We start from the raw sequence: 67,608 nt of genomic DNA, 5'->3' as shown, positions 1-67,608 counted from the left end.
TCCCACCCGCGCCCCTCCCCGTTGCTGCTTCCGGGGCCCGTGCCTCAGCTGCCTCTCTCTGTCCCACAGACCAGCACCGTCCTGTGCTCGGGAGGCTGCGCGCTGCTGGCCCTCAGCGCCCTGCTGGCCGTCTCCTCCGTCTTCCTCCCCGGCGGGCCCCTAGAGAGGCGAGTCTGCTCCCTGGCCGGATACGTGCAGATGGCGGCAGGTAAGCCCCCGTGGAGGAAGCCCCGGCCTCCTCTCCCGACCCCGGCCACCTGGGCCCCTGCCTCGGCCTCTCCCGCCCCACCTGGACCCAGGGGGTTATGGGCTCGCCCTATCCCTGCTGTGTGCCCCCGGGGCGCCCCCCGGCCGCAGGAGGTCCCTGCCCCCCAGCCCCCCACGGAGGGAAGGGACGCGTCCAGGAGTCGGTTCCCTCCTTTCCCGGGAGGGAGGGGGCGGGACTGTCCTGAGGAGGAGGAAGCCAGCCTGATGGGGGGTGGGGGAGAGGGAGCCAGAGCGGGAACTACAGGTCGGAGAGTTTGACTGGTTCCCGGCAAAATCCTAGAGCCTTAGATTAAAGGCAGAGTAAAAAGCAAGAAAAAGAAGTGGGGATCCCAGCAGCGACCTCCTCAGAACGAGGGCAGTGAGCTTTAATTAAGCACCTGCTGTATGCCCCCGACCCCAAGGAGACTCCCCGCGCCGAGTCCCGCGGCTGCTGCTTCCGAGGGTGTGCTTGGGGCTCGGCACAAAGGTCGGGGTTCGCCGGGGACGGGTTCGCCGGAGCCTTTCTCTTTGCAGGGGGTGGGTTCGCTCAGGAGAAGGGGTTACAGCCGAGGAGGGGTCCGCAGACAGCAGGGAGGGCAGGGGGGCGCGTGGCCAGGAGGAAAAGGTTCTTTGGTGGAACACAATTAACCGTGAGAAAGGGAGCCCCCGAGAGGTTGCAGGGAGCCCTCGGCGGTGGCTGAGCCTCTGGAGGGCATTAGCTCCCCAAAAGAGCTAAAAGGAGAGAATGCGGTGGCGTGGGGGGCGAGGGGAGCGCTGGCCCTGGCGCGGGGGAAGGGGGGGGGTCCCGGGAGGAAGAGGTGGTGCAGACGGAACTGGGCCCGGGGCCTGAGCCCTGGCCAAGGGGGAGGGGAGCTAGCTCCCAGGGCCTGGCTTGGCTTGGATCCCGGGTGCCCTGCCGGCCTCAGGGGGCGACTCCTTCAGCCCTTCTCTGCCAACCGCACCCAGTCACCCTGCCTGCCTCAGATCCGGAGAGAGGAAAGGAAGGAGGGGCCGGAGGAAGGGCCGGGGACGCCAGGCGGGGGCGGGCACCAAAAGTCGGGGTTTGGTCACGTGAAGGGTTCGCCCCGGCCCTTTGGCAAAGGAAGATTGATTTAGGGGAGAGGGTACGGGTACAATGAGGGGGTACAGCAGACACCCCAGAAGGTGAATATAAAATAGTGTGGAAGACAGAAGTACTCGATGGAAAGGGAGCCCCCGGTGAGGCTGCGCCCTTAGCCGGCAGGCTCAGTCCTGAAGGGGGAGTGACTTAGCTGCAAGGAGAAGTGGGGCTGGGAAGCCTAGTGGAGTTAGCGCCAGAGCCTGGCCCCTAAGTAGATTTTATAGGGAAAATTTAACTTCAGGGACGGGACTGGGATTCCTGACAGGACATGGCAAGGAGAGGCTGCTGGGGACCTATTGGGGGGGGGGTCTCAGGAGTTTGGCGGCTATCTTGGATTTTAGACTGGACCACTCCCCAGAGACCACTCCCCCCAAGGGACCTTGGAGCTCAACGGAGCTCCGTGGGAGCCTTCTCCCTGCCTGCCTCGGGGAGCGATTCTTTAGCTTCTGTCCAAAACCCACCATTCGGGACCTCATTATTAGGAAGGAGGGAAGGAGGGGAGGGAGGAGGAGAGGAGGAAGGGGGGGAGGAGGGGAGGAAGGGAGGAAGGACCAGAAAGAAGGGGGGGAAAGGGAAAGAGGGAAAAAAGGAAGAGAGGAGGGGGAAGGAGGGAGGAAAAGAAGCAATGAGAGAAGGAGAGAGGGAAAGAAAAAGGAAGGAAGTTCTTGGTCTGATTTTTCTTGTGCAGCAAGGGAATTGTAACTGTATACATATATCGGATTTAACATGTATTGGACTATCTGTCAGCTGGGGGAAGCGGGGGTAGGAGGGGAAAATTTGGAACAAAAGGCTACGCAAGGGTCGATGTTGCAAAAATTACCCTGCACATGCTTTGTAAATAAAAAGAAAAAGGAAGCAAAGAGAAAGGGGAGGAATGAGGGAAGAGGGGAAGGAAGGAAGGGAAAGTCGAGCGGATCGGTTGGTCCAGTTTGGCTTCCTGTGACAGCGTCCCCGGGCCTCCTGCCCTTGTCGGGCTGCCCAGTCTGATTCACCCCCAGGCCCATCCCGTCTCTCCAGTTCCCAGCATTTTTAGATCCCAGACCGTGGCAAGGTAGAGGGAAGGAGAGAGAGCAGAAATCTGGCTCCCCCCCTCCTCCGCGCCCCCCTCCCTCCCCCCCCCCCCCCCCAGCTAATTGATACTGTCTCTAACTGGGGCTGCTAACAAAGGCCGCCAGTTATTTATATGCTAATGAATGCAAATCGTGCTGGGGCTCTATCCAGTAAGAGTGAAGGAGTTCTGAATGGAAAGGGGGAGGGGACAAAGGAGATGGGAAGGAGGAAGAGAAGAGCAGGGAGGGAAGGGAGGAGAGAAGCAACCAGGGAAGGAGGGAGGGAAAGAAAAAAGGAGCTTGGACCCCGTTGCCCCTGAAGGGCAGGGCCTGGAAAAAACTGAATCCCCAAAGCTTGTTGTGGAAGGACAGGAAGTGTTTGGGGTGGGGAGACAGAAATAGACCCTGGGAGTGGTTCGGGGTAGGAAGCAGCTTCTCTGGCCGCAGGGAAGAGTTGGCACCCCTGGCAGTCCAGAGCAGAGCTAAGCGGCAAGGCCAGGGAGCCGAGGGAGCTAGCCGGCCGGCATCCTTAGGCCTCCTGGACAAGAAGCTCCCTAAGTTTCTATCTGCTCCTTCCCATGAGCGCTGGGAATTGCTTTGAGGTGGGAGTGGAAGTGGGGAGCAGTTGTTCTGTAGCTACAGTTCTTTTTTTAATTTATTTTTAAGTCATTTAAAAATAGCTTTTTGTTTTCTAGATACGGGCAAAGATAGTTTGAATACTCACCCTTGCACAACCTTGTGTCCCAGTTTTTTTCTCCTTCCCCCAGACAGCAATGCATGTTAACCACGTGCAACCCCTCTCTACATATTCCCACAAATATCATGCTGCACAAGGAAAATCCGATCAAAAGGGGAAGTCAGAAAGAAAACAAAATGCGAGCACGTGGAACGACAAGAGGCGAACGTGCTGTGCTCTGGTCCGCCCTCGGTGCCCATGGTCCTCTCTGGGCGTGGATGGCTCTCTCACATCAGCCTGAATCGCCTCATTGTGGAAGAGCCACGGCCGGCAGAATCGATCATCGTATGGTCTTGTTGTTGCCGGGTGCAGTGATCCTGGTTCTGCCCCCTTCCCTCCGCCTCAGTTCCTGGGAGAGACTCCAGGCCTCTCCGGAATCCTCCTGATCGTTTCCCGAAGAACAGTAGTAATCCATCCATTCACTCAGCCATTCCCCACTGATGGGCGTCCCCTCAGTTTCCGGCTTCTTGCCCCCACAAACGTTTGTGCACATGTGGGTCCCTTTCCCTCCTTTAAGATCTTTGGGACACAAGCTCAGTAGAGACACTGATGGGTCAAAGGGTGTGCACAGTTTGACGGCCCTTTGGGCTTCGTTCCAAATTGTCTCCAGAAGTGGACCAGCCCGGGGCTCCGCTGACAGCGTCCCCTCCGATATTCACCATCACCTTCCTGTCATCCCAGCCAGTCCGAGCAGAGCGCGGTGGTACCTCCCCCTTGCCTTAGTCTGCGTCTCTCTGATCCGCAGTGATTGAGAGCATCGGTTCCTGTGACTAGAGACGGCTTTAGTTCCTTCTTGACGGCTTTTCTAACGTGGAGGGCGCCGTGACCGAACCACGCATTCCCGTTCCCATGCGCTGCTCGGGTGGCTTTTATCCCGGCTCTCCCCAGCCCTTTCCCTGTGCCCCCTTCTCCCCTTTAAGTCGTTGCACTTTCTGGCCATCTTTGGCGACTCTGGTTTGTGCGAGTCAGTCCCCACGGGGAGGGTCGGGGATGGGAGTCCCCTCCTCCGCCCGCCGGGCAGGGCTCTAGCATTTCCCGAAGGACTCTTCACTCGGCGTCCCCTGCCCACCCTGTGTGCCGTGGGCCTCCTGCCCAGTGACAGGCTCCTCTCTCTTTCCTTGCAGTGTTCATCATGGCCGCGGGGCTCCTGGTCTACCCGCTGGGCCTCGGCTCGGCGTCCGCGAAGGACTCGTGTGAGAACGCCGGCGTCTACCACGCCGGGAGCTGCCAGATCGGCTGGGGCTACACGCTGGCCATCGTGGGGGTCATGCTGGCGGGATTCTTGCCCTTCTTTGCAAAATACGCACCCAAAGAGCACATCTTGTCCACCCCGATGCCCGCCATTTTGTAGCCTTCGTTCCAGCAGAAGACATCTCATCGAACGCAGACGGGCAGGAAGTAGAGGACTATCTTTTTTTGTCTTTTTGTCATAACGCTAAAGCAACAAACGGCCGTGGCGGAAGCCAGGCGCATTTCCCGGCGGCCCAGACCGCCCCGATCGTCTTCCATCAGCACGAGTGCCTCCGTCTGGGGTCGCCACGGAATCCACAAGAATCCGAGGAGCTTCTGCCCTCGCCGGGCAGCTGCCAGCCTCCAGGTTGGGCAGGCCCACGCCCGAGAGCGCCGTCTACCTCCCAGTTTCCTTCATGTCACAAACACAGTCGATCTTTTAAAAAATGATTCCTTTTCGTGGGTGATTAGGTATTAAATTCTTCCACAGACCCAGTGACAACCACCATCAGGGGGCCCGTCCTGTCCGAGAATAAATTCTGCCGGTAGCTGAAAGGGCACCAGCGTCGCCCAGAAAAAGGCACCCTCGGTATCGCACGGCCCGTGGAGTCTGAAGAATACGGACTACGGCTCTTTCTTTCCCGGGCCTTAGAGCCTGGAGGCCAGCCGGTCATCTCCCGGAGGAGGAACCAGCGTCCTCGGTGAGGGCAAGGGCCCGGCCCAAGAAGGCAAAGCCCAGGGCTGCTGACTTCATAATCAAGCTTCTTCCCATTGTGTTGTGATGTTTTCCAATCGGTTCATTTGAAATTTTCCTTACAAAGACTTTGCGAGGAACACCCCTAGGTTCAACACGGGCATTAAGAACAAGAGGGAACGGCCAGACTTGGCTGGCGACATTTAGATTTGCTTGGAATCAGCCTGGCAGGTAGCGGGACCAGCAGGGCTGCCGTTCGCAAGCGCCGGGGGAGCTTTTCTACAAATCCAACGTCTTCCTGCTAGTGTTAAAGCACTGGCTTCTGCACACCTGTGCTGACCGCCGAGTGTGAGTGCGTGTGAGCGTGTGTGAGCGCGAGTGCGTGAGCGCGAGTGCGTGGGATAGCTACATTATCCAATCTCAAGAAATCTTAAGCACTGGGGGGGGGGGGGAGGGGGTCTGGTCTTTGTACGGAATCACGTTGGTTTTTCTGCTGCAGGAGAGTCCAATGCACACACACACACACACACACACACACACACACACACACCATTTGCCTTAACCACCAGAGGAATTGGGTTCCAAGCTTACTCCATTGCCACATCTCATTGGGAAAAACCAGGTTTTTGGTCCCCCGGACAAGCCCTCCTCGTTGACAAGCGGAAGGACGGAGGGTTCGTGCTCACGGTGACCAGAAATCTCGTCCAATGTGCTTTCTCGATGGTGCACGTTGCCCGTGATTGGATCTGTCAGATCCGTCACCGTGGCGAACAGTTTCTCTAAGCCCTGAACGGGTTATTTGTTCCTTATTTCTCATGAAAAACACACTTGAAGGAAACTAGGAAATGGTGGGGAGGATGGGGGGGGGGCGCTAATGGAGAAGATCCCCTCTGGGGAACAAGGGGCCGGGGCCGGAGCGCTTTTGCCCTTAGAGCTTCCTGAGCCCTTCGGACGGAAAGCTGGCGTTCTCTCAGAACCGTTTCCACGTGTTCTCATGAACACCAGGGGCATATTGTTCATATGTTCACTCAAGAGGAGTGAAGGGAAGTTGGGGGTGAAAGGGGGAGCCCAGGATGCACACACTGGACGCACCCCCCACAATCCCGCACACTCTTGTAGCACACCCCCACAATCCCGCACACACAGGTGCTCGGGTCCCACCTTCCTTCAGGGCCAGGCACATGGGGGGGGGGCTCGTTTCCAGAGTTGCCAAATGGCATGGGAAAGAGCCTAAGGAAAGAGGCAAGAGGAAGGGGGGTGTGATGGCGGCAGCGTGTTTCCCCCGGGGCTTGTCTCGGAGAGAACTCGGGTTTCCCAAGCCACGTGGGAGCCCAGAAAAGCAGAGCTGGAGCGCTGTGAGGACCCGTCTCTGCTCTGGACGGCGAGGTAGGAACGGACTTGGGTCCCCTAACCGGCTCGTGCCTTTCTAGCAGAACCATTCATTCCTGTTTTCAAAACTCACAAAACCGACCTGGCCACCGAGAAGGGCGGAGAGAGACCCACGTCCCAGCATCCCGCCTGCTTCCTCCCCGTGGCGGGCAGTCCGGCCTTTACGCTGCTTTCCCTCACGTCCGGCCGAGAAAGGCGAATCATTAGCCCCAAGTGGGCAGCGGGCTGACCCAAATCCCCACGCAGGCGCCCTTCCGGCGCGCAAACTTCGCGGATTCCGCGGGAGCCACAGGGGCACTTCTCCGGAGGGTCCCTTCTCCCGCCCTCCCCCGAGACCCCCCTTTCCCAAATGTCGGCTTGGATGTTGCCGCTTTGCAGTGTTTTTGCATTAGCAAGGCTGGTGCTGCCCTTCAGCTCGCCAGATCTTTCCAGGAAACTCTTCCGTAACTGCTCGCCACGCGCACTCACGCCCATAAACCGCTTTCCCATAAATCGTCCCCGGCCCTTGGATGTGTCGACTGTTTTTTTTTCATTTCTTTTGAACATGGAATTTACTGGTCCGGGTTCAGGTTCAAGGGTTGTTTGTTCCAGATTAAAAGTTGTTCCAAGAGTGACTCCGTGGCGGTGCGGGCCAGGACCGTTCTCTGCGCCTGTGGGGCCGGGTGGGCGGGCGGCGTCGCTCCCTCTCCTTTCTCCCTGCAGGACTTTGTGCCGGAGTCTCCCTTCGGAGGCGGAAGCGATAACTCTCGGGGCTCGCCGAGCACTTTGCAGTGTTGTGCAGGGGGAGCCTCACCCTGGCCCTGGGGGGAGGTACTATTACGAGCCCATTTTACAGTCCAGGAAACTAAGGCCAACAGAGGTCACGGGAATGGCCAGTGTCCCAGCCCACAAGTCTCAGGCCTCCCTGTGGCGCTGTAGCAGCCGCCTGATGCTCGGGCAGGACAGCGGGCATTCCCCAGGCCATGATGGACGGGAGGAGGGCCCAGCTCCAGCAGCTCCTCGCCCCACTCTCTGGCCCAGGGGAGGCTCCGGGTCCCGGACCGAGGCTCTTGGGCCGCCCTTGGGCCTCCAGGCCCAGGCCTTCTCCTGGGCCGTTACCGGCTCCAACAGGACTCAGGGACATTGGGTTAACTCTTAGTAGAGGCAGGATGGGAGGGGGGAGGGGTGACGGCCCCAAGGACACCACACAGATGCTGCCGTTAAACTCACTTTATTGGCCGGAGAAGACCACGGGCAGAACCCCCCCCCCCCAACACCTCGTACCCGCCTCCTCCGGGCCGGCGGCTCACATTTCGCGGGCGTCGCGGGCCAGCTTGGCGTCTGCGCTCCTGACCAGCTCGGGGAAGGTCTCCTGCTCGGAAGCGGAGGCCGGCCGCACGGACACACAGCGGAGGAGGCCCCGCTTTTGGTCGAAGCTCCCCACACAGCGATGGACGCGCCCCCTGATCAGTCTGGGAAGCTCCCGGTCCTGAAGTGACATGGAAACCAGTCAGACCACGGCGAGGGGGGGGGGGGGGCGGTGTTCTCCTCACGCGGCTGGCCTAGAGGCCATTTCATGGATGGGTAAGCTGAGGCCCAGGGGTCACTCCTTATTCATCTCATCCAACTAGGCCCGGCTCCCTCTGCTCTAGGTCAGCGCCGGCCCAGATGATCAATCACTGCACTTGACCCACACATCTTGGCCAGGCTTGGGACTATGGGGACGCCCCCTGCTGCCCCAACCCCTCCGAACTTTGCACCAGTCAGTCTGTCGGGAGGGCTGGCCCCACTCCGGGTCCTGTTCTACAAGGAGATGGGGTCTGAGCAAGGAAGACAAACGGGGCCCCAGGGGCTGGGGGGGGGAGGAGGCTCCTGTCTCCTGGGGCCCCACTGTGGGCCCCCACCCTCATCCCGCCCTGGGTCACCTGGCGCTTGGTCTCCTCCGGAGTCCCCCCGAGGCCCTCCTGGCTCCCCCTGCCCCCCCCACCCCACCCATCTGCACAATAAAAAGATGCTCTGACCCCTATCCTGCCCCCCCAGATCACAGCCCTGGGGCCTCCCGGGCCACAGGGTCTCCCCCCCCCCCCACTCCATGCCTCAATAGTGTGGTCTAATGACGGTTCTTAGGTGCACAAAATAGGGATTTTTAAACAGGCTCTTCCCGACTCTAAGCTTATTGATTCCCTTAATAAGAATTGGCAAGGGGGACCTTTGGTTTGGGGGGCTCATTTGCAAAGAACTCCGGGTCACAGAGAAAGGGGAGCTCCTGGGCACCCCACACTCACGATTTCATAAAACACACAGGGCACGGTGCTCCTCCCGTCTCTCAGCAGGAAGGTCTTGGCGCCCTGCGCGCCCGGAGTCACAGCGGAGTCCAGAACGGCTGCCCCGGGGAGAACACCCACCGTGACCGGCGGGCTCCGGCCCCAAGGGGAGGGCCCACCTACGGGGGCCCCACGCTGGAGAAGGGCTCAGGGGCAGGGCTGGGGCATAGAAGGGAGCTCCCCCCTCACCCCCGCAGGGGCCTGAACCCACAAGACCGGGCCCCTCCCGGAGCCCCCCCCCCCAACGGAGTCTGGGCCCCTCAGGGAGCGCCCCCCACGGAGTCCGGGCCCCTCCCGGAGCCCCCCCCCCCAGAGTCCAGGCCCCTCAGGGATCGCCCCCCCCCAGAGTCCAGGCCCCTCAGGGAGCGCCCCCCCACAGAGTCCAGGCCCCTCAGGGAGCCCCCCCCACAGAATCTGGGCCCCTCAGGGAGCGCTCCCCCTTTCCCTCCCCCCCACGGAGCCCGGGCCTCCTGTTGCTCCGGCCACTTTGCCTCAGGGGCCAATTGAGAAGAGCACATGGTGGGGGCAGGCCCAGGAGCCGTCCTCCAGAATCTGCCAGAGACCGGCGAGAAGCCAAGAGGGGGAGCAGAGGCCGGACAGGCGAGGCTCCCTGGGTTTCCTGGGAGCCCCAGAGCCAGGGGGTGGGGGTGATTTCCTGGAGCTTTTCTTGCCCAGAGAAGCCTTGGGAAGGAAGCCCCCATCATCCTGATCGAACACTGCCCCCTGCTGCTCCCTTGGGGGGGTGCAGGTGGACGAGGGCCGCAGAACCGCCCCCCACCCCCCACCCCAGCAGGTCCTGGAGAGGAGCCTTCTAGAACCTGACTCCCAGGCACTTTGGGGTTTGGCAGCAGGAGCGAGACCGGGTCGAGGCTGCCCCTGAGAACGGCCGGTCAGGGGCCCTGCCCGCGCCTGGGACCCACAAACTCAGTCTCCCGGGGCTTCCCAAGGCCGTTGGGGCTTGGCCCAGGCCCCGTTGGCTGGGAGGCCCCCGGGAGCCGTGCGGCTGTTCCCGCCTTTTCCCGGCCCCCCTCCCCTCGCTCCCCCCGCGCCCACCTAAGACTTCGAAGAGCAGCGGGCAGTGGGGCAGGCGCTCCCTCCAGTGCTTCATGCTCTCGATGGCCGCCGGCAGAATTCTCAGGGAAGGGCCATCTTCCTTGGGCCTGAGCCGGCACGCCGGCACTTCCTAACAGTGGGGAGAAAAGGGCCTTCCCGGCTTGTAAAAGGGCGGGGCGCCCCCGTGCCCAGAGACCCCCCTCCCGAGGTCAGGCCCCCCGCCCTCCCCGCCAGACCTGGGGCCGAGAAAGAGCCGGCTCGGAGGGTCGCCGGGTCAGTAGGTCAGGGAGAAGCGGAGGTCCCAAGGCCGAGAATGAATGACCAGCAACGACCCGTGAGGGGCGATCGGCCCCCAGCCAGGGACAGTCTGGCTCTGAGGCTCCCCCATTTTAAGTTTTTTCACTTTTGATGGTATTTCACCTCCACAAAACCTCTCCCTCCCTTCCCCTGCCCCTCCTCAAAGCGGCCGGCACCCGCTTTCTCGCCTTCTTCGCAGGACGAGGATGCGGCTGCAGAGGGTCCCCCAGGAGCCGGTCTCTGTGCCCGTGGGCACCAAACCCCCGGAGCCGGTCCCGAGGGCACCGACCTCTTTATCTCTAGCTTGCTGAAACGCCCCCAGGCCGTCAGCTGTGGGGCCGGCTCAGTGGGGCTCGCTCTGGGCCGGCCCGGGCTTGGGAGCGCAGGGGAGGCAAGGCCTGGCTTACCTTGATGGCCTTTTCCTCCGGACCTCTGCCAAAGGCCTTTCTCTTAAGGTGACTCGGCTGGGGGTTGCTTTGGGGCGCCTGCAGGCCACCGCCCCCCTGGGCCCCCGCCATCCTCGGAGGGCACGGGGCTCTGCAGACCTCCGCTGGCGCCCAGCTTGACGCTCTCCAGTTCTGATTTGTTTCCGAAGGCCCGAGGCCAGGACCGGGCCCGGCCGCTGCGCCCGAGCTTTTTCTTGGTGCAAACTCACTTCTGTCCCAAGCCTTCGGACCATCCTCTCCGAAGCTGTAACGTCACGAGACAATTTGGGCCGTTTCTAAGATCTCCATTTCCCAGAGCCTCTCAGCCCTCCCCCCAAGCCTCTAGGTGGGCCTCGGGGCATACAGAGCATGGTGCCCATGGATAAAGAGCAACACCGGGCTGCCTCCCACAAAGCCCGCCTCCCACACCAGGCTGCCTCCCACACCAGCCCCGCCTCCCACACCAGCCCGCCTCCCACAAAGCCTGCCTCCCACAAAGCCCGCCTCCCACACCAGCCCCGCCTCCCACACCAGGCTGCCTCCCACACCAGCCCCGCCTCCCACGAAGCCTGCCTCCCACACCAGCCCCGCCTCCCACGAAGCCTGCCTCCCACACCAGCCCCGCCTCCCACACCAGTCCCGCCTCCCACACCAGCCCTGCCTCCCACGCCAGCCCGCCTCCCACAAAGCCTGCCTCCCACAAAGCCCGCCTCCCACACCAGCCCTGCCTCCCACACCAGCCCCGCCTCCCACACCAGCCTGCCTCCCACACCAGCCCCACCTCCCACAAAGCCCGCCTCCCACACCAGCCTGCCTCCCACACCAGCCCCGCCTCCCTCAGGACTGGCTCTGGCCAGCAGAGCATCCAGGAAAATCCATTGCGGCCCAGAGTCAACTTCCTGGGGTCATCCGGAGCCTAGACCAAGAAGGCCTGGGAGCAAGGGGGACACGCTTCTGTGGCCTTTGTGCAGGGGCCTGGGTCCCTATGTGGGGCCAAAGGCAAGCACACGTGGCAGCACGACGCTTGGGCGAGGCACAGGGTCCCCCCCACTGGTCACTGAGCAGGAAATGGGGCGCCCCGTGGGGCTCTGCTGAGCCGGGCAAGAGGACGCCCCTCCTGGCTTGTGACCCCGAGCGCCCAGGAGCCTGAGCGACCTTGGGGCTTCCAAAGGCAGGGAGTGGAGGCGGGGCCTGGTGCTCTCTGGAGGGAGGAGATGGCCCAGGGACCCGTCCAGGGCCAGAAAGGGGCAGTCGCAACAACAAAATGTGGCCGTTCTGCAGGCTGACCGACCCACTTACCCCGACCGAGCAGCTTGTCCGTCGCTTTTGGCACATTTTCGAGAAAATGGACCAAACCCTAAAGCAACATTTGGGAGACCGCACTCCAGCCCCCAGCAAAGGGGCTGCGAAGATTAAGAAATGCTTAGTTTGTCTGATCGAGTTGACCTGGCTGCCCGGCAGGGGCCTGTTTGGGGGCCGTGCCCATGGCCCGGGCACATCCCTCTCTTGGGCCTCGAGCCCCGGAGGCTGCTTCAGCTGTCCGAGAGGGAGGCAGGGGGGTCAGCAGCAAACACACTACCTGGGTCCTTGAGGGGAAAGGCCTTTGGCAAGACTCGGTGGCTGCTGGTGGCACAAGCACTCCTGGACGCCCGCCCCGGCCTGCCCCTTGGGAAGGGAGCCTCCACGGCCCCCGGAGGAAGGGGCCCTACCCCAGGCCCCTCTCGCCTTCCTGTCTCCCTCCTACCGGCTTCTTCTCTGCTGCCCTCACCCAACCCGTCCCAGCCGCCTCCCGCCCTCACCAAGACCCAGTACAGACGCCTCAGTTTTGTTTGGGGCGGGTTTTTGCTGTTTTTAGACTCCCCCCAGGCCCGAGGCCCTTTCCAGCCTCCCCGGACATCTGGCCGGCCTCTCTGTTCCTCGCACACCACACTTCGTCTCCCGCCGCCAGGCCTTGGCACTAGCAGCCCCCCATGCTGTGGGCGTGCTCTGAGGAGACCCCTGTCTCCTGGAGATAGAGCTCGGGCCCACCCCACCCCCATCCCCAGGGCCTTCCCTCACAAAATCTCCTTTGTACTCATTTGCATTAATTAACTTTATATCAGCGCTGTCCACATGCGGAAAGGAGACCGCCTCCTTTGTGTGGCATCCCTGGCACCAGTCTGGGGGCCGACGCCAAAGGGGCTTATGGCCCAAGCTTTCAAAGCCTCCACCCTTCATCTCCTCAAGCTGGCCTTTTACATCTTTTCTACCAGAAAACCTTTTCTACAGCAGGGATTCCCCAAACCCCAAGCAAACCAGAAAGGGGGAATACCCTAACGATTCCTGGGGGCCCCCAACTGACATCACCATCGCTGCCTGCTTCTGTACAATGCCCCGCCACGGGCCCCCAAACCCACTCTTCTCCCTGCGCTCCTTGGGGCCCTTCTGGCCACCCGCACGGTCCCACGGCTCCCCCGGCTTCTCGGACCCGCTCCCCCCAGGCTCGGGCCTTCTCCCCTTCTCCCTGGCTCTTTTCGTCGCTCCTCTGGGATCCATTATTATTGGTTCTGCCCAGGCAGAGAGACTTCCAGCCGTGACCTTTGCGAGTTCTAGTCTGACCTTGCCGGAAGCCTGCTGGACTAGGGGCCCTTTCTTACTGGCCTGACCCTGGCACTGACCCTCCCAGACTTCACGCTGATTGGGCACACAGGTGCCTAGCAGCAGAGACCTCCCTGCGGTCCCCCCTCTTCCCCCATCACCTCCTCTGCTCCCTCTCCCCCCCTTCACCCGGAGGCCCGCAGCAAGCTGTTCCCAGCTCGGACCAACTGTCCCCTGCAGCGGGTCCTGGCGGCCTCTCTCGGCTGCCCGCCAGCCACTTTGCCCTTCCTTATCGCCTCCCATCGCTGTCCCAGCTGTGCCCTGAACATCGCAGGGCACGCCCCGGCCGGCTCGCCTCCCTCGCCCATCGCCCGTTTTCCTGGCAGCCAGGGCTCCTTCTCCTGGGCAGGGGGATCTTCGCCTCTGTGTCTCCAGCACTTTGCACCCCGCACACAGCGGAGACATAATGAATGATGGTTAAACAATTCTCATGAATGTGCTTTATGTGATGAAGCATTTCCCTCAAAGCTGGCCTATGATTATGCCCGTTTTTCAGATGAGGAGACCGAGGCTCTGCAGGTTTGAGGGCTTTGGGCAGTTCCACAGCCGGCGACACAATCGTACTCACCCCCAATTGCTCCAGTTATGACTTCTTGTCTCATCCGCTGGGCGGGGATTAAACCCATTCCCTTGCTTTCCAGGCGGGAGGGCAGGTTGCCTTTCAAAGAAACATTTCTGAATGATAAAGATCTGGCTACAAGAGAAACTGCAGCTCTCAGTAAACACCCAAAGTCAGTTACCCAGCATTCCCCATCTTCGGTAATGGCGGCACCTCGGGTTTCATCATCTCCCAGACGAAATCTAAAGACCAGGGAGACAAAAGGGGACGCTCAGAAGGGGCAGACGCAGTGCACGGACTAATACTATGTCTTATTGTTCACTCCCATTAGGATCCAAACGGTTGACCTGGGACGTCTGGGAAGTTTGCTTCCCCTTTCCCTGCTTCTATCGAAAAGAACAGCGTGGGTTTTACTCTTCAGCAAAACAAAAGCTTTAGAATTGGGAAGTCAGGCCCTTCACTGTACAGAGGAGGAAACCGAGGGTGGGGATTGTAGGGACCTGCTCACAATCCCTCAGTCAATAAGCCCTGCAAAGGGGGTGGCTTAATAGGACCCCCGTGGTTGATAATTAATAATAATGGAGGAAACAATTCAAGCGACGTGATTTATTAGCGAAGCGGACCCAGGCCAATGGCCTCCTTGGGCAGTCCAAGGGCCCTGAATACACAATGAGACAGATTTTTATGTATTAAAATAACTAATCAAATAAAATCAATTAATTAAAAGAAAACAATTAACCAGGATTTGAAATTAGATAATCTGATTTCCAACCAGAGGAAAGATAAGGAGCTCTGTGAGGAGGAGGGTGGGGGGCAAACAGGTGCAATTCTTACAACCAGAAAAGGAGGTGTCCCACTCCCCACCTGGGGCCGCTTTTCAGACAAGACATGTAAACTGCCTCATATATATACTGGGCAGAAAATTCCTTGCATCGGTTTTCAGATCCGACTGCTTGAGTAGGTCCCTGGTTAAGATCTCTAACAGCAGGTAGAGGGGGCCCAGCTTCCCAGCCTTATGGGGGCAAGGTTCAAACAATGCAATAAAATCTTCCGATTCTCATAATCGAGCAGTTCTCTCACAAGACTGACAATGGACTAGACCCATAATTGAAAGGAAAGGGACCTGGGCTGGCTCCCGAGTTCCCAGATGGAGCCAGTGGGGCTCATCAAAACTCAATGCCTCCTTCCCTTCTGCTTCCTACTCCAAGGGCCGTGACCTTTGGACAAGGGAGGACAGAACAAACTGAAGGGTCGGCCCCCTTTCTGACACCCTCTGATGAGCGAAGCTTAAAATAGAAGTGCTAGCCTGAGGAGTTTGCCCCGTTGTGATGGATAGCCAGCATAGGGCCCAAATAGGAAAGAGACTGCCGCGAGAAAGTGAGCCATCAAACTGACAGAATCAAGCCAGGCACGCCGCGGAGCCTCAGCGGCGAGACTGCCGAGAGCCAATCTTCCCCAACGAAGGAAAATGTCTCCCGGGCAGACCCTGGCCTGAGACGGACAAGCAGCCCACTGAGCAGGCCTGTACGTGCCTTTCTCTCTGTCTTTAAAATAGTATTTTATTTTCCCCAAACACATGCAAAGATAGTTTTCGGCATTAACCTTTGCATAATCTTGTTGCACATTTTTTCTTCCTCCCTCCCCAAGAGGGCAAGCAGTCTGATACAGGTTAAATGTATTTGCATATTTGTCATGCTGTGAAAAAAACCAGATCAAAAGAGAAAAATCACGAGAAAGAAAAGAAACACGATGACGAAAGGTGACAGAGACTATGCTGTCCCCACAGTGCCCTCTCTGAATGCTGATGCACTTTCCATCCCAAGTTTCTTGGAATCGGCCTGAATCACCTCATTATTGAAAAGCCCCATCCATCAGAATGGATCAATGTATAATCTGGCTGTTACTGTGGACAATGATCTCCTGGTCCTGCTCATTTCACTGAGCAGCAGTTCCTGTCGGTCTCTCCGGCCTCTCTGAAATCCTCCTGCTGGTCATTTCTTACAGAACAATAATATTCCATAACATTCACATAGTACAGTTTATTCAGCTATTCCCCCTCCGTTTTCAGTTTCTTGCCACAAACATTTTGGCTCATGTGGGCCCCTTTTCCTCCTTTAGGATCTCTTTGGGATATAAGCCTGATAGAAGCACTGCAGGGACAAAGGGGATGCCCAGTTTGATAACTTTTTGAGCACAGTTCCAAATTGCCCTCCCGAAGGGCTGGATGTGTTCACCATTCCACCAACAATGAATCAGTGTCCCAGTTTTCCCAGCATCCTCTCCAACACATCATTATTAGCTGCCTATCTCTTTAGCAGGAAGGAAGCTAGAGCAGGACAGGCTGCCCCGACTTGGGGCCCAGGGCAGCTTTTCCAACAGCTCCAGGCTCCTCCAGGAGCCACTGCTGCAAGACTCTTCCTGTGCTCCTCTTTGGCTCTGCTTTAGACGACACCATTCCCAGAGAAGGAGAACGAAGGGCAGCGCTCGGCCGGGGCAGATTCCAACCACATGGCGTAAGCTCCCCAGCACAGAGCTGCACAGATGGAAACCGTGGTGGGCCAGGCCCCAGGAACAGATGGAGCGCCCTGCGCTCTCCTGGCACAACAAGGTTTCCAAAGGGAATCCCTCATTTGAGCACGGGGCGGGCCCCCCGCGGGGAGCTCCAGGAGGCCCCAGACAACAACTGCGGAGGATGAGAAGCAGGTAGATGGGTTGCCAACGTTACCGTGGTGCACAGGTCCGGTCCTCTCGGATTTCTGGACCCCTGACAAGTGCTCCCTCTCCATGAACCAGAGCTCCGAAACTCCTCGTTTCCCAGCTTTCCCGAGCTCTCACCCTCCCAAACCGATGTTTCCTGGTCAATGCAATCCCTAGGGATTTGACTCCTCTGCTTTCCTGGTCAATCCTCCCTTCTCTGGTCTGACCTAAATGCATTCGTGGCTGCCACAGGCTATGACTGACCAACTGGAGGCAGAGCCCTTCATCCCTGGGTCTCTTACTGCCATTTTTTTTAAGTCAGTCAACAAGAATTTTTTTTTAAATTTCTGCTTTTCCTCCAATTACATTTCTTGGCGTGTTTAAGTTTTGACTTCCAAATTCTATCCCTCCTTATCTCCTTCCTCTCTGAGGGGAAGCAATTTGACATAGGTTTATACATATACAATTATGTAAAATGTTTTCAAATTAGCCATTCTGTGCAAAAAGACTCAAATAACAACAAAAAAAGAAGGAAAGACAGAGAAAGTACTGGATCTGTATCCCAAAGGGATTATGAAAGAGGGGGAAGGACGCTCCTGAGCAAAAATGTTATAACAGCTCTTTTTGTAGTAGCAAAACATTGGAAAATGAGTGGACGCCCATCAATTGGGGAATGGTGGAATAAGTTACGATATATGAACATTATGGATTATTATTGTTCTATAAGAAATGATCAGCAGGATGTTTTCAGAGAGCCCTGGAGGGACTTACAGGAACTGATGCTGAGTGAAGTGAGTAGAACCCGGAGATCACTGTACTTGGCAACAAGATTATGTGATAATCAACTGTGATGTACGTGGCTCTTCTCTACAATGAGGTGATTCAGATTCTAATAGACTTGTGATGGAGAGAGCCGTCTGCATCCAGAAAGGGGACCATGGGAACTGAGTGTGAATTGAAGCACAGTATTTTCACCATTTGTTTGTTTTTTCTGTGTTTTTTCTCTTTTGGTCTGATTTTTCTTGCATAACATGACATGACATAACATGACAAATATGAAAATATGTTTAAAAGGATTGCACATACTTAACCTATATCAGACTGCATCTTGGGTAGGAGGGAGATAAGGGAGGGAGGAAGAGAAATTTGGATCACAACGTTTTACAAAAATGTTGAAAACTATCTTTACACTTGGAGAGACTTATGGATCGATGCCAAGTGAAGTGAGTAAAACCAAGAGAACACTGTACACACAATGACAAGATTTGTGTTGATCAATTCTGATGGACGTGGCTCTTTTCAACAATGAGGCGATTCCAATAGACTTGGGATGGACAGAGCCATCTGCACCCAGAAAGGTGATATGGGGGATAAATGTGGATCACAGCATAGTATTTTCACCTTTTTGTTGTTTGCTTGCTTTTCTTTTCTTTCTGATTTTTTCCCTTTTTGATCTGATTTTTCTTGTGCAGCATGATATTTGTGCAAATAGGTACAGAAGGATCGCACATGTTTAACATATAGTGGATCACTTGCTGTCTAGGGGAGGGGGTGGGGGGAAGGGAGGGAGAAAAATTTGGAACAAGGTTTTGCAAGGCTGAATGTTGAAAACTATCTTTGCATGGATTTTGAAAGTAAAAAGCTATTATTTTAAAACACCAAAAATAAAAGATTGCTATAAAGATAAAAAACCCTATCTTTACCTGGATTTGGAAAAATACAATAATATTGAGAAGGAAAAAAAGTTCCAATATCCGTGCTTTATAAAAAACAAGTGATCTTCACATAGGGAAGTTATGGTCTAATTAAAACAAACCAATCCAAGTCTCCAGAAGCCCCTGGAAACAAGGTGACTCAGACTGGTCGTCTGGAATGTTAAGAAAGAAGATGCAATCGCAGCGTGTGAGGAGTGAGAAGAACAAACGGGCAGGGGAAGGAAGAAAAGCAGGACACATGAAAACAAAGCTGGATGGAGAGTTCTTGACTCCACACCTTTCAGATTCACCCACTTTCCCTACCTGATGGCAGAGGAGGAAAATCCTGAGCCTCAGATGCCGAGCCTGGGCTGGATGTGAAAGGCTGCCGGACCCTCTTTCTCTGATTGAACAGAGGTACAGGCAAACAGCCTACGGGGAGAGAACACCAGTCAAATAGCTGATCAACAAGCCATGTCTCCTCGTGGCCGTACATGTCTGGGTGTCCGACTGTAGCTGTGAACATGGGTCACGCTCATGAGCTTAAGTTGTAAATAGCATCACTCTCTCTGAAAAACCAGTTTTATTCCTGTTTTAGAGGAATTATTGCCCATCTCCCGCCTCCCTCTCCACCTCGAGCACATGTCCCCTTCTCAGCGCTCTGAGAAGCACCTACCACGTGCCGGCCCTGGGCTAAGTGAAGGCTGAAGACAGAGAGGAAAGCAGAAACCAGCCTCGCTTTCAATTCCAGGCTCACGGGAGCAAGAAGCAAACAATTACATTGGAACAAACAGAAAGGACAAGTTGGAAATAACAGAGGGGAAGGCACTGGGGGCTTGGAAAGGCTTGAAGAACGTGGGATTTTAGCTGGAAGCACCAGTCATTAAAGATAGGAGGCAGAAGCGAGCAGAGGGAGCATTTCAGGGGACACGGACGAGAAAAAACCTGGGTCAGGGGATGGAGCAACCATGAGGCCGGTGTTACTGGACTGCAGATTACACGGGAGGAAGCTGTAAGACCAGAAAGATGGGGTGGGGGTGGGAGCTTGCCTAGCTTACCAAGGGCTGTGAACTCTAAACAGGGCCTTTTATGGTCCATCTTGGAGGTGATGGGTTCCCCAGGGAGTGGGGACCTGTGTGTTACCTGTGAACTGCCATTCAGGAAAACTAGGAGAGTGAAGAGAGACTGGGGGCAGGCAGGCAGGCGGACCCCATCCCAACCCCTCCCCCATCACCGTTGCCCTAGTTCAGGTGTGAGGCAGAGGGTCCCAGAAGGGCAGTATTGGGAGGGGTCACAAAGGGCAAAGATGATGGCTCCTATGTTTACAGCCTGGGGGACTGGGAAGATGGTTGAGCCCCAGCTGCCCCAAGGGGTCTCCTAACTTGAAAATTTGACTTTAAAAGGTACCAAATTTTCTCTACGATGTAATTTTTTCTATAAAAACAAGCAATCCATCTCATTAATATGCAAATTTGCTTTTCTGTATAAAGTGGTAAAATTATGTGTATACCAAAGACTTGTTTTAAAATACATTTCTTTGATTTAGAGCAGGAACTGTTTGATTTGGTTGCCTATTTTATGTGCCCCAAATGGAGGTCGTCTAAAATTTCTCGGAGGGAAAGGGGCCAGGAATGAGCCAGACAGTAACAGGAAAATTAGTGTGTGGGGGGGGAGGACTGGAAGGGATCAGTTTGGGTCCGTGGGGATTCCCATGTCCCCCGGCAGTGACAAAGGCCGGCTGTGAACCACAAGAAGGCCCCGATAGAGCCCCGGGGGTGACCCGGGGGAGCAGAAGCAGCAAAGGAGACGCGACATCCCCGCAGCCCCCGAGCCTCCTGGCTCCACGAGCCTCAAAGAAACAAAGGCGCCAACCGGTCACTGGCACCCAATGCCCCGCCAGGCCTTCTCCGGGACAAGATAAACCAGGCGCGTCACCGGGGGCGGGGCGCCGTCATCCCCGCGGAGCCGAAGTTGTGGCCCCCCCCGGGCGAATCTGGGTGGGTGGCGGGAGTCGGCTTTGGGGGCAGCGGGTGACGTCATCCTAGACAATCCTTGTTCCTGCTGCCATTAAGGGTGACATCATCCCGGACCACCCTGGGGGGTTCCCACCCCCACCCGGCGGCTCTGCTCTGGGGGGACGCGGCTTTCTGGCCTTGAGATAGCGCACGAGGCCAGGGCACGGAACTAGGGCACGTGACCGGACCCCCAAGCTCCGTGCTCAGGGCCGGGGCCGATGGAGGTCCGAGATAGCGAGTCTGAGGGAAGGGAGTGGAGCCGGGAGGGGGGGCACGAAGAGAAGCCACGGGCCAGAGGGAGGCCCACCCCGACCCTCCCTGGGCTCCTCCCTGGGCTCCTCGAACCCGAAGGAGCGCATGCGCAGAACACCTTCTCCGGCCGGAGCCAGCCCCGGGGCGGGACCTCCAGGCCTCCGGCCCCCTGAGGAGGAGTGGGGCGAGGCGGACAGGAGTCCGTGCGCCGTACCTGCGGTCAGGCGGGCATAGCCGCCCGGCACGCTCTTCTTCATGGCAGCGGGCGCGCTCTTCCGGCCCTCGGCTGCACTACCAGCCTCCTCGGGACACGCGCCCTTCCTGACTGACAGATTGAGGGACTGACAAGCGCGACTGAATGGGAGCAAGCAGTCGTCGCCACTGCGCCTGCGCAATGGCTGCATGCCCCGCCTCCTTCCCGCCTCTCCAAAGCCAAGCCCCACCTGTCACTCAAGAGGCCCTGCCTCGTCCCCGCCCTGCTCCCGCCCCCCGGTTACTAAAAAGCCCGCCCAGAAGAGAGAGCCCGCCTCCAACCGAAAAGGGGAGGTGCTAGGTTACGCCAAGGTAACTGGTCAGCAGAGGGCGCCACCACTCCGGACACCTGGGGCGGCCTTGGTGAGGACGGCCGGCTAGGCCCTGGGGACAGGCTGGGCACAGACCAGGAGGCTGGAGCCGGCGGGCCAGTTGGCTCTCCAGGGCCAGCGCAGGAAGGGAGAGTGCAGGGAAAGAGCCTGGAGGACGCCCGCGGGCCAGCGAAGAGATGACCGGGAGGGACCCCGGAGATAGATGGGGGGCCCTGAGACATTTATTAGGACCCCGGAGGTAGGATCATCAGGAGGGACCCCAGGATGGTCCGGAGGAACTCCAGGAAGAGATGACCGGGAGGGGCCCCTGAGAAATGGCCAGGAGGGACCCCCGGGCTTAGGTCTGGCTTTAAGTGACTCCACCAAGGCCCCCTCCAGGAGCGCCCCCGGCCTGCCAGCTGCCCCCTCCTCTCTGCCTGGATCCTCGGTGTCCTGCGCTCTCTCTGGCTGCTCCCCAGCTCGGGAGCTCCCTCCCCAGCCTGCCCCAAGTCCCAACTCCAACCCCAGATTTCCCGTTTCTCCCGTACAGCTACGGCTGGTTTATAGGGCCCCGTTTGTGGCCCCCCAGCGCTCGGGGCACTCAGGAGGCACTTCATTATGGCTCCAGTTTGGGCCGGGTTGGGAAGGACGCGCCCAGAACTTAGCGTGATGTAAAAACACGGGGCGCCCTAAGAACGCTTCCCGGCACAGCCCAAGTTCTTCTCCGAGACCCCCTCTGGAGACTAGGGCGTCCCCAGCCCGGGTCCCTCCCGCCAGCGGAGCCTGCAGGGCGCAGAAAGCGGATGGGCTGCCCAGGAGGGCGCAGGGAGACCGGCCCCTCCCCCGCTCTGGATGTCTGTCTTCCCGCAGGAATGGGAAAGGTCTTCCTGTGCGGCCCCCTCGGTGTCCCCCGTGCCCCACGGGGGCTGCTGTAGGTGGCCCTGGGGGGGCCGCAGGATCTCCGGGGCGGAAGCTCCCCCAGAACAAGAGGAAGAGCCCAGGGAGCGGACAAGGTTTCCCGGGGATACTCGGGGGTCTCAGTTTGACCATTTAAAGCCACCCAGAAACCGGCTTTGGGGCCGAAGAGCCAGGGCATGGCTGGGGGGCGTGGCTGCACCGCTCCCAGTGCCCCTGTTTTGTCGGAAGGGCACCTGGGAGGGGAAAGGGTTCCCAGGAAGTGAATTTGAATCCAACCCACGAACCCACAAAAATCTCCTTTGAACCCCAGCCCAGAGTCCTTGTCCAATCAGTGAAGGAGCCAGTGGGCGGCATCTGTCCGGGCCTTTCCTGTGAAATAGCCACGTTCTACATCGAGGTTACCGGCAGAAGGTGCAGGATGCCCCGGCCCTCAGAGGGGAGGGGGAGGAGGAAGGGAGACCCTGGGTAATGGGGAGCCTCCTGCCAGTGGCTGCTGGGGACCCAACTCAGACCCATAGCATGGATCCCTTCATGTGAGAGGATGATGCTGAGGCAAGGAGACCAAGAGAGCACCGAATTCTCTGATCCCCCCCCCCCCCCCCCGCCCCGGGCCGCTGTGTTCTCTGATTCTCTCCCCCCCCACCCCCCTCTCCCCGCCGCCGCAGGTCGCTGTGTTCTCTGACCTCCCTCCTCTTCCCTCCGCCTCCAATTTATCTCATTCCCAGTCCGCGAGCCACACCTGTGACAGCCCAGGCCCATTGGCAGCTCCTCGGGGCGTCACGACCCCCAGCTGGGGGGAGCCGCCCCGCCCCCCGCCCGCCCCTCCCCCGGCCTGGGCGGCCCTGCCGGCTGCACTTAGGCTGCTGACCTTCTGAGGGAGTCCTAAGTCCCGCCAGAGGCAGCGTCTTGAGTTGACATTTGCTCTGAGCTCCAAATATGGTAAGTGAGGGAGGAGGGCGGGGGAGGGGGCGGCGGCAGCCGGAGGAACTTTGTCCGGCCATCCCGCGCCCGGGGCCTCTGGCGCTGACCGGGGCTCTCCCCTCGGCACAGCTGGCGGGATGGCGGCGCTGCTGGGAGCCCGGAGCCCCCTGCGGAGGGTGGCCATCTTCGGCGGCACCCACGGAAACGAGCTCTCGGGGGTGCTCCTGGTGAAGCACTGGGAAGAACACGGGGCCGAGGTGCAGCGGGCCGGGCTGCAGGTGACGCCCTTTCTAGCCAACCCGCGGGCCGTGCGCGGGGGCTGCAGGTACATCGACTGCGACCTGAACCGGGCCTTCGACTCCGCCCACCTGAGGTAAGGGGTGTGGGGGGCTGGGGAGGAGCCCCCGGGGCCCCTCGGCTCCTTACCGAGCTTTGACCCGGCGCCACCCGAAAGACTTCCCGGCTTCCCAGTGTGAACTTTGGAAAGTGCTGGCTGGAAGCCGGGGGAGCCAGTTTGCCTTCAGAGGTTACCGATGGGGCCCAGATGCCCAGTGCCACAGACCCCACAGTGACACCAGCTTCCCAGGGCCACTGCCCTCCCAGTGCCTCTCTGTGCCTCCCTGTGCCACCAGCCTCCCTGTGCCTCCCTGTGCCACCAGCCTCCCTGTGCCTCCCTGTGCCTCCCTGTGCCTCCCAGTGCCTCCCTGTGCCACCAGCCTCCATGTGCCTCCTTGTGCCTCTTGCCACCCTGTGCCATCGGCCTCTTTTTCTGTCCCAATCTCCACCTCCCTCTGCCTCCCAAATCCCAAATAAACAAAACTTTTGTGACAAATGCCCCGACCAGACCGCCCAGGTTCCCACTCTGGCCACAAGGTCCGGCTGCATCTGCCCCCTGCGCCCGCCACCTCTGGCCGGCCCTGCCTTAGTTCTCTGCTTAATCCTGGCTTGTTTGTTTGTTTGTGGAAACTGTGGCTTTTTGTATGGGGAGGCAGGGTGGGTACCTCCGCGGGCTCCGTGGCAGAGTCTACAGTCAGGGGGAGGGGGGCTGGGCTCCCATGGGCCGGCCACCTGCCTCATCCACCTCTGACCCTGTTTAAGGGACCCGCCTCCCCTCCAGTGCCCGGAATTGCCTCAGGTGCTGGTGCTGGGCACTTCTCCTTCGCCCAGTCGCCTCAGTCAGGACGTGCTTGTGTGGGCATCAGGCTGTCGGTCCCCATCCTGGGCAAGGACCCCTGGAGTCCGGCTCTGTCTCCCCACCCCCCCTCCTGAAGCGCTGGAGGACACCCCCTCTTTGGTATAAAAATTCCCCTCTTGTGCAGGAATGTATAGGGATGTAGAGAGGGAGAGAGACACAGAGACACACAGAGAGACAGAGACATGCAGAGACAGACACAGAGACAGAGATAGACAAAAAGACAGAGAGAGAGAGAGAGAGACAGAGACAGAGAAAGAGAAAGGAGAGAGAGACAGAGACAGAGAGAGACAGAAAGAGAAAGGAGAGAGAGAGAGACAAAGAGACAGAGACAGAGATGGAGAGAGAGCGAGAGAGACAGAGATGGAGAGAGAGAGAGAGAGAGAAAGGAGAGAGAGACAAAGAGATAGGGAAAGAGAGAGAAAGGAGAGAGAGACAAAGAGACAGAGAGAGACAGAGATGGAGAGAGAGAGAGAGAAAGGAGAGAGAGAGAGAGATGGAGAGAGAAAGAGAAAGGGGGGGAGAGAGAGAGAGAGAGAGAGAAGAGAGAGAGAGACAGAGAAAGACAGAGACGGAGAGAGAAAGAGAGAGGGGGGGAGAGAGATGGAGAGAGAGAGAGACAGAGAGAGAGAGAGAGAGACGGGGGGAGAGGGAGGAAGAGAGAGAGAGACAGACAGACAGACAGACAAAAAGAAAGAGACAGAGAGAAACAGAGAGACAGAGACAGAGAGAGAAAGGAGAGAGAGACAGAGAGAGACAAAAAGACAGAGACAGAAACAGAGAGACAGAGACAGAGAGAGAGACAGACAGAGACAGAGACATGCAGAGATAGAGACAGAGAGAGAGGGAGGGAGGCAGAGGCAGTCGTAGGGAGACACACAGAGACAGAAAGGAGCTCTTCATTGCAAGTTAACCCTCAAGCTCCTCCTCCCAGTAAAATGTCCCATCTTTGTATATCCAGGGTCCAAGAGAGGTCCTTAGATACAGTAGGAGCTTAATAAATGCTCGTTGCATTGCCCCGCAAGGAAAGACAGGGCAGCAGAGGGAGCATTGGACCAGGAGGAATGGAGAAGATAAGGGTTCGGCGCTGCCGGCTCCCGGGGCAGGAGGTAGTTCCCTTCCCTGAGCAGGCGCCCTGAGCTTGGACCCCTGGAAGGGGGGGGGCACTTCGGCCAAAGTGGAGAAGTAGCCGCCTTCGGCCCCGGGAGCGGGTGCCCTGGGCATGGAGCCCCGCCTCCCGTGCGCCCCTCGGGCTCCTGGCGCACCAAAAGCTTCCCTTCTGCGGGGCGGATCCGGGGCACTGCCGGGGCTGCCTCTGGTTTCCCAGCGCTCCCTGCACAGCACCCGGAGCGGGGTCTGACGGGTCGGGGGCTCCCGGGGGCTCCGGGGGGGATGCTGGGGGCGCGCTCTTCACTCTGGGGCCGGAGGCTGCTGATGCCGGAGCCCCGCCCGTCCGCTGCTGCTGCTCCCTCCTCCTGTCTCTCTTCTCCTGCGAGAGCCCGAGCTGGGCTCTTCCTGAGGGGGCGGGGCCTCTGCTCTAGAGCCGGTGTGCTGTTTGTGGTACCAGTCAGCAGGTGTGAAAAAGCAGTGAACTAGTGTGTGAGTGTGTGTGTGTGTGTGAGTCTGTGTGTGTGTGTGAGTGTGAGTCTGTGTGTGAGTGTGAGTCTGTGTGTGTGAGTGTGTCTGTGTGTGTGTGAGTGTGAGTCTGTATGTGTGTGAGTGTGAGTCTGTGTGTGTGTGTGAGTCTGTGTGTGAGTGTGAGTCTGTGTGTGAGTCTGTGCGAGTGTGAGTCTGTGTGTGTGTGTGAGTGTGTCTGTGTGTGTGTGAGTGTGGATGTGAGTGTGTGAGTGTGAGTCTGTGTGAGTGTGTCTGTGTGTGTGTGTGAGTGTGAGTCTGTGAGTGAGTGTGGATGTGTGTGTGTGAGTGTGTGTGTGAGTCTGTGTGTGTGTGTGAGTGTGAGTCTGTGAGTGAGTGTGGATGTGTGTGTGTGTGTGAGTGTGAGTGTGAGTCTGTGTGTGTGAGTGTGAGTCTGTGTGTGTGTGTGAGTGTGAGTCTGTGAGTGAGTGTGGATGTGTGTGTGTGTGTGTGAGTGTGAGTCTGTGTGAGTGTGAGTCTGTGTGTGTGTGTGGATGTGTGTGTGAGTCTGTGTGTGTGAGTGTGTGTGTGAGTCTGTGTGAGTGAGTGTGAGTCTGTGAGTGAGTGTGGATGTGTGTGTGTGAGTGTGTGTGTGAGTGTGAGTGTGAGTCTGTGTGTGTGAGTGTGAGTCTGTGTGTGTGTGTGAGTGTGGATGTGTGTGTGAGTGTGTGTGTGTGTATGGATATGTGTGTGAGTGTGAGTCTGTGTGTGTGTGTTGGAATTCTCTTACGAGCAGGGAGGGGGGAGCTTCTAGGAAGGAGAGAGAAGGGTTTGAAATGATGGATTTTGCCACCACACATTCTCTGGTCTGGGGGCTCAGGGCCTTGACTGCCAAGCCAACGGCAGGGTCCAGGTTCTAGGGGGAGGGGAATGCCTCCGTTCGCTCCATGCCACGAGGACCCCCAGGGACGCCCCCCTCCGCTTGGGCCTCTGATCCAGAACCCACCCTCTGGGTCCCCCCACCCCCGGCCACTGAGAGGCGGGGCAAGTCCCGGGCGGGAGGCCTCGATTTCCGGGTCAGCTCGGCCTTGTCTCCGCTTCCAGCCAGGAAGTGACCGAGGACTCTCCCTACGAAGTCCGCCGGGCCCAGGAGATCCAGCGCCTGTTCGGGCCCAAGGGCGGCGCGGACGCCTACGACGTGATCCTGGACCTGCACAACACCACGGCCAACATGGGCTGCGCGCTGATCCTGGAGGCGGCCGGCGACGACCTGCTGATACAGATGTTCCACTACGTGAAGGTAGCTCGGGGGCTGTCGGGCTCCCGGTGTCCTGGGCAGCGGCGGCGCTGTTGGGGGCACGGGAGACCCCCGAGCTCGCGAGCGCCTCAGATGGCCCCCGAATGACTAAAGTGCATTAAACCGCACAAGAGCCACCAAGGCCCGGCAAGCGGGGACCGGAGGCTAAGCCTGAAAGGACTCCGGGGTCCCCCGGCCTTGGCTCTCCTGCGTGGCAAGCAGGAACTAGAACGGGAGAAAGACGCCATTATGGCGGGCTCCCCGAAAAGGAGCCGAGGGTCAGCGGAGCCCGGCCAAGTCCTTCTGCTGGGGAATGTGCCTCAGAGCTTCTGCCTGGACTCAGTAACTGGGCTGTGAGACCTCCTCTGGGGTGGGGTGGGGATCAAAAGTCTGCAGGTACAAAAGGCCCTCAGGCCCCCTTACATTGGAATCTGGCCCCCCTTACTTGGGTCCCTGGGCCCCCCTTACATTGGAATCTGGCCCCCCTTACTTGGGTCCCTGGGCCCCCCTTACATTGGAATCTGGGCCCCCCTTACTTGGGTCCCTGGGCCCCCCTTACATTGGAATCTGGGCCCCCCTTACTTGGGTCCCTGGCCCCCCTTACATTGGAATCTGGGCCCCCCTTACTTTGGAATCTGGGCCCCCCTTACTTGGGTCCCTGGCCCCCCTTACATTGAATCTGGGCCCCCCTTACTTGGGTCCCTGGGCCCCCCTTACATTGGAATCTGGGCCCCCCTTACTTGGGTCCCTGGGCCCCCCTTACATTGGAATCTGGGCCCCCCTTACTTGGGTCCCTGGGCCCCCCTTACATTGGAATCTGGGCCCCCCTTACTTTGGAATCTGGGCCCCCCTTACTTGGGTCCCTGGGCCCCCCTTACATTGGAATCTGGGCCCCCCTTACTTTGGAATCTGGGCCCCCCTTACTTGGGCGCCCGGGGTGCCCTGGAGGCTGAGATGGCCCCTCAGTGCCCCCTTCAGGCGTGGCCAGACTTGCCAACGTGGGGCTGGGAAGACCCCGCAGAAGCCGGTTGTAGCCCGGGAGCCCGGTGGAGGGCGCAGAGTGCTCCCTGGAGGATGGCCGGCCAGAGGAAATGCCAGAGCTGGGGGGCCGGGGTCAGGCTCCCTGTAGGGGAGGGGGATAAGACGGCAGAAGGAGGCAAAAGGAGGCAAAAGGAAGGGTTTTGTGCTTGTTCCTGGGGGTGATAGGAAAGCACTAGGGTCTGTACACTTCAGGGGTGCCAGGAGGCCTTTCGGAAGTGGCTGCAGGAGGGGGGACCGCAGGGGGGGCCCGGGGCAGGCAGACCCCCGGCAGCCGCTGCAGGGCTTCAGGGAGGAGGGGCCGCCGCCGGCTGGGAGGAGGGAGCCCGGCGGGCCAGCCTCGGGACCATATTGGATCTGAGGGTGAGAAGGGAGCTGGGGTGAGCCCAGTCCAGGGGGCGGAGGGACGGCCTCCTCAGGGAAGGGAAGGGAGGATGAGGGAAGCTTGGGGGAAGGACAGGAGTTCTGTTCTAGACAGCGGAGCTTCAGGGGAACCAGTGACCGCTGAAGAGGCTGTAGAGCCTCGGGCCAAGCCCCGGGACATGGGTGCAGGAAGCTCTGACCCCTGGAGGGAAGGCTGAGGGGAAGGCCCCCCGGTCCTGAGGCAGCCTCTGGCCTCTTCCCCAGCAGCGTCTGAGCTCGAGCCCTGGGATGGGCTGGGGAGCCTGGGATGGGGAGCCCGGGATGGGGAGCCCGGGATGGGGAGCCTGGGATGGGGAGCCCGGGATGGGGAGCCTGGGACAGGGCCGGGGAGCCCGGGACAAGGGCCTTCTGGGGCTCGTGTGGCCGGCCCGGCCCCTTTCGGGCCCGGCTTCCCAGCTCTCTGCCCGGTTCGTGGTTGGGCCCCGGGCTGGGACCCGGGAATCGGGCTCTGGGGGCTGTGGCTGGGTGGGTCGTGGCCCGGCTGGCCTTGCGGCCTCGGTCCCAGGTGCCGGCGCCTCCCCTTCTCACCTCCCCTTGTCCTCGCCTCCCTTGCAGAGCCGCCTGGCCCCCCTGCCCTGCTCCGTGTACCTCCTCGACCACCCCACTCTCAAGTACGGCACCACGCGCTCCGTGGCAAAGCACCCCGTGGGTGAGTCCCGCCGGCGCTCCGGGGGGGGAAGGATGGGGGGGCACCCTGTGCACAGACCGCAGGGCCAGGCCACGCCGCGGGCGCGAGGACGCGGCTCCTGGGTCAGGCGCAGACACGGCGCTCCGTCGGCCGCTCAGGCGTGGTCGCCATCTCAGCCCCCTCGAGCCCGGGGTCCCCGTGGGGGGGTCCCCGTCACAGGTCCCCTCCGGCCTTCTCCCCCAGGCATCGAGGTCGGCCCCCAGCCTCACGGGGTGCTCAGAGCCGACATTCTGGACCAGATGAGGAGAGTGGTCGGACACGCCCTGGATTTCATCCAGCATTTCAATGAGGGTAAGTCGGGTCCAGTGGGGGTGTGAGGGAGGTGGGCTCCCCTGGGAGCTGCCAGGGTGCGGGGAGGGACCCCCGGGCCAGAATCGGGCCTTCCCAAGGGGCCCTGAAGGCCCCTCCCAAGCAGGCCCCGAGAAGGCCCCGGGAAGGCCCCGAGAAGGCCCCGGGAAGGCCCCGAGAAGGCCCCAAACAGGCCCTAAACAGGCCCCGAGAAGGCCCCAAACAGGCCCCGAGAAGGCCCCGGGCGCCACATTTGTTTCTTCCTAGGAAGAGAATTCCCTCCCTGTTCGCTGGAGGTTTACCAGGTCACAGAGAAAGTCGACTTCCCCCGGAAGAAGGATGGGGAGATCGCGGCCATGATCCACCCCAGCCTGCAGGTAAAGCTCGCCTGGGGGCTCCCCCCGCGGCAGGAGGGGCGGGCCTGAAGGAGCAGGCGAGGCTGGTGGTTGGGCCGGTGGGTGTCGGGGCCGTGGGTGTCGGGCCGGTCGGTGTCGGGGCCGTGGGTGTCGGGCCGGTCTCCAGGCCAAGCCAGGGACGCTCCCGGTCGCTTCAGGAGGCTTCAGAGAAGATGAGGACGCCCCCAGCCCTCAGCAGGCACTCGGGGAGCCCGTTGCCGGGCGGGGCTCGAGTGGCCGTGGCCGGAGCCAGACAGGAGGTCGGCAGAGACCTGGCCCGCTTCCGGGCGCCCTCAGCCACGACCTCCCTCTGAGCTCTCACTTCGGCCCCTGGCCCCGAAAGCCAATGGCTCCAAGGGGCCCCTGAGCCCGGGCCGTGCTCCCGCAGCGGGTCCCCCGGCCGAAGGCGCGGCGCCGAGAAGCCACAGGAAACCGCCCTGGCTCTCGCCCCCGGGTGGTCTCGGGCTGCGCTCCAACTGCCATTGCTCCCCCCCCTTACAGATGAGGAAGCCGAGGCCCAGGGGGCTAAGATACCTGTCCCTCAAATCATTACCCAGTCTGTCCGCTGCAAACCACTTCCTCGCCCTCGGGACCCTCTCCCTCTGAAAAATGGGCCCAGCTGAGAGCAGCTGGTGGGCGGTGTCCGAGACAGGCCGGGGGGGGCCCCTCCGGGGGTCCCAGCTTTCCTTGTCCGGGTGAATCTGGCAGAGGGCCTGGGAGGGTCGCTGCACGGAGCCTAATTGTGCCCCCCGCCTCCTTTGTGGGAAGGACCAGGACTGGAAGCCGCTGAACCCCGGGGACCCCGTGTTCCTCACGCTGGACGGGGAGACCATTCCTTTTGAGGGGCCCGGCCCGGTGTACCCCGTGTTTGTGAACGAGGCCGCCTACTATGAGAAGGGAGAAGCCTTTGCCAAGACCCGCAAGGTGACGCTGACCGCCAGGAGCCTCAACTGCCCCGAGCCCTAGGCGGCCTCCAGGCCCCGGGGCGAGTCCCGGCCTGGCCTTGGGGGGCCCTCGCCCCGGGAGCCAGTGTTTGCTGGGGCGACTGGAGCTCTCGGCCTCCCGCTCTGCGCTGGGGCCGGCCTGGCGCTGCCTGCGGACGCGGGGTCTGGGGGGGGACGGGGCGCTAATAAAATGATCCTCTCTGCTCCTGTGCTCCCTGTCCCACCGAGGGAGCCCCCTCAGCCCTCCCAGACGCTGCCTTTTGGGGGGCCTCCATCCGACAGACTCATGCCAGAAAAATAGGTAAAGGGGCGACTGGCCGGTGGCCTCGGCCTGTCTGCCCGGGGGGCCCCGCTGGGGCCGGGAGGGCTGCTGGTCAGAGCTGGGGCTGAGCCCCTCCCACCGTGCCTGGCCCGAGAATGGGCGCGCTGTCTGAACGGCCAAAATCAGGGCCCAGTGGGAGTGCAGGAAGGGGGGCACGGGGACTGCTCCAGAGCCAGGGGAGGCGAAGGGGAGGGGGCTGAGGTCGGAAGGGCCGTGGCTGACCAGGAGGCCGTGGGCTCGGGCCGGCCTGTCGGGCTCTGTCGTGCCCTGCACCGGCCTGACCTGCGGGGGGGGGGGCCTGGGCCAGGGTCCTAGCAGAGCTTGGGCTCCGCCCCCCCTGCTCCAGGCCCCCCACCCCCTCTGCTCCCTCACGCCTCCCCTCCCACGGGGCCTCTGCTCCCTGGGCTGAGGAAAAAACGAGAGCAGAGCATCCCAGAGAAAATAAATATTTATTATAAACCTGAGCTATGATTCAAGTAAAGGGCCTCCTGGGGCCCCCCGGGGAACACTGGGCTTTTTCCTCCCAGAGGCCGGTTCACAGTACAAGGTCTCCCACCCTCCCTGCCCCCGCTCCCAGCAGCGCGAGGGGCGCAGTCAAGGGGACTAAAGAGAAACACAAAGACACAGAGCGGGTGGGGGAGGGGGCAGGCCGCCCCTCCCCCAGAAAGTCTGCCCAGGACCACCTGGGGGGGCCCTTCATAAGCACTGGTATACAGCAGGCACTTAATGAATGCTTGTTCTCTTCCTCCTCTGGCCTCAAATGAGGGAAGAAAAGCAGTTGTGTTCTCAGGTAGGGCCCCCCTGCAAAGGAGCTTCGGGAGTCCCTGAGGGCCACGTTCAATGACAGAGCAGCTCCTGCCCCCCTGCCCCTTCCTGCCCGTCTCCCCCAGCGGACCAGAGCCCCCCCCAGGCCGGCAGCCCCTGCGACTCATCGGGAGGGGGAAGGGGGGGGTATCACAGCTTGACCGCTAAGTGTAAGTGGGGGGCAAAGAAATGGGCTGGGCAGCAGAGGGGGAGGGGCTGGGGCCCGGGGCTGGGTCCTGCTCCCCCCTCCCCCGCCGGGCCTGGCCGACTACACCGAGGTCTCCGGAACTTCGTCCAGCTCATCAAATGCGTTGAGGGTCGTTTTGCTGTTGTATCGGGAGGAGTCTTGGGCTTTGCTGAGATCTGTTAGGAGAAAGGAAGAGAAGGGAAGGAGGAGGGAGGAGGGGAGGAAGGAAGGGAGGAGGGAAAAAAGGAAAGGAGGAAGGAGAAAAAGGGGAAAAAGGAAAGAGAGGAGAGAGGGAGGAGGGAAAGAAGGAGGGGAGGAGGGAAGAAGGAAGGAGGGGAGGGAGGAGAAAGGTCACTTTGGAAATCCTCCAGGGCTTGCACTCCTCCCTCTCCCCCCTCCCCAGTGTCTTGTACACGGGCACCATGGGCTGCAGCCCTAAAGCTGGTGAGCGGTCCAAAGCTTCCCAGGTGCCTCTGGGGACCCTTTTCCCAGGGTCTGCCCTCCTCCAGCTGCCATCATTTGGATCCGGGGCCTTGCTCCCTTTTTCTGGCTGCGCCGAGGGCTTCCCCCACCCTACACAGCTGGCATTTCTGAGACTTCCCAGTGGAGTTTGGGAAAAGCTCCCACTCTGCCCCGGCCGCTGCCCCTCCACGCCGCAGGGGGTCGCGCGTTTGCTCCCCGACGGCTCCCAGGCTCCTCGTGGCCATTGACCCGCCTGTTAAGCTTGGGCCCCCTTAAGTCGGCCGGTGAGGAGCCGTCTTGTGTTAGTTTCTCTCTCCCGTGGAGCGGGTTGAGGACGCCCGCTCCCGAAGGAGTTAGCGGCACGGGATCCGTTTCTCTTGGAGGGGGTGGGACGTGGGGCTCCCTAAGCCTGGAGCCCCTTATTCTCTTCTTGAAAAGTTTTCGGGACACGTGGGGCTGAAGCAGTCTTTGGCCCCGCTGCTTGAGCCGCGGCTCTGGGCCCTGTCCATGTGGAGCTTTCTTTCCCATCCCCGTGGCTGGGACCCCGCTCGCTGACTCTCTGGCTGGGACACTCGGACCTTTGGGGTCAGCATCGGCCACCCGGGGAGCCGGCTCCGCCCCTGCCTCAGTCTCCCCTCCTGGGAGAAGCCCCCCCAGTCTCCCACCTTTAGACTCCTTATCCCCAGCACTCTGCCACCCTCCCTGGTGAAGGCTCTGTGAGGGCCCCCCTTATGTAGCTGGGCCACCCCCCGGGGCCCTGCTTTCCATCAGGGTGGAGCCCGCCCCGGTGGGCGCAGGCTCCCGGAGCCCGGAGACACTGGGGGAGCGGCGGAGCTCCTCCGGGAGGGGCAGCCATTTCTAAAACGAGCACTCCAAGTTGAGCTCATTTGGAGACTCGGGGGCTCTGCTGTCCCCGGGGCCCCCCACTGGCCCCCACCGCCTTCTGAGAGCCCGCGGACCTGAGCCCCGGCCCCCCCGGCCCCGCCCCCAGCGCCCATCGGGCCAGTACCTAGGCTGCGGCCGGGCCCGGGATCCTCATTGATAAAGGAGACGTGCGTTTTCCATTCTGTCCATTTCACTTCATTTATTCTGCACAAAAACACAACAAAGTGGCTCTTTACGTGCCAGGCCGGGGCTTCTCCCGCTGCCAAGACCCGCCGGGCTCCCCTCTCCCTGACTGGCCCTTTGTGCCCCCCGGGGCCTGGCACCGGACCGCGGGAGGCCTGGACGCCCGGCTCGGCTCTCCCCCTCACGCTGGGACCCCTTCCCTGCTGGGCCTCCCGCCAACAGGCGCCCCGGCCTCCGGGGGCCCCATCCTCCCTCCTAGCTCGGTCTGCTTCCCAGCCCAATTCCTTCTCGGGGGAGCCGGCTTTCTTGCCCACTCCCCATCATGGGGCCCTTGCACTGGCCGCTCCTCATGCCCGGTGGGCTCTGCCCCTCGGCCCAAAGACCGCCTGAAGCCGTGCTTCCTCGCCGCCCCCTGCTGGGGTCCCTCCCACACCTGGCACAAAGGAGGGGCGCTGCTGCGGGGGGCAGTTCTGGGAGGGTTGGGGGGTACGTAGGCCTGATGTCATCAGACCGGGAGCCCAGCCCCCCAAAGAAGCAGCCGGTGTGAGAGCCTGAGCCCACATCTGGACCTCCCGGCGTGGCTCGGGGTCAGCGCCCCCAAGGTCCACTCATGAGCTGGGCCCACGACAAACCTCCTCCCCTCCCCTGGGGACACAGCTATTCATCTAGAAAGGAAGCGGCGCCTGGAGGAGCGCTAGGGGTGCTGAGGGGCCATGTGCCCCAGTGCCCGCCCCGGGGGAGGAGGCCGGGGCTGCCCATTGGTCCAGCATAAACAGGGGGACGCCGGGGACCAGTCCTGGACCTGGAGCCACCCTGGACCTTCCTCCCTGGGCCCGGGGACGTCCTGGACCTTCCTCCCTGGGCCGGGATTCCCTGGACCTTCCTCCCTGGTCCTGAGGCCGCCCTGGGCCTTCCTCCCTGGGCCTGGGGACGTCCTGGACCTTCCTCCCTGGGCCTGGGGACATCCTGGGCCCGGGCCAGCTTGGGAATTCTGCCTGGACCACTCCTGACTCATCAGTGATTGGCTGGGCTTGGAGGAGAAGGCGGGGCTAGTTCTCCCAAGCACTGACAGCTGAGCTCTAAGAGGAAACACTGGGAAGGGCCTGGGCCACGGTCAGGAAGTCACCAGCCTCGGTCTCCCCAGACTCGGGGACACTGCAGCCCAGCCTCTGGGGGAGGGGCAGAGGGGGAGAGCCAGGAGGATCCCACAAGGCCGAGGACCCCGCCCGGCTCCTCCCAGGGGCTGCCCCCCCCAGGTGACTCCCCTTGTCTCTGAGTCCCCTCGGCGCTTGTTGCACATGCTGGGAGTGAGCCTTGGGGACTTGGGCTGTTGGATTCTGGACCCAGGACCCCCCTCCTCGGGAGCTGGATCTCCTCAGTGGCGCGTTGGCCAGGGTTGGAGGCTCGCCCAGGGCCATTTCCCTACTGGGGGGGCCTCCGATCACTGGTCAAGCTGCTCCCCAGCCGGGCCCTCGGGTCTCCCCGTATGGCTTCTCCTTGAGCCCGTCCCCAGTGGCCGAGCCGACCAGCCGGGCCCGCCCTCCCCCACTTCTCAGGGCCTTCCTCCCAGAGAGCCGCCAGCTGGCTGAGCACAGCCTTGATCCGGCCCCCTTCCCGCTCTATGGTGGCCAGGCCTGGAGCCTCAGGGGCAGAAACGGGGCCAGACAAGGCCCCTACCCCCCCCCCCCGGCAGAAGCCTTGGCCCAGGCGGTGGGAAGGTGACCTCTGCCTTGAATGTGCTGAATTTGTACCAGGCTCTGGCAGGGGCACGGCGGGCACGCAGCTGAGGTCTGTGCCAGGCAGTGGCCGGCCAGGGCTGCCATGGGATGGGCAGTGACCCCCCCAAGACCTCTACAATGACCAGATTATCAGAGGCAGACAGTGGGTCCCGAGGCCCCGGGAAGACGGCCGAGGGGGGCGGGAGACGGCTCACACGGGGCCCAGCCGGGGGCTCGGGGGCAGGGGGAGGCGCCCCCGGGCCCTGCAATCCTCCCCGAGGACGTGGCCCAGAGAGCGGCAGAGGGAAGTCTGCTTCCCCGCTAGCAGGCTGCCAGGCCCAACGTGGCACCAGATGCCCACTTGGAAGTGGGTCCGGGGCCGCCGTGGCAGCGCCCGCACCCCGGGGGACCCCACAGGGATAGACAGAGGCCCGAGGCTGGGGCACAGGGTCTGGGGAGGGGGCGGGCTTCCCCTCCTGAAGCAGAGGGAGAGGGGGAGGGGGCCTCCAGCCGCTTCGTCCTCCCGAGAGCTGCTGCGGCTCCTCCTGTCGTGGTCACCCCGGCTCCCGCTCCCGTGCCCCCGGGAAGGAGGCGAAGGTCAAGGTACAGAAGCACTCGGGCCAGCAGCCAAGCTGCCGAGCAGGGCCCTGGGCCTCGAGGTCCGCCCGTGTGTGAGTGCCCCGGTTGGACCGCCCCCAAGCCTCCCAGGTCTCTCTCCCGGAGAGGGGCCATCCCTCCCTCCTCCCCACTCGTGACCCTCCTCCTCTGGGCCTCGGACCTGACCACGCCCACCCGTGGCTCTCCCTCCTCACCTCTGTCCTGTGGGATCCCTTCAAGGGCCCCGGTGACCCCCAATCCTCCCACGTGCTCCTGGACGCACTTTTACAATCTACTCTGAGTATTTAACCGGTGCCCAAGCTGCCTCTGCTGCAACGTGCGCCCCTTGGGGGCAGAGGTGATTGGCTCGCCCTACCACCTTTCATGGTACACAGTAGGTGCTTACTAAATGCTTGCTGCTTGACTGACCTGTCAATAAGCATTTATTAAGCGCCCACCCTGTGCCGCACTAAGCACTCCGAGGGCCCCGAATGCTCAGATGAGGGGCCATGTGGGTGGAAATCCCCAGGCGGGGGGCAGCCCCCGCGGGCCCAGACCCTCACCTCAAGCACAGCCTGAAGTCTTCCTGGGCCACCTTGCAGAGCTCTCCCATGCGGAACTTGCAGCGCAGCCACTCGGGCAGCAGTTTCTCAAACTCCAGAATGGTCCTGGCTCTCTGAGGAGGGACACAAGCACAGGCTGAGCCCGGGACCGGCCGGGAGGAGCCGGCTATGGCCAGGGCCTGGGGGCTGCTGGGAGAGTCCGGGGGCGGGAGTCCGGGCCACGCTGGCTCTCTCCCTTCCTGGCTGCGTGACTCAGGGACATGTGCCGCCCTCTCTGTTCCACACAGCGACCTAAGGTCACTCCCCACCGGAAACCCGGGGGCAACCTGAGGGTCCGCCCTGGCACCTGTCCTGGCCCAGGCTTGGGGGTAATGAGCTCCTGCCCCGGGGCGGCTCCAGGGAGCCCCTGCGAGGCTGCTGCCCTCCCCGGCCCCTCCTCTCCCCCACTTCTCGGCCCCAGGGCCCCTCAGCCTTCTGGACCTCTCTGCAGCCCCCCCCCCCCGCAGTGGCCGCCGCGGCTCAATGGGAGGAGCTTTGTCCCCCCCCCGGCCCGTGACCATCGCCCACCTGCAGCCGCCAGATGCGCTCGCTCTCCTTGGAGATGTTCTCCACAGTCTCCCCCATCAGGGCGATCAGCATGTTGAGGAGGAGGACGAAGGTCAGGATGACGTAGGTGATGAGGAGGAAGAGGAAGAGGATGGGGTACTTGGAGTTCTGCTGGATGTTGAGGTCGCCCAGGCCGATGGTGAGCTTGAAGAGCTCGAGGACCGCGTCGCTGAAGCTTCCGTAGGAGCTGCACTCCCCCTTGTGGTCGGGGCACTTCTCGATGAGGGAGGCGAGGGCTGGGGAGGGCGACGCAGAGCGGGGTTACCTTCCCTTCCCGCCGTGAGCTGAGCCCCTGCCCTTTCCCGCCCCCACCCCCGGGAGTCGGACTCTGGCATTCCCTTGAGGTTTTTCCCGGCCCTTTATTGATTATTTATCATTAATAGAATTTTCCTCGCGCTGCCCGTTTCTGCCTCTGGTTCTGAGGGTGAGGCTTTTATGCCCTGATCGTTGGTCCATTTGTGTCGGGGCCGGGCGCTGCTGAGGAAGAGGGGGTCTCCTTTCTGTCCCTATTCTATCCCTTTCTCCAGGGGTCTCATATCCAAGTTTGCAAGGAAACGTCCCCACTTAAGAGGGAAGTGGGCGACGGGGGGAACGCGGAGGATCCTGGCCCGGGGAATGGCCAGGGAGGGGGAGGCCGGGGCCTCGGAGAGCCAGGGGAGCAGCAGCGGCAGCTTGGGGGGGAGCAGGGCCCTGCCTCGCCCTCCTGGGTGTCCTGGTCGCTTCCTGCCCATGGGGTATCCAGGCCCCGGGGAAACGAGGGGGCGTGGAAGGGCCCGTCCGCCGTGGCCGCCCCCCCTACCGGGCCAAGAGCCCCCTCAAAGCCCCCGGCGAGCCCCGTCCACGCCCGTTCTCAGGCCTGATTCTAGTCTAACAGGCCGGGCTGGTCCCAGGCTAATGCCCCCAGTCACACTCGGGAACAATGGACAACAACCACTCAGGGGCTCGCCCACCGACCACTACTAGAGCGGGAAATGGGTCTGGGGGAAGGCCTGGGCTGGCTGGCAAGGGGGTCTGTGGGCATGGACGGGGCTGCGCCAGGCCGGGCGTATTAAGGCTACTGTGTCATGGCTGACGCCCTGGAAGGGCTGCCCCTGAGCCAGCCCACTCTTGCATGGGGAAGCTGCAGGAGGTGGAACGCCCAGCACCTGGCCAGTCTCTCGGGGATGCTCTTCAAGGGGGGAAATCCCAGGGCCAAACCCATGCCGAAACTTACCCACACTGAAACCCACACCAAAGCTTACCCACGCCAAAACTCACCCACACCGAAACTTACCCACACTGAAACCCACACCGAAACTCACCCACGCCGAAACTCACCCACACCGAAACTTACCCACACTGAAACCCACGCCGAAACTCACCCACGCCGAAACTCACCCACACCGAAACTTACCCACACTGAAACCCACGCCGAAACTCACCCACGCCAAAACTCACCCACACCGAAACTTACCCACACTGAAACCCACACCGAAACTCACCCACGCCGAAACTCACCCACACCGAAACTTACCCACACTGAAACCCACGCCGAAACTCACCCACGCCGAAACTCACCCACACCGAAACTTACCCACACTGAAACCCACGCCGAAACTCACCCATGCCGAAACTCACCCACACCGAAACTTACCCACACTGAAACCCACACCAAAACTCACCCACACTGAAACTTACCCACGCTGAAACTCACCCACACCGAAACTTACCCACACTGAAACCAATACCGAAACTCACCCACGCCGAAACTCACCCACACTGAAACTTACCCACACTGAAACCCACGCCGAAACTCACCCACGCCGAAACTCACCCACACTGAAACCCACACCGAAACTTACCCACGCCGAAACTCACCCACACTGAAACTTACCCACACTGAAACCCACACTGAAACTCACCCACACCAAAACTCACCCACACCGAAACTCACCCACACCGAAACTTACCCACACTGAAACCCACACCAAAACTTACCCACGCTGAAACTCACCCACACCGAAACTTACCCACACTGAAACCCACACCAAAACTCACCCACACTGAAACTCACCCACACTGAAACTTACCCACACTGAAACCCACGCCGAAACTCACCCACACCGAAACTCACCCATACCGAAACTTACCCACGCTGAAACCCACACCGAAACTTACCCACACTGAAACTTACCCACACTGAAACTTACCCACACTGAAACTCACACCGAAACTCACCCACACCTAAACTCACCCACACTGAAACTTACCCACACTGAAACCACACCGAAACTTACCCACACTGAAACTTACCCACACTGAAACTTACCCACACTGAAACTCACACCGAAACTCACCCACACCTAAACTCACCCACACTGAAACTTACCCACACTGAAACCCACACCGAAACTTACCCACACCGAACCCAAGTAAGAACACGATGTACACAAAGAGAAACTTCAGGACGTCGTGCAAGATGACCTGGAAGCGAGGGAGCTGGGCGTGAGGGACCATACGGGGTGTCTGGGGGCCCCACAAGCCCGAACCTTCTCTTCCATCAGGAAACCGGCCTCCCACTGCCCGCCTGAAGCTCTCCCGGTACCTGCACCTGCCCCGGGAGGTAGCTCCCCTGGTACCGGCGCCTGCCCCGGGAGGAAGCTCCCCAGTACCCGCGCCTGCCCCGGGAGGCCGGACCTATGGCTTCCAAGAGGAGGGAGGCCTTTGCCCCGGGGGGTGAGCCGTGCCCGGCCGGGGAGGGGCGTCTCACCTTCTGGATCATGACGCTGTACATGCCCATGGACTGGAAGCCCCGCGTGTAGTAAAGCATGTTGGCCCAGCCCAGGGCCATGGCCAGCACCAGGCAGGCCAGGTACGCTTTGTAGGCAAACAGGTACAAGAAGACCGACAGGATCACGAGCACGGCCTGGATGAAGCTGTGGGGGACACGGACAGGGGGCTGAGGAGACTGCCGGGACCCCACACGGAGCACCCCCTGGCCTCCACCCCAGCGCCGGGACACCCCTTTCCCCACCTATGACCTTGGCCCAGGAGGTTCCAACCTCCTCGTCTCTGCTCCCTCAGGCTTCGGTGGCTGCCCTTCCCCTGAAATGACTGCCGCTTACTGGGCGCTTGCTTCTGTGTGGACAAGCTGTTTCCCCATTCTCTCCCTGCTTCCCCCAAAATAAAAGCTCTTGAAGGACTTTTTCCTTTGTGTTTTTGTATCCCTAGAGCTTGGCATACAGTAGGTGTTTAATAAATGCTTGCTCAATTGACTTGAATGGCAAGGTGCCTGCCTAAGTGGGCACTGAGTCCTCTTGGTCTTAGGGCCCGCTCTGGGTGCCCAGCCCCACAGAAGCAGGGAGGGTTTGGGAACGCTTCCTAGGAAGCAGCAACCTCGGGCTTGAGAACTCCCCCCTCCCTGGGCTCCCCTTCCCCCAGTGCTCCTTCAGGGCAGGCAGGGAGGCTGAAGAAGCCACTGTTAGCAAAGAAAGGGCTATTCATGGATGCCAGTCAGCCCTCTGTCCTGAGGAAGTCACCAGGGACTGTAAGGGAGGGATGCCCACCCCAGCTTTGTTTGCACCGTCCGAGAGGGGCATCCCGTGGGTGGGAAGCCCTTGACCTGGTCGGGAAGAGTCAGCTCCCCTTCAAGGCTCAGCCCGAGTTGCCTCCTCCAGGAGGCCCTCCCTGGCATGCCCCAAATCACTGCATATGTCATATCTTCAATTAGTATCGACATATCGGGTATGGGGCTTTCTTGGAGAAAACATAGCCGCAGCGCCCACACAGGGCCGGGCCCATGCGCACTGACTGAGCAGAGTGGCGCTTCCCTCTCCCCGCAACTGCATCCTTTCTATTTATATATGCCCGGCACACAATAGGTGCTTAATAAATGCTTGTCGAGGACTAATATGGTCATGTATGTGTAACGTGTCAGATTGCTTGCCATCTTGAGGAAGGGAGAGGGGAGGGGGGAGAAAAAAACTGGAACTAAAAATCTTATAAGTGATCACTGAAAATTATTTTTACATGTAATCGGGAAAAAATAAAACACTACTAAGTGGGGAGAAAAATAAATGCTGCCAGCATATGTCAGCTGCGGGCCGGAGGTGACCCACAATTCTGAGGGCCCCGTGGTCTGGCTCCGAGCCGGACCAGAATCCCGGAGCTAGCAGACTCCCGGTAGCCTCCAAGCTCCCTTTCCTCTCCTGCCAATTGTCGGGAAGTCTTCCTGCCTCGGTCCCGCTCCCTGCTGCCAGTCCCGCCTTCGGGGCCCAAGCAGCAGCCGGGGCCTTTCACTGGCCCAGAAATTCAAAGCCCTCGGATGCTCCAGCGGAGACCTCCGAGCTCTAATGACTACAGGGACTGCCCCGCTCGGCCAAGACAGCTCGTTAAATGGCTCACTGACACGCGCAGGTGATGGCTTTGACCTATTTAACTCGGCTAAAAAAACAAACTGTATTTATTTGACCTGACCTGTTCTTGATGAAGGTTCTTGGGATCCCCGCTTCCTTTATGACGTTGACCACCCGCCCCTTTAACCATACGTTCTAGGGTTGTGCTGGGAGTCAAGGGCAAGGTCAGCGGGCTATTGTTTGTGACTCCCCCCTTCCCTTTAGCTGAGCATCAGAACACAGGCCTTTTTGAAGCCTCTGACTGTCCTTCCCTCGCCTCTCCCATCCAGGCAGCACGTAACGAGTGCCCGCTTTGGGCAAATCCCTGGGACGGAAGAGGGTGATAGAAAGGTACCTCCCCCTGCCCCCAGCCTGGGACCCATCCAGGGCTACCGGCTAACCTCAAGTTGTCCCCGCACCTTGGGGACCTGAGGGCTACTTTTGTCCTGTCCTTTCCAGATCTTGAGCCAAATAAAGCGGGAGTCGCTCCGTTTCCTTTCTGCTGCCCGTTCTCATCCTCCCAGGGTCAGCCCCACCAGACCATCGCCTGCTAACTCTCCTCGGAGCCTCCTCTGCCCCCCAAGTCATTAAAAGGACCCCCGCTGGGGGTCCTTAGCGCCCCTTCCGGACCAGCGCCCCTGCCGTAGCTGGAGCTTGCATTACAAAGGCAGGCGATGCTCCCATCCCCGTGCTTGCCTCCCTCAGCCAGGCCCGGGACTGGCCCCCTCTCCCCGGCCAAAAATCGCGTGTCGCCCACCCCTCCCCCACAAGCTGGTGGCCGCACTCACAATGCAAAGTGGAACCAGGCGTCCGAGAGGATGGACTGCAGGTCTGAGGGCCTCAGCAGGAAGATAGCAATGCCCTAGGGGAGGGGAAGAAGATAACTGGCCAGGGAGCTCCCAGCCCCGGCCCCCGAAGCCCTCAGTTCCCGGCGGGAGGAGCTGCTCTAACTCTGTCCTGTGCCGGGCTGGTCGTCCCTGCCCCCAGGGGCCTTTCCCAAGTGAGGGAGACAGCTCGGGTGCAGAGGAGCGGGGTATAGGTCAGAGGCGTCCAGGGGCAAAGGAGAAATCAAATAACTGGGAACTGGGGGAGAAGGGTCGGGAGCGGAGTCAGGGAGGCCTTCATGGAGGTGGAGGCATCTGAGCTGAGAAAACAAACGCCTAGAGAGGAAATGACTTTGTTTTTGGTTGGTTTAGGAGGGAGGGATGGAGCACGCGTGATGCTCAGGGAGGGGGAGAAGGAGAGACAGACGGGAGAGAAAGCTGACTAGCAGAGGGAGAGCTCAAAGTGCCTCCGTTTCTCCAGCTGTAAAATGAAGGGGCTTCTTCTCCCAGGGTTGCAGTGAGCGCGGGACAAACAAGTTCACACAAACTCTAGAGGACTGAGGATGTTCTTGTCGCTAACGCGCCCCAACACCCATGGGAGAGAGGGCCGAGGGGATGCGGAGACCTGTCGTCGGACCTCCTGGGGGCCCCGGCTCCCGCCGGGCCCTGTTCTCCCGCGCTGAGGGTGCCGGAAGCTTTGCCGCTGAGACGCCCCTTCCCCAGGGACCCCGGCTTGGCCCCTCGAGGCCACCAGAGCGAGTGCCGGGCGGGCAGGGCAGGGGAGGGCACCCACCTCTTTCACAGAGATACACGTGGCCCAGATCAGCACGAACATCCTGCCGATGAGCTGCAGCCACCCCATCTTGTGCGTCAGGGCCAGTGGGTGCGGCAGCGCCTGGAGAAGCGGGACGGGAGAGCGTCAGGGGGCTCTCCGGAACATTTAGCACTGCTCTGCCTTGGCTCGCGGTCGCCCCCCTCCTTTCCGGAATGGGCCGGACTTTAGAGAAGCCCCCAAACCGGAGGAGACGCAACTCTGACCCGCCCGGCTTTGTCCCGAGCCCGAGGCCGACTCTCCCCGGGAAGAAAAGGGCAAATATTGTCTCCTGACTCTTTCTGCCTCACCTCTGAGCCTCCCTCCGGCAACGCTGCCGCGGGGCTGACTGACCCTAGCGCTCCCCTGTGCCCGCACCCGCTCCCCAGCTCGGGGCTTCCCCTCTGGGAGCCTTTGTACCCGAGAAAGTTTCACACGGCCCCGGGCACACAGACACATACACTGGTTTGCAAATCCATCATTAACTATAGTTTAAGGCTGGAGCCTTCTCTGAGACATGGCCCCAGTGGGTGGGGTGGGGGCCTGGAGTGAGGAAGTCCTGGGTTCGAATCCAGTCTCAGCCACTTACTAGCTGGGTGACACCGGGCAAGTCACTGACCCTTAGTCTACCCATTTCCTCGCTGGTAAAATGAGGATCAAGGAGATCCTAGCTCAAAGCGCTTTGCAAATTTGCCAGCTATGGGACAGTTATTGTTATTATTGTTTCTTATTTTGCCAATTAGGGGAAGAGACCCATCGAAGCTGCCCCCCCAGGACCCCAGGCTCTGACATTACAGATCGGTCCTTTTGTCGGGATGCCCCTTTACAATCACAGCAAATGAAAAATCCCGCCCCTCAAAGCCCCTTTGATGCGGACTGCTGCTGCTCCTCTCCGTCTCCTTCCCCTTCCATCCCAACAATACTTGGGTCCGAGATACCAACCTGCCGCGCCTTTGAACCCAGGATGCGGAGGAGGCCGCCCGCATGGCCTTAGAGCCCCCTGCCCGAGGCTGACCGTGGCCTACGGAGGGTTCTCCCTCTCTCCAACTAGACCCTGAGACCCCCGGGGCCTCTGGCTGCCGGGGGGGCCCGCGGGCCAGTCCCACCCCCGGCCCCCTTGGGGTTTTCTGTGCCAGACCTCAGGCCCTTCCCAGCTCACTGGGCCCTCAGCGCGAGCCCCGCGGCCGGGCCCAGCCTCCCCACTGCCGTAGGGACGAGAGGTGACCCCCAGAGAGCGGGGCGTGAGACCCAGCAGAGCTGAACCGGAGGGGAGAGAGGACGCGCGGCCCGATGGCTTACGCTCTTGTTCAGGACGGGCTCCGGGCCGGCCGAGAGCCCCCGGCCCTCCTCCTCCCGCGGCCGATAGTAAGAGACCAGCGTCAGGGTGATATTATAGAAGAAATAGAAACAGAAGGACGTGAAGAACATGTATTTCGCGAACTTCTTCCACTTCATGCGCAGCAGCGTGTGCAGAGGCTCCAGCGTCAGCATCTCATGGCGGTTCTAAGGCCGGGAGACGGGAGGGAGGAGGTTCAGTCAATGGGCCCCAGAACGGGGGCGACGGGCAGGCCCAGGCCCGGCAGGCGGCTGCCTCCTCCCCCGGCTCGGGGGCTTCGCCTCTCGCGGCGTTCCCTGGGCCGTGGGGATCCGGACGACTCTCAGGGAGGCTAATCCTCCAATCCCAAATCGGGGGAGAGAGGCCCCCAAGCAGCCTCCTAATTAACTGGGCATTCTGTGGCTTTGGGGGCTGGGGAGCTCAGAGCCCCGGCCCTTCCTTTGCACAGACAGGCTGGGGAGCCTCCAGCAGGTGGGAGCAGAGGGAAGCCCAGGGGCTGAAGAAGCCGCAGCTGTGGGAGGGGGTGTCCCGCGGGGGGCAGGACCCCGAGGCCTTCAGCGCCCGAGGCTGAGCGCTCCTGCCCCCCTCCTTTCCTGAGACCCGAGGGAACAGCTGGAGCGCCTGCCAGGCCTCTGGGTCAGGTCCAAGTGCCTGGGGAGGGCTCAGACCCTCTGGCTCCGGCCTCCTCAGGCCCAGCGGGACTCCCAGGACCCGGCCCAGCCGCTCTCTCCGCCTCCCTCCCCAGGCCTCTCCCACCGTTCTCCTGGGCCCGGCCCTTGCTGCCCTGTAAGGGGGGAGGGGCTGGCAGTCTGGCCGGGTCCCCCACGAGCCTCTGAAGGCCTCAGCCTGGCAGTGCCCCCTGGCAGTGCCCGCAGCCACTCACGTCGAGGTTGGTGTTGTACACGATGATCTCCAGCACCGAGTTGTCCGTGGTGGTGTCCACGTCGGTGAGGTCGTACAGGGAGGACGAGACGGGGCCGTAGGCCCAGTCCGTGAACTTCCTCGACAGGCTCCGGTGGGGCTTCTCCTTGATCTCCCGGCTCAGGATGTACTTGAGGATCTGGGGGCAGGACAGGGTCACCGGGCCGCCCCCAGCACGCTCTCGGAGGGGGGAAGCTGCTGGTCTGCGAGGGAGGACGGGCCCAGAAGCCCCTCATGCTGGAAAGGGGGTGACCACCCCCCCGGGCTGCCCCCGACAGCTGCCTCACTTCTGTCTCCGACCTTCTCTCCCACAAGGGGAGCTGAGAGAGGGACCCCAACATCTGCCACTGACTCCCAGAGAGACCAAGGTTTGGGCTGGAAACCGCGAGGGGCCGTATAATCCAGGCCGGACAAATGTTTGCCTTACATACATAGCCAGTCCCTCCCTGAAGGGCGCAGGGCCCCCCATTCTGCTTTTCACCCCCTTTCACAACTGGCACGCGGGGCATCGCCTCCCAGCGAGCAACTCCCGGGTCCAGAGCTGGCCTTCGAGGGTGGGAAAGTGGGGGTCAGGCCTGAAGGGGCTCCTGGTCCCACGGGGTGTGTGGCGGGGGGGCTTAGCTGGTCACCCCCGAGGTCAATATGAGGTCAAATCCTACCTCAGACGCCAACGAGGCGAGTCTGGACAAGCCCTAGGACTCTGCCTGCCTCAGTTTCCTTGGATGTCAAATAGCATAGCACTGTTGTTGGTGAGCAACCCTTAGGACTTTCTCTGAATGTGGGAAACTCCTGCTGCTCTCCCTCCTCTGCCCCCTGCTCACCTCCCACGCCATTATCCTCCCCCATGTTGTTCTAGGAGTGACTGCACACACTCCAACACTCACACTCACATTTGCACACTCACACACACTCACACTTACACTCTCACACACATAACTCACACTCACACACATTCTCACACTCACACTTGCACACTCACTCACACTAGCACACTCTCACACACTCACATTTGCACACTCACTCACTCTTGCACACTCACACACACACACATACTCACACTCACACTCACTCCCCACAGGCTGGGGGATGGTGGGGGGAGAGTGACCCCCAGAGGAATGACTTGGGGAGCCCGGCTGAGCCTGCTCAGGATGAACAATGCCCCTGTTTTCCTCCGGGACTGGGTCTCTCCCCGGTGGGGGGCCGGCGCCGCTCCCGGACAATTCCCTTTCTGTTGGAATCCTGCCCCTGCAAACTGCCCGGCATCTCTGGGGAATGAAAGGGCTCCCTGTGGAGACCCCCCCCGCCCCCTCCAGCCTGGCCAGAGCACAAGCAGCCCTTGCTCCGGCCCCCGCCCCGAGGCACCTGACCCGTGGCTGACCCGGGCTGGCATTGGGCCCCCCAAGCTGGGGCTGGGCAGGACCCCCAGGGAGGGCAGCAGGGTAGGGTGCAGAGACTGGAGCTGTCCCCAGTCCTGAGGTCTCTAAAGGGTGGAGCGGTTGCTCCCGGGGGCCTCCAGAGCTTGCCGGACCCCCAGTTTTCAGCCCCTCTCCCCCTGGAGGCTGCTTTGCCACCTTCTGCTCTTTCTATCCCCCGGGGTTCTGCCTGGGATAGGGGGACAACAAATCCTCTCTGGATCTGGTCCCTTTCTCCCCGGGAGCTTTGGAAGAGCTCAGCAGAAGCTGTGGGGGGGAGTGCGGCCCCGCTGTCATGTCCGGTCCCCAGGGGTCGGGGGGGACTGCTTGTGTCTTGGGGGGGAGCCCAGAACTCTCTCCAGGCAGTTTGGCCAACTCTGGAAAAGCATCCTGGAGGACAGAGTGGGATGTGGAAGAGCTGGGCTGGATGGGGGGCCTTTGGGACTTCTAAAGGGGCTGCTGCCCTCATTGTTCCATGTGGGAGATGGATTGGTGAGTGTGGCTTTAAAAAATAACTAGGGCCTGTTTTCTTAACATCTTGTTTTCCATATAACGTATTTCATGCACTTCAGAGCTGCTCTCGGGCCAAACTAGGCCTGAGAACACAGGAAGGCACAGCTACTCTGGAGTCGGGAGCTCCGCCCCTGACGTTACCGCCGGGGGGACTTTGGGGGTCAGTTTCCTCCCGGACCCCGGGAGGTCCCCATGGCCGCCCCCCGCCCCTGCTCCAGCTCACCTCCGACTTGCCCGTCTTGGCGGCGAGCTGGAGCGGCGTCAGGCCATCGTTGTTCTGCGCGGTCTCCAGCTCCGGGTCCTCACTTCTCCGGAGGATCATGTCGTACATCTCCTTGACAAAGTCGTTCTGGGTCCGGCAGTCTTCGGCCACGGTCACCAGCGCGTGCAGGATGTTGTTTCCCTGCGAGTCCTGGGAGGCGATGTCCGTCTTCTCGTTGTCCATCAGCAGCTGGACGATCTCGGGCTGGTTGGTGCAGGCAGCCAGGGCCAGGGGCGTCTCACCTGCCATCGAGAGCCGGGGTCAGCCCGGGACCGGGGCTGGGGGTGGAAGGGGGGCTGCTCTACCTGACCCCGATCAGCCCGGCCAGGTCATCCCCCTTCGGCTCTGTGTGCATGAAGCCGACCGGCCGATGCAGGAGGCAGTCAGCAGCCCCGGGACTGGCTTTGTTCCTGTGCCTTTTCTAGCTTGGCAGGGAGGGGGGCTTCAGCCCCTAGGACTCCGGAAAGGTTTCCAGAAGAGGAACCTCTTGAGGGATGCTGACTATGGCTACTTCAGTCCCTAGAAGTTCAAGTGGGAGTTCCATACACTGTCTGACCCCAAATTGGAGAAAGTCCTGAGACAGACCCTCTGGGACTGAGGAAAGCATATTTAAGCCTGGAGGAGCTTAGCAGCAAGAGCCCCTTTGGGCCTGGGGACTAGGACTTCCTGAAGAGAATTCCCACTACTTCCTGCTCAGAGGGACAGGCAGCCCTTCCCCCATCAGCAGCTGCCCAGTATGTCCCTAGTCCAGATGGGTTGTGTGAGGGTGCGGCCTTTCTTTAAAAGAAATAAAAATAAAAACAAGAAGGCAGCAGCAGCAAACCAGACAATCAGACAAGACACAAAAAGAGAGGTGGGAGAGACTGCGAGGGGGACTCCAGCAGAAGCCGAGGGCTAAAAGCGGAGAGGGGAGCCGAGGCCAGCCGGGACTAGCCGAGCAGTGGCTGTGGTGATTAAGGCTGGCCATCAGAGAAGTGACCAGGATCTGGCCGGAGCGGCGCGCTCAAGGTTCTCTGCAGAGCTAGCTGCTCGCCGCAAGCCCGACGAAGTCCCCAGAACACATGAGCTGTCCCTCCCTGGGAATGCCTTGACCATTCTCGCTCCCCACAGTGCACCTGTAGGTCCCCTGTTCTCACTGAATGAGCCGAGGATCATGGGGGGAAGCTCTCTTGCTTCCTTTCTTATTGGGCTACTTCTTTAAAAGCCTTTAATTCCTTAGAACATTCAACTTATTTGAATACTACTCTAAAGGACCACAGAGCTTGGAATGATGAAGCCCCAGTAGACAAAAGATCTAGGCTTCCAACCATGAATAACTTGATCAACAAAACAGAGTATAATGCTATGTGAGTTGGGAAGTGGGGGAGGGGAGGCAGGGATGGACTTTTAATGAATCAAAGGATTTCCAAGAATTCCTGATGGGGGGGGAGGGGAAACATGCACACACACACACACACACACACACACACACACACACACACATACACACACACACACACACACACACACAAGCAAAATTGCCCAGAAAATTTGAAACACAAAGACTCAACCAAAAGAAGTATTAGAAAGGGAAATATGAGTGTGCAATCCAGGAGGAACTAAATGATGAAAATGATGTTTACTTTCTAATAGGAGAGATGATACAAGAGTCCCCCACAACCCTTTTAATCTCACTTTCATTGGAAATTGCCTCAGGAGAGTAGAACACTGACACACACATTTCCACAGTTGGTGCAGAAATATGTTTCACTCAGTAGGGAAGCAGGAAAGAATGGGGAGAAGGAGGAATAAGAAAGGGAAGATAAGAATCTGTAATTTGGGCTCTTGGCAAAGCAAACAGAAGAAGGGCCAAGGAACTGATTGCATTTAGGATTAGAGCACATGGCATGATACAGAGAACAGAAAGTATAAAAATAGGATGAAAGGAGATGCACCAATTAAGGATCATAACTGTGAGTGTGAATGGGATGAATACACCCATAAAATGGATGAGGAAAGCAGAATGGACAAGAAAGTAGAATTTAACAGCATGTTATTTATAAGAAACTAATTTGAAACATAAAGATTCACACTGAGTTAAAATGAGGAGCTGGAGCAAAATCATTTTGCTTCAACTGAAGTAAAAAAAAAAAAACTCCAAAAAATAAAAAACAAGGGCAGCAATCATGATCTCTGGTAAAACAAAAATCATTCAAAGCAATAAATAGGGAAACTATATTATATGGATTTAATTAACACAAATGCTTTTGTAACAAATATGTACCAAATGGAATAGTATCTAAATACTTAAAGGAAAATATGAATGAATTGCAAGGGAAAAAATGAACAGTATGTCTACAATTTTTAATTTTAATACTAGCTAGCTAGCAAAGTGGTGCAGTGGATAGAGCTCTGAGTTTGGAAGCAGAAGATTCATCTTCCTGAATTCAAATCTAGCCACAGACACTTAGTTGCTATGTGACTGGACAAATTATTTAATTCTTTAGCTGCAGTTTCCTCATACATAAAATGAGCTGGAAAAGGGAATGGCAAACCGCTCCAGTATATTTGCTAAGAAAACACCAAATGACAAACACAACTGAAATGACCGAAAAGCAACAAAAACTAAAATATTGGAGAAGCACAAGTACCCTTTCAAATCTAGAAAAATTCGACCAAAAAATAAAGCAAGAAAGAAATCAAGAACCTGAAGAGAATCTGGGGACAGTTAGAGCTCAACAAGCTCTAGCAATTATTGACTAATAATAAAAAGAACAACACATAGTTCTCAACTGTACCCATACTATCTATGCAAAAATTGAGGGCATAAAGCCCTCATAAATGGAAAAAAACAACACAAAAGTATTAAACATCTTTTATCGGCCATAATGCAACATAATCACATTCAATAAAATATGGCTGAGGAAATGATTAAGCCATTCAAGACTAAATAGCTTGGGTCTAAGAATTTCTAGGTCAAAGAATAAGTTGTTGAAACAATAGATATTTTCATTAAAGAAAATGGCAACAATGAAAAAACATATCAAAATCTTAGGGATGCATTTAGAGCAATCTTTAGGGGAAAATTTATAACTCAAACCATTTAATCAACAAAAGAAAAAACAAATCAATGAATATAAAACCAGAAAACCCAACAAATTAAAATAATCCAATTAAATGTCAAAACAGAAAATTGGAAAATCAAAGAAGAGATGGACAAAATCAAAAAAGATAACTGATTTTGAAATAGTTTAAAAACCCAATTAAACTGATAAATCATTAGCTAACAGTTAAAAAGGAAAGAAAAAACAGAAAATTCAAATGACCAATATAAAAATGAAAAACTATAATCGAAAACAAATGAAGAAAAATATAAAGGAAATCAATAGAAATCATTTAATTCAATTATATGTAAATAAAATAGACATCCTAAATAAAATGGAGATATATATATTTACCAAAGTGTACAATGCTCAGATAAACATGACAAGAAATTAAATAACCAAATCTCAGAGTTAAAAAAAAATTAAAGAATAACCAAGTTCCCAAATGAGAGGAAAAACTGTGAGCAGATAGATTTGTAAGCAAATTCTATTGAATATTAAAGAACAATTAATTCTAATATTATACAAACTATTTATAAAATTGGAAACAAAACTTGCTAAATTTTCTTCTGTGATAAGAATGAGAAAAATGTGGACCAATATTCCTAAGTAACATTGTTGCAAAATTTTAAACAAAATATCTGCAAGGAAACTATAGCAATATAGCACAAAGATTATATAGACTATTACAAAGTTGGTTTATACCATGAATAGAGAACTAGTTCAATATTAAGAAAACTATCAATATAATATACACATTAATGATAACAAAAAACATATGATTTTTAAATAGAGGTAGAAAAAGCTTTTGACAATATATATAACACCTATTTCTGTTACTAGAAAGCATAGGAATAATTGGATCTTTCTTTAAAATGATAAGTAATATAATAACATATAAAAAGGCTACAATTATAAAACATTTGTTATACAACTACATAGAACCAAATTAGTAGAGAAATATTAACTCCCGAAGTCAATAAAATGATAATTCCTAAATTAATTTACTCATGTGGTTCCATACAAATAAAATAACCAAAGTATTATTTTAAGAGAGCTAGCAAAGTGAGATTTATCTGAAGGAACAAAAGATTAAGAATCCTGAGAAAAATCATGAAAAAAAAAGCCAAGAAGGCAGGGAATCTAGTAGGACCAGAGCACAAAGCAGGACCAATTGGGATGATCTAGTATTGGTTAAATACAATTTGATCTGTGGAACAACACAAAAGCAAATGTGCACAGCAGCCTAGGACTCGACCAACCCAAAGTCTCAGCTCTTACTTGACAAAAATCACTGCATAAACCGGAAAGCAGTATGGCAGAAACAAAGAACAGACCAACATCTTACATCATACAGCAAGATAAAATCCAAATGCACACATGGGTTAAACATAAGGAGTGACATCATCCACAAATTAGAAGAGCAGAGAAGACATTACTTGTCTTATCAACATATGGAGGAAAGTTTAGGGACTTTATAATGAAAGTTTTTTCTAGAGTTTATCACGAAAGATAAAATGGGTAATTTTGATTAGAGAAAATATAAAATGTTTTTACACAATCAAAACCAAAATAGTTAAAATTAGGAGGGGGACATGATTTGAGCATAAAGGACGATACCCTAAACAAATCAGGAGACCAAGAGATGATTTACCTATCAGATCTTTGGAAAAGAAAGGAATTTATGACCAAAGAACTGAGGCTGAGCTAAACAAGCTGAACCAGGAACACATTGTACAGAATAATAGCAAGAATATATGATGATCAGTTATGGAAGACTTGGTTCTTCTCAGCGATTCAGTAAGCCAAAGCAATCCAAAGCAATGGACAGGAAACGTCATCTACATCCAGAACAACTAAGGAGACTGAATGTAAATCAACACGTGCTATGTTCGCTTCTTTTTTCTGTTTTTTTTTTTTTAATCTCTCCCATGATTTTCCCCTTTGCTCTGATTTTTGTCTCCCAACATGATTCATAAAGCAATGTGTATGAAAAATAAAAAAAATTTAAAAAGCAAAAAAAAGAAGGGAGACAGATAATCAGAGCGGGGGAATTGTTTGCAGCAAATTACTCTAATCAGGGTCTCATTTCTAGATATATAAGGAATTCTTTTTAAATAATGCATTTTATTTTTCAAAATCCATGCAAAGATAATTTTCAACATTCACCCTTGCAAAACCTCATATTCCAAATTTTTCTTCCCCTCTCTCTCCCCCAGACAGCAAGTGATCCAAAACAGGCTAAACATGTGGAAACATATTTCCACAATATCATGCTGCACAAGAAAAATCAGCAAAAGGGAAAATGAGAAGGAAAAAATCAAGCAAACAACAACAACTGAAAGCTGAAAATACTATGTTGTGTTCCATATTCCATAAGAAACTGTTTCAAATCCGTAAGAATGAAATCATTCCCCAACTGACAAATTACCAAAGGATATCAACGAGCAGTTTCTAAGGAAGAAATGCAAGCTATCAAAAGCTACATGGCAAAAAAACTACAAATCACTAGTAATTAAAAAGGCAAATTAAAACAATTGCAAGGTTCTATCTCATACTCATCAAATTGGCAGCTGACAAAAAAGAATGGCAAAATGCTGGCAAGCCATGGGGAAACAGGCATACTGATGCATGATTGGTGGAGCTGTAGAGTGGTCTGGTCATTCGGGTACAGTGATCTCAACACTTCTAAACTTTGACCCAATGACTAGTTCTATGTCCCAAAGAGATCAGAAAAAGCTGGAGTACAGGGTAGGGGATGGGTTGGAGAGGAAGGGGTGGGACCCCAGCTCCCCTCAGGACTGGCTGCTGAGAGCCCCCCACCTACCAAAGTAGAAGCCTTCGTGCTTGTGCTTGGGGTTAAAGAATAAACCTTTGGCGTGGGCGTTGACATCAGCCCCCTTATCGATCAGGGTCTTGGTGATGGCCACCTGCCTGCGCTCAATGGCGATGTTCAAGGCCGTCTGTCCTACAACGAACCAAAGCAGACCCGTCAGGGGCTGGGGGCAAGGAGAAGGCAGGCCTGGGAATTCCAGGCTGCTCTCTCTTTTCAGTTTCTGGGGTTGAAGCCCATGGAGATCCATCCCTAGAGGGCATCAGCCCTTGGTTTGCCTAGGAGAGAGGGCAGCCCCAGCTCCTCCTGCCCCACCCAGTCCCCTTTCTGATCACACACCCTAGGGATCTTTGGCTGACCATGTCACTGTATTGAGCCTCAGTTCCCCTATCAATCAGAACTGTTCTGTGGGGGGAGTGATTCCAGGGGCAGCAGAGGGGACATGGTTCTCTCAGGACCCCCCAGGAGGAGCCCCTGCATCCCACCTCTGTAGGCTTCCTCTGTGTACTCCGCATTGATGAACCGCTCCAAAATGCCATTTTCTTCAGCAAAGGCGAGCAGGGTTCTGACGATTTCCTCGGTGTTGGGGTTGATGTTCAGCAAGGCCTTCATGAGACACGTCTTCCCAGTGTCGGAGGCTGTGAGCTTGTGCATCAGGTAGTCTGTGGGCATGAACGAGCCGGGATGGATGCTGGCCACAGCGGGGGTCCAGCCATCCCACCCCATGATGCTCCTGCCGGTGCTGAGATTGTGCCAACCCCGACAGCATCTCCTTCCCGCCAGCCGTGGAAAGTGGGGGCTCCGGGTTCTCTGGGCCTTGGGGATTAGGGAGGCCAGGGATCGTCATCCAGCATGTCCAAAAGACCTGGGTCACACAGGAGGTGCTTAATAATTGTTGAGTGAAGGAATGTCTCCTCCTCCCACTGCCAAAGTATGGAAGCTCTCCAAGTCCTTCCAGTGCCTCGCCGCACAGAAAGTGCCGAATAATGTTTGGGGGACTGAGAAAAATACTCACTTTAGCTCCACCCTCAGTGACCCACAGTAGACCCTGCAGGGTGGAGGGGAAGGAAAGGAGAGAGGCAAGGAGGGAAAGGAGGGAGGCAGGGAGGCAGGGGGAATATAGATGGGGAAGGGGGAGATAATGAATGACAGGGACGAAGGAAAGAAGGGAGGGAGGAAAGAAGGGAGGGAGGGAAGAAGGGAGGGAGGGAAGAAGGGAAGGAGCATCAAAGGAAAAAGGAAAGAAGGGAGGGAGGATGAAAGAAAGGAAGGGAAGAAGGGAGAGAGGATGAAAGGAAGAAGGAAAGAAGGGAAGGAGGATGAAAGGGAGGAGGGAGGAAGGGAGGGAGCACAAACGGGAGGGAGGAAGCACTAACGGGAGGAGGGATAGGGAGCGAGGATGGGAGCAGGGAGGAAGCCAGCGGGCGGGGGAGGCGGCACTGACCCATCGGGTCCATGGTCCTGCGCCTCCTGGCCAGCTCCCAGAGCTCCGCGAGCAGCGTGCTCAGCTCCTCCACGCTGCCCTCCGCCGCCGCCGTGAAGAGGCGCTTCTTCAGCCTCTTTCTGTTCCTCTTCTGCTCCTCCTTGGCCAGACTGACGCTAAGTGCAGGGAGGGAGCAGAGCGACCGGAGTTAGAGCCCCCGCGCCCCGGCCCAGAGCCGGCCCTCCCTCCCCGCGGACGCGCCCCAATCTCATCCCCGCGGACTCGCGTGTCCGGTAAAATCCGCTGCCCCTCCGCTCCTCCCCAAGCGCGGCCCCCAGCCTGGCCAGTTCCCGACCACTTCTTCCTACACTCAGGCCCTTGGAAGGGGTCCCCTCGGCCCCCAAGCTCAGTGACACTTGGGAGGGCTGATGCTTGGTGAGGGCGGCTGCCAGGCTCACCAGTCACCTCAGTTTCCTCATCCATAACATGGGTGAGTGACCTAGAGCTGGATGTGGACAAGGGGGAAACAGCAGAGTCAGCGCCATTGCTGGGCTCCCAACGTCCAGCGCCCGGCTCTCTCCGGGACTCCCCCTGGCTGCTAGTGAGGAGGAGGCTTGATTCCCTGGCCCGGGGGCCGGGTCCTGAGGATGGGAGGAGGGGAGGCAGACACAAGCAGGACCCCCGGCCCTGGGGAGCCACTCCCATGGACAGCTCCAGAGGCTGCTGCTAAGGGATTGTCCCAGCCACCCATTTTACAGCTGAGGAACTGAGGTAAAGAGGCAAAGTCCCTGGCCAGGGGCTTCCTCCGCTGAGGGCTTCCCCACAGGGGTCCACGGTAGATCCTGTTGGGCTCAGAGCTGTCACGGCCCCTGCTTCGGGCAACCTCTATGGCAGCCCCCCCTTTCTGCCCTTGGCTCGGGGCTCCAAGGCCTCTGCCCCCCACAGCCGCTGCCCCATGACCGGGGTCTCATTCTCGCCTCCACGGGCGCTCTTGCTTCAGACATCATCTCCCCAGCCCCTCACCTCAGGGATGAGGAAACAGGCCCAGGAAGGCTGGGCCCTGCTCAGAGTCACAGAGCCTGCTCACGGCCTCCAGGCCCTCCATCCCTGCTCCTCCTCGGATCCCAAGGGCTGCTGGGACAATGGTCCGGAGGCTTCCTTTGGGAAGTCCTTCCAGGGGCTGGATCGGCTCTCTGGGTCTGTCCCAGACCCCAGCCGGCCGCACCCCCAAAGATCCAGGGGGGCTGACCTCACTTACCATGGACTGTTGGGATTTGAGGGTGTCTCGGTGATGTCGTCCTGAGGAGACTGGGGAGAATCCATGTCGTCGCAGTGCCCGGGATTGCTGCCAGGGAGGAGAAGGGGTTGAGAGGAAGCCACGGGGCAGTAGCACAAGGGGCGCAGCTGGTCATGGGGGGGCAGGGAAAGCTTGGTGCCCAGGAGGAGCTGGGGATGGGGAGGGGCAGGAACACTGCAGCTGCCCCAGCTTCTGGGGTGAAGGCTGCCCCCGCCGACTTCCCTGCCGGGCCCTGCTTGTCCCCCCCAAGTCAGGGGCCTCCAGGCAGCCTCTGGCCGCGAGTGGCCCCAGGCACCCGCATGTGAGCACCTTCTGTGGACTCACTCACCATTGGCGGATGTTGGAGTCCATGGGCTTGGGGAAGATGGGAGGAGAAGGTTTGTTGGCGGCCGGGTTGGGTTCGAAGCCTTCAATTTCAAGAAAGAAGTGGGCACTGTGGGGACACGGATGAGAAGGGCTCATTGGGCGCCCAGAGCCAGCCTCCCCACTGGCCTCCCCCCCGTTGAGGCTGCCGTGCCCGCCTCCAACCCTGAGCCGTCTGGGTCAGCCGACAAGTGGAGCCACGCCCGAGCCCCCGGACTTCCTCCCAATCCGGTTGGTGGGCCGAGTCCAGCACCCCTACGGTCAGACCCACTGTGGGCAGCCCAGCCCTTCCCTTCCCCCCCAGTCTCCCAGGATCTGCCCGGGGCCCCCTCCTCTTTTCCTTCTCTCCTGATCTCATCTCCTCCCATGGGTTTAGTGACTGCTCCCAGTGCTCCCTGAGATTCTCCACTGTCCCAAAGCCTCCCCTCTCCTCTGGCTCTCCCCTACCTCCAATGGGGTCCAGTAGATGCTGAAGTTCCAAGACCCCTTGTCTTTCCCTCTGAATCCCCTCCCCTCCCTGTCTCTGTAGAGGACATCCCCTCATCCCACCCTGAGGCTCCCCACCTAGGAGCCCTCTCACCCCGCACTGTCTCCCCCCAGATCCAATATGATGCCGCGGTCTGGCCACGTCACCCCCCTCCGGAGGCTGGCCCCGATTATTGTAGGAGCCGCTGGGTGGGCAAGCCCTACTGACCCCATGTGCCTCCCAGTCCCTCCCTGACTCCACCCCCAAGAGCCTTCCCTAATCTGTTGGTTCCTAGTCAGAGGGTCTGTCACGGCTAAGAACACAGGGTGAGCGGGAGTACAGGTCCAAGGCAGAAAGGGGCCGGGCATGGTCGGGGACGGAGAGCTGGCCGAGCTCACCCAGAAGCTCTGGGGTCAAGGATGAGGTGTCTGGCTTGACTCAACAGCTGGAAAGCCCCGGCCAGGCCAGTCCCCCACCCAGGACAGTTTCCTGCCCCCCTGCCTACCAGGCCAGTTCCCCGCCCCCCTGTCCACCAGGCCAGTTCCCTGCCCCCCTGTCCACCAGGACAGTTCCCTGTCCCCCTGCCCACTAGGCCAGTTCCCTTCCCCCCTGTCCACCAGGCCAGTTCCCTGCCCCCCCCCTGCCCACCAGGCCAGTTCCCCAACCTGCCAGTCTGGCCTGTGGACCAGTGACTCATGGTGTCTCCTTCTGTGGGGGGAGGAGCCCAGCTGTCCTCATGGGCCTGGCCCTGTGCCTTCAGGAAAGCCAGCCTGACACGGGCAGAGGCAGAACCTGGCACGTGGGCATGGGAGCCCTGCCCTGGTAGCCTGGCATCCCGCCACCCCCTTCCGGGAACCCGCCTACCCCACCCACAGCAGTGGAGACACACGTGCACAAAGGCACACACGTGTGCACCCGCCCCAGAAGGGCCCTTGCTGCCACTGGCTCCCCTCGCCCAACTCCCGTCTCTGTTGGGATGCTAAAGGAAGCCCAGTCCCAGAGGCAGGCCCGGCAGGGGAGGGGGCCGTGGGGCCTTCTTGGGTCTTGTCTTCACAGCTCATGGGCAGGAGGCAAGAAGGGCCCCTGGGGTCAGGGGGCAGAGCAGCAATAAGCAGGGCCCCCCAAGCCAGAGGCAGGGCCCTCTTTCTCAGGTTCTGCCCCTTGCAGAGTTCGCGTAGAGGAAGGGACTTACCCCCACGAGGAGCAAGGAGTCCCCACAGTCCCATCACATGGCACTGGCAGAAGGGAGCTAGCCTTGGGGCTACTCTGAATCCCACACCATTCCTGGCATCACAGCTGACTTTTCAGGTCTCCATTTTATCCTTGAACCCTCGCCCACCCTTCCTCCTCAGCAGGGCCGCTGCAGTGAGCCCAGAAGCCCCGCAGGCAGCCGAGTCCTGAGCAGAGAGAGGGAACATCCTGGCCCCGGGCCCCTGGAGCTGCTCTGGGGCACGTGCAGGAACGCTGGGCAATGACTAAGTCAGGGTCTCTGAAGGTAATGGAATATTACATTCTGTCAGAATCAATGAGCCGGCTGGTTTCAGAAAAGCCTGAAAGACTCACATGAACTGATATTGAATGAAGGGAGTGGAAATGGGAAAACACCGTATACAAGATTACGTGGTGATCAACTGGGATCGACTCGGCTCTTTTCAACAACCAGGGGATCCGAGGCAATTCCAATAGACAGGATGGAAAGGGCATCTGCACCCGGAGGGAGAACCCCAGAAACTAAGCGTGCAGTGTTCTGTCCCCTTTTTTGCTGCCGCTGTTTGTGTTTCTTTCTCTCGTGTTCTTTTCTCTTTCGATCTGATTTTTCTCGCACAGCAAGGTGTAGAATCGCACGTGTTTAACCCATATTGGATTGCTTGCTGTCTTGGGAAGGGGACAGAGGGGGAGGGAGGGGAAAGATTGGAACACAAGATTTTGCAAAGGTGAATGTGGAAAACAACTTTGCGTGTGTTTGGAAAGCAAAACACTTTAAAAATGCAGCGTGGCCTTCCCCGTTGGAATCTAAGCTCCTGGGGATTCATTGATTTCGCATCTCCAAGATCTGCCACATAGTAGGTGCTTAATAGATGCCTTCTAGCCAACAAATGACTATTTCTCAAGGCTGGCTGCTCAGGCAAGGATGGCGGTCTTTGACGTGGTTATCCCCGGAGAATGAAGGAGGCTGGGAGAGGAAGGGTGAGGATTATTCAGGCAAGGCCCCCCTGAGCCATGGAGAGCCACCTAAATGTGCTGTGAGGATGTAGCTCTACCCAAATAGGAGTCCCCCCCACCTCCCACAGGACTGGAAATTCACCCTCGCTCGGGAGCGTTCCTCTGGCCGACAAACGGACCTATCGGGAATAGAGCTGCGGGCCTCCAACTCCTCCAGAGCAGAGTCTTCCTCAAAGGTATTAGGAGACTAGTTGGTGTTTGGAGAAAGGGGAGAATGTGAAGCCATGAAACTCAATAAACCAGTGCTTGATAAACTCAAGAACATCAGTTACATGGGAAAGAACCACTCATTTGGCAAAAGCTTCTGGGAAAACTGGAAAGCAGAAATTAGCCAACACCTTAAAGTATCTCATTCAAAGAGAAGCTGCAAATGATCCTGAGCCCTGGATAGAAATGATTATATCGGAAAGAGGATTGAAGATAACGAGATCAGGTACCTTTTACAGCCACATCGAGAGGAGAAGTCTTCAGCAAAATGGAACAAGTCAACCAACAGCAATTATTAAATACCTACTATGTGCTGTCACTGAGCATACAAAGGAAGGCAAAAGACAGCTTCTCCTTCCGAAGAGCTCACCATCTAATGGCGAAGATAATATGGGAACAATTATAGACAGAAAAAATGAGGACCAACCTCAGAGGGAACACACTGGAATGAAGGGAGCTGGAGAAAAGGTGAGATTTTTAGCTAAAACTTGAAAGAAACCTGGGAAGCCAGGAGGCGGAGATGAGATGAGAGAGAATACGAGAGAGAACATTTGAGGGGAGATAGCGGGGAGAGGAGGCCTCTGATGACATGAAACGGAAAAGCATTTATACAAACAAAATCAATGCAGCTTGGCGAAGAAAGGAAAATATCTCCAATCAAAGCTGATATGCAAGACTATGAGGGAATTAGCATAAAACTGGGGAAATGTCTCTAATAAATGTCTGATATTCAAGACTTATCAGGGAATTAGCATAATAAAATCTATCAGATTTTGTTTGATAGATAAACCATCAAAAGACAGATATTGAACAGATATTGGGGAGGAAAATGGTAAATGAGTAACAAGCCCAGAAGATTGCTCCAAGACAGTAATTAACAAAAAGATAAAATAATAAAAATCCAAACAACTTGTGTTTTCACCTCACATGCAGCCAATTGGAAGATGGAAATAGGAGATGCTGGGGGAACTGAGAAAGAGCTGAATCTTACTGTTGGACCAATTATTCAGGAAAGCAACCGGAATTGTGCTTGTAAAAAGTGACTCCCGTGTCCCCACGCTTGGGTTCAGAGAGCTCTTCACTAGAATTAGACCCAAATTAGATCCAGAGCATTAGAAGGAAGGATCCCCTGCACAACAAACTATTCCTAGTGGCACTTTTTGTGCTGGTGAAGAACTGGGCACAAAACAGTTCTCCAGCAGGCAGGGAATCTTCACACAAACTGCAGCAGGCGAGTATAAAGGCACATTAATTATCTGCCACAGAAAACAACAGCCAGGAGGGAAGCAGAGAAATACAGGATGACCTCGTTGCACTGGACATGGAGAAGTGAAGAAAAGTGTAACTAGGGTGTGCACACCCAGTGACTGCTCAATAGCAAAGAGAAGACCCCCAACCCCAACTAAACACCAAGTCTTTGGAACGGCCGAGCTTGGCCACGTCCCTCCTTCTTGGCATGGGCCAGGAGGGGCTGGGACAACTCTCCGGGAAGGGAAGCGGGGAGGCGGCAGTCAGACAAGCAGGCGACAGAAGAACAAAAGTTAGCGGTAAAGGCGGACGTCCGGCTCCCTTGAACATTCTGACTCCCCTCGGTAACAGAGCGAACAGAGGATGGAGAAGATCTGGGGAGATTTCTGCAACAAATCATCCTGCCCGTCCAGACGGCCGAGCCACCACAGTCGGCTTCTAAGGTCACAGTCCCCATGGACCTGTACCCCATGGGAGGGTCAAAGTGATACTGAGGAAACCAGAGACAGCAAATCACGTGGGCCATCCACCCATAATGGAGGGGACGTGACCGTGAGAACCCCGGGAGCTGCCCCAAGACGTCTAAAGGAAGAGAGGAGACCAAAGGCTGGTGGTAAACTCCAGACTCGTTGTTACCCCCAGAAGGGTGACAGAGAAGCCCAGGGATGCTCGGTCCCGACCCCTGCTTTCCCATCACTCCCAAATGTTGAGAAGCTGATCGTCACACACATCAAGGGCACCCTCACTGAAGAGCCAGGAGCCTTTAGCAAACTGTGCAGAAGACCACCATCTTCAGCCAAGTCCTACCTTGGCTACTAGGGGGGAGGACGCAAGATGTGGCCTCCTCATTGGTTCACTACAAACACGCATTTGATCCACTTGAGCAAAATGCTCCTGAATGGGCTCTCCAAAAGCAAGGTGATCTCTGTGTATGTCAGAAGCACTCAAGGCTTTTTTTCCCCCTGAGGCAATTGGGGTTAAGTGACTTGCCCAGGGTCACACAGCTGGGAAGTGTTAAGTGTCTGAGGCCAGATTTGAACTCAGGTCCTCCATCCATGGCGCCACCTTGCTGCCTCTAAGATTTTTTTTATTAAGATACAATGAGAGAAATAACCTGATTCCACAACTTACCCACTCATACAGTATCAAGTGAGGTCCGAGAAGGGAGATTAAAGAGACTTTCAGAATCATGTCTCTCCACCCGTGCATGAACAGGAAACGCGCAATAGCTGTCCTCTGCCCGATTCACATCGCACACTCTCCTGCTCTTTCGGAGATCGAGAAGCTAGCCAAACCTAAGTTTTAAGGATCCCGGCCAGTGCACCAAGGGGAGGGCAGTGTGAGGTCGCCCAAAGAGCCGGAGAAAGCCGGCCTTAATTCCGGACCCCTCAGGTCGTGGGTCCAGAGCTGGGCTTTCCCTTTCTACAGGGGCAGCTGGGTGCTCTCCTGGGATGTCCGCCATTGTGGTGGAGTCCCAAAGGAGGAGGGACCTCCAAGAGGTGCCGAGGCCCTTGTTTGTGGGGGATAACGGAAGGAGGCAGGGGAGGGGATGTGAGGCTGGGATCAGCTGAGAATGAAAAGCCCTCTGCAAACCTGCCAGTGCCAAAGAAACGCCGTTATTATTATTTCAGCCTCCGGTCGCCCGGTTTCCGTTCTGATAACGTCATGCCGCGAGCCTGCTGAGCTCCCCTAATGTTTAGGTAGCAATAACGCGGGTATGCTGTTAAACATTTAACTACCACGCTCTGGGGTGGGGGGCTCACGCTTTACAGCTCCCTCTGCACTGTTTCCCTTTTCTGCAGGCTAGATGGACAAAACCCGACTGCGGTGACTGATAACTCCCAAGGGATACACGCTCACACTGAACGATTTCATCATCGGCTCTCCCAAGTAGGGACAGGCCCGGCTGCTGACATCAAGCCCCAGAGCATCCTGAGCTGCCTCCACGGGCTCCCCGGTCGGCCGGACTGATGATCCGCACAGGCAAGTTAAGCGGATGAAGGCTGCCCATTGCCCGGAGGAGCCCAGCTGCTGGTCCTCCGGCCTCCAGATCTTGGCCGGGTCCTGCCCATGGATGACGAACAGGGCTGAGGCCCTGGAGAGCAGACGGAGTTGCCTTTGGGAAACCTCCTCTCTTTGGGGGGCTTCTCTGTGAGACAGAGGCCCGTGAATATTGTGCCAGTGGTTCTGGAAAGAGTCCGTCATGTCCCCTAAGTCTTCCCTTCAAGGCTAACCATCCGTGTCCCTTCCACAAGTCCTCGGGGCACAGGGTTTGTGTGGGAAGAGCCCCCGGGCCTGGCTCTGAAGGGCTTGGTGCCCTGGGACTATCCAACACATCCCGGGGTTCCCCCTTTCTGCTCGGGACTACTCGGGGGCAGCGTACATGGAAGCCATGTGGGAGCATCAGCGAAGCGGACGGAGCTGTCCAATCGGGAGATTGGTGAAAGGTGAAAGGATCCCCTGGCCCTCCATGCTTTGTCTGCATGTGGGTACCACAGAGCCCTCGCTCCCCGGACCTCCCTGCACACATGCCGGCCCCGCTGGCCCGAGACCCCAAGCCAGCCCGGGCTGCCCCTTCTGCTCTGTCTCTTTCCTGAGCATGAGGGCCTGGCTGGTGATCCTGAGGGGGGCATTTCTAGGTCTGGAGGCACCTTCCTACGCCCAGTGGCCGGGAGTGCCCGGGCTCCTCAGCTGGTGCCCCCCCTCAGGGAGGCTCCCAGAAGTCCTTGGAGGAAAGCGCCCAGTGAGAGCCACGAGAGGCAAGTGTGGGCTTTGAACCTTCTGGGCCAGCCTGCCAGTGGTTTCCCATTAGCTCGGTTAAGTCCCTCGGCCCAAGTGTCACCACGCTATTGGACGCTGTCCCGTGCCCACTTTGGGGCAGCTGGGTGGTGCAGTGGGCAGGGTGCTAGCCAGGAGTCAGGAAGACCTGAATTCAAACTAGAGACGTGACCCTGGGCGAGTCACTTATTCTGTGTGCCTCAGTTTCCTCATCCATCAATGAACTACAGAAGGGAACGAACCATTCCAGTCTCTGCTGAGAAAAGCCCACAAGGGGGCCCGGAGCCGGCTTCTGCTCCGGCCTGGCCTCCAAGGGAGCCGAGAGGGCCGAGCCAGTCCTACCTTTTCTTGGTGGGGGTGACCTCGGCGGGTCTCCTCTCCAGCGGGCACACGGGGGCTGCACCGGGGGCGCTGGTCTTCTTGCCCATCAACGGGACCATTTCCTTGGGATTCTTGCTCATGTTTCTGAAAGACCACAGCAGGCCCTGTCAGAGCAGACAGACTCCCAGCCCCCAACTGGTCTCAGAGGGAGATGCCCCAGCCTGGCCGAGCCCAGGGGAGAGCGGATGCCCATCCCAATGCCAGCCTCTCCCACTGGCACCTGGGCCACACGGCTCAAATAATCTTGGAATCAGAGCCGGGCGCAAGGTCGGAGCTGGGAGGGAGGGAGTTCAGAGGAAACGGATGGGAAGCCAGTCTGCAGCAGCAGGGCAGGGACGGCAACGGCCCAGCCCTCTCTTTTCCAGTCTGGTACACGAGGGGCAGGGCCAGGCAGGCTCCCCCTGCCCTCCCCTGAAAGCCCTGCTCCCACATCCCAGTCAGGAAAGGATCTGGAACCCCCTATCGGTGGGCGTTCCGCAGCAGGGCACCCCTCTGGACCAACCCCTGGAGGTCTTTGGAACTTGGGGCTCCATTTCCCAAATAGAAATGTCTCCATCACCAGAGACAGCCCCAGAGATTGCGCCTTCCTCCCCAGGCTGCCGAGACCCCTGCTGGGGCAGGAGGCAGGGGCTTGGGCTCTGGGGATGTCTCGGGCAGCCAAACTGGCCAGAGGTGCTCCGGAAGCTCCCCTCCCCCACGGAAGGCCGGTCCCCAAGGCCGGCAGGCAGGCGGGTGTTCTGGGGAGGCGGCTTCAGCCCGATACCCATTAGCCTGCTGAGTCACCCCGGCCAGTCCGGAGCCGCCGGCCTCGGCCTGACTCAGTGGCCGGGAAGTGCCAGGCAGCCCTCGCTGTTGCCACAGGAAAGTCCCCTGCTCCTCTGCTTCCTTCCCCTGCCCCATCAGCCCCGCGGGCTAGCTGGGACCGCCCAGAGGCCCTGCTCAGGGAGCCCCGCACCCCCATCCCCTCTCCGGACCCTCCCGGCTTGGCCTGCTAACAAGGCCTGGAATCCTTCGGGCCCCTCCTCCTCAGCCCCCAGTCCCAGACGGAAGCCCGGAGTCAGATTTCCAGCAGGCCTGCCGGGACCTGCTCCCCTGGCTCCCCTCCCAGCAGGTGCGGCCAGCCAACCGGGGAAAACCCGGCCTTTCCAGGCCCCCGACCCCCTCTGGGACTTAGCAGCCTTAGCAGATGGGTCCGGGCCGGAGAGCCCGCCCGGGGACCCACCCCCGGGACCGAGCCCAGCCTTACCGTGGGCCTGAGACGGCTGGGATGGGACGGGCCCCCTCCCCGGAGGCGGCGGCAGGGCTGAGGCCCGGGGCCCTGGGGCCGGCCCCCCCGGCTGGAGCTGAGCGGAGGAAGGCCGAGGTTGGGAGGCCCACATCCCGCCGGGCCCTGGCCTCCCGGAGGCAGGCGGGGAGGAGCACAGCCGTCAGGTGCGGGGTCACGCCTGGAATGCGGCGGCAGCAGAACTGGCTGGGTCACAGGGGCCGGCAGGAGTGACACCGCGGCTGGGGGCCCGCCACTTCAGAGGCCGGCCCGGCGGGTGAGGCCGTGAGTCACGTCGGCGCCCGCCGCCCACACGGGCAGGCCAGAGGAGGCCCTGCCCGTCCCCACGGCGGCCTCGCCCACCGGCCTCCGGCAGCCAGCTGCGCCCCTCTCCCGTAGCAGGGACCGCGGGGGCTCCTCCGAGGGCCAGGCTGGCTGGCAGCACCCCCCAGTCGGCCCCAGGAGGGGAAGGTCATCACGTCCCTCCTAGGATCCGGTACTGGGGCGTCTGCTTCCCAATCCCTGCCCCCATCTCCTCCCAGTAGCTGTCATTCTCCCCATGACACAGATGAGGAAACTAAGGCTGAGTTGGAAGGAGAGGTGCCTGAGGCGGGAATTGAACCCGTCAGGTGCCGTTGGAGTCACCTAGGCTCTCGGGGCGGGTTCTTTGGCTGAGTTGGGACAAGAGCCAAGGCAGGGCTGGGGGATCCCAGGCCGCCCCCTCCCCTCCCAGAGCTGCCCAGAAACTCCATTTTCCATGTGACTTTATGAGATCCTGAAGGTCTAGCCTTCCCCCAGACCCCACAGGGGTGCCCCTGCCCAGCAGCCTCTGCTGGACCTGCCCTTCACCATCTGGGTGTCCATGCTGCCTCTCACAAAGGCCCCTGATGCCCCAGCTGTGGGTACCCCCTGCAAGGGGCCAAAGTGCCCAGGATGCTCTGGGGCCAGACCTGAAGGAGGCTTGCCGGATATTCTCCCCTCCTCCCCCTCCACAAGCACTCCGGGCCGCTGTCAGCACCAGTGGTTTGGGAGTCCGGGGCCCATCCCTCCTCTGAGTCAGCCCGGGCTGGGGAAGTCCCCCCGGCGCTGTGGGCCCAGCCCCAGCCCTTCTCCGTGCACCGGCAGGGGACGAGCGGAGGGAAGGACAAAGTGGCATGGGCACCGAGGCGCCTCCTCGGGTCAGTGGGGCAGCAGGGGAGGGGGGGGCTGCCCTCATCCCTCCCCCAGGCTCCTCGCCACCTGCACCTCCCACCTCCAACCTGTGAACACGTAACAGAGGTTAGGCAACAGAGGCGGGGGCAGTCTGAGGCTGTGGCTGGAGGTCAGGTCAGTCTGGGGCAGATTGCAGCCAGGGTCAGGGGTCAGTCTGTGGTTGTAATTAGGGTCAGGGGTCAGTCTGGGGCCAGTTTGAGATTGTGAGCAGGGTCAGGGCTCAGTCCATGGATGTGGCCAGTTAGGGTTTCCCCAACTTCTATGAAATAAATAGCAGGGAGATCTGCCCAACTTCTGGCCTGAAGTGGGGGGATCTGACTGCCCTCCCGTGCCGCGGTGGGGTCGGAGGTCATGTCAGAGGGCAGAGTCACCGGGGACGCCTGGGCGGGGAGGGCTGAGTGCCAGGACCCCCGGCCCCTGAGCCATTCTGCTGTGTCGGAGCCCGGGGCCAACGAGGGCAGAGGGCTCACCCACGTGGCCACCTGGCCACAGTCACACCCACCCAATGGGGCCACGGGCTTCACCCCAGTCTTTACTCCATGAGCCCATGAGCTCTTAGTAAGCACCAGCTGTGTGCCAGGCACCGTGCCAAGCACTGGGCACACCCGGTAAGGAAAGGGCCAGTCCAGCTTGCTGGGGGCCCTCCCCTTGGCGGCTTCCTTCTCCCTAGACCCAACGTCCAATTGGCTCAAGCCTCCATGACTGCTGTGGCCAGAGCTCCATCTTGTTTGGGGAAAACCCAGCAGAAGGGCAGCAGGCTCCTGGAGGAGAAGGCCACGGAGGGCTTTATGGAGGAGGAGGAGGTAGAGGAGCAGGAGGAACAGGAGGAGGAAGAGGAGAAGGAGGAAGAGGAGGAGGAGGAGAAGGAGGAGGAGGAGAAAGAAGAGAAGAAGAGGGTGAGGAGGAGAGGAGGACAAGGAAGAGGAGGAGGAAAGTTGGGATTTGTCAGTGCAGAGATGGCAGGTTGTTACCTGCCACCATAGTGGAGGGATGAGGAGCCCCAAGAGAGTGAAGGCCCTCATTGTGGAGGCCGGTGAGACGTGAGGCGTGGACCCACATGGTGGAAGCCAGCCCGCCCCTCTTCGAGCCTCGGCTGAGAGTCCCACAGGCTGCAGAGGTGACCCGTCCTGAGACCCTCCCTCCCTCAAACAGGGGCAGTCCTAGAGGCCTCCCTGCCAGAGCCTGGACTCTGAGCTGCTGGAAAGCTGGACGGGGGCGACACCTGGTGGTCAACATAACCGATGACAAGTCTGTGGATCAGCAGAGAGAGACAGAGACAGAGAGGAACAGAGAGAAAGAAAGAAGAATAAAAGCCCCACCCCCATCCTAGCCACCGCTAGAGGTCAACTTTCCCATCATCCCATCTCTCCCCAGTCTTCTCAGGGCAAGCAGATACATTCCCTCCAACTGGCC

At 58.5% G+C, this 67,608-nt stretch overlaps 4 protein-coding genes across 4 annotated transcripts in view; 2 read left to right on the top strand and 2 right to left on the bottom strand.

Moving 5' to 3' along the window:
- Positions 1-5,611, top strand: part of LOC127558282 (LHFPL tetraspan subfamily member 7 protein-like) — a 14,164-nt gene extending 8,553 nt beyond the window's left edge. The window contains exons 2-3 of the mRNA XM_051991540.1: positions 70-208; positions 4,276-5,611. Of these exons, the coding sequence (XP_051847500.1) occupies positions 70-208; positions 4,276-4,502 (366 nt within the window). The 3' untranslated portion in view covers positions 4,503-5,611. The remainder of the gene's footprint in view (positions 1-69; positions 209-4,275) is intronic.
- A 1,560-nt stretch (positions 5,612-7,171) lies between these two features.
- Positions 7,172-21,223, bottom strand: SPATA22 (spermatogenesis associated 22). The gene is made up of 8 exons (XM_051991535.1): positions 20,611-21,223; positions 18,454-18,561; positions 13,920-13,980; positions 13,748-13,837; positions 10,525-10,807; positions 9,821-9,950; positions 8,729-8,826; positions 7,172-7,932 (listed from the first exon to the last, which is right to left on the bottom strand). Exons 1-8 carry the CDS (start codon positions 20,798-20,800, stop codon positions 7,750-7,752), a joined length of 1,143 nt encoding a protein of 380 aa, XP_051847495.1. The 5' UTR covers positions 20,801-21,223; the 3' UTR covers positions 7,172-7,749.
- A 1,497-nt stretch (positions 21,224-22,720) lies between these two features.
- ASPA (aspartoacylase) lies at positions 22,721-30,849 on the top strand. The gene is made up of 7 exons (XM_051991536.1): positions 22,721-22,816; positions 22,928-23,171; positions 26,670-26,865; positions 28,879-28,972; positions 29,195-29,302; positions 29,567-29,676; positions 30,463-30,849. The coding sequence occupies exons 2-7, from the start codon at positions 22,936-22,938 to the stop codon at positions 30,658-30,660; spliced, it is 942 nt and encodes a 313-aa protein (XP_051847496.1). The 5' UTR covers positions 22,721-22,816; positions 22,928-22,935; the 3' UTR covers positions 30,661-30,849.
- A 540-nt stretch (positions 30,850-31,389) lies between these two features.
- On the bottom strand, positions 31,390-65,195 carry LOC127558274 (transient receptor potential cation channel subfamily V member 3-like). The gene is made up of 18 exons (XM_051991529.1): positions 64,966-65,195; positions 63,681-63,803; positions 56,382-56,486; positions 56,015-56,101; positions 54,778-54,932; positions 53,819-53,995; positions 53,328-53,468; positions 47,379-47,659; positions 45,193-45,369; positions 44,273-44,476; positions 42,956-43,057; positions 42,127-42,200; positions 39,715-39,880; positions 39,362-39,428; positions 36,927-37,201; positions 36,360-36,472; positions 33,423-33,502; positions 31,390-32,127 (listed from the first exon to the last, which is right to left on the bottom strand). The coding sequence occupies exons 2-18, from the start codon at positions 63,797-63,799 to the stop codon at positions 32,033-32,035; spliced, it is 2,418 nt and encodes an 805-aa protein (XP_051847489.1). The 5' UTR covers positions 63,800-63,803; positions 64,966-65,195; the 3' UTR covers positions 31,390-32,032.
- Between the last annotated feature and the right edge of the window lie 2,413 nt (positions 65,196-67,608).

Source organism: Antechinus flavipes, chromosome 3, assembly GCF_016432865.1.
Source record: "Antechinus flavipes isolate AdamAnt ecotype Samford, QLD, Australia chromosome 3, AdamAnt_v2, whole genome shotgun sequence".
Lineage (NCBI taxonomy): Eukaryota > Metazoa > Chordata > Mammalia > Dasyuromorphia > Dasyuridae > Antechinus > Antechinus flavipes.
The sequence above is the reverse complement of the archived record's forward strand: the minus strand, read 5'-3'. Positions and strand labels throughout refer to the sequence as shown.

Coding starts and splice junctions, on each gene's coding strand:
- SPATA22 (XM_051991535.1), bottom strand. CDS start 20,800: ATGCAGCCATTGCGCAGGCGCAGTGGCGACGACTGCTTGCTCCCATTC. Junction 10,808..13,747: donor CATAACTGGAGCAATTGGGG/GTGAGTACGATT, acceptor GTGACGTTACAG/CTTCGGAGAGGATGGTCCGA. Junction 7,933..8,728: donor CCTGTGTGTTTTATGAAATC/GTGAGTGTGGGG, acceptor ATGTCACTTCAG/GACCGGGAGCTTCCCAGACT.
- ASPA (XM_051991536.1), top strand. CDS start 22,936: ATGGCGGCGCTGCTGGGAGCCCGGAGCCCCCTGCGGAGGGTGGCCATC. Junction 26,866..28,878: donor AGATGTTCCACTACGTGAAG/GTAGCTCGGGGG, acceptor CCTCCCTTGCAG/AGCCGCCTGGCCCCCCTGCC. Junction 29,303..29,566: donor CATCCAGCATTTCAATGAGG/GTAAGTCGGGTC, acceptor GTTTCTTCCTAG/GAAGAGAATTCCCTCCCTGT.
- LOC127558274 (XM_051991529.1), bottom strand. CDS start 63,799: ATGAGCAAGAATCCCAAGGAAATGGTCCCGTTGATGGGCAAGAAGACC. Junction 56,487..63,680: donor GTCACCCCCACCAAGAAAAG/GTAGGACTGGCT, acceptor GTGTCCCCACAG/TGCCCACTTCTTTCTTGAAA. Junction 37,202..39,361: donor CTTACTTGGGTTCGGTGTGG/GTAAGTTTCGGT, acceptor CGCCCTCCCCAG/CCCTCGCCTCCCTCATCGAG.